We start from the raw sequence: 72089 nt of genomic DNA, 5'->3' as shown, positions 1-72089 counted from the left end.
ATAAGTGACTGCACGTATGCGGTGGTGTTATGGCACTGGTGTTGCCTAAGAGTGCGATGACTAATCAACGATGGTCAAGGTGACGTTAGCGACGTGCGTCTAATACACTGCAACTTCTTTGTGTTTTCGTCAGTGAAGAGAAGTGCAGTGGCTTGGTTCATCATGCAAGCTATAAATTTTCTGAAGGACGTCACAGCGCCGGTGACTCTGCGAGACTTCGTGCAGTCCTGCGACAGGAGCGGTGGAACATGGCCTGCCGGGACACGCTCAGAACAGGGTTTGGAACATTCTTATTTTTGTTTTGAAAGGACATAGTTATATCTGAATGTAATACATTATAAACTGAAAAATAAAAGTTTATTTTTATATTTCTGTGGACCTATTCCACTTTTTATATTTTATTTTTTACTTGAGAACTCAGATAAATTGCAATTTATTTTATTTAGTCTTTCCATAAATTTTTGGTGTGAAAGTATTTATTTTTGATTTATTTGTTTATAACTTGTTTAAACAATCATTTATTTTGCACACAGGAAAAGCATGTAGTATGTAGTCAACCATGTAATTGACTATATGTTTACATTTGTTTTTGTATGCATTATTTGTAACTAAATCCAAATAAAATTTTAAAAAAGATGTCGGTGCGGTCAAATGCGTACTTTTTTTTTAACCCAGAAATCCGAACTTTCGTGATTTGAATCACCGCAGTTCCAATGTTTTTTTTTATGAAAATTTTACATTAAGCGTTTCGATGACTACAATAACATATGCAGGTAATGGAACATCGACTTTACATGCCTGAGATAGAGCGATGCAGGCGCTCTCTAGGAACGAACAGCAGGAACAAATATTCCTGTATACAAGATGGCAGCCTCCAGAAAAGAAACAAGATGGCGTCCGTGACGTTATTCAAAACAGCGGCCTCCAGAAGATGAAAACAATACTGCAGATATAACATTATAATTGAAAAAGTTGTCGTGACAAAGGTCAAGGTAAAAGGTCAAAGTCAAAGTCAAATTTTAAAGACAGTAATAAAGGTAAACGTAAGTTCAAGGTCAAATTCAAAAGTCAAATTTAAAGTTTAAAGGTCAAGGTCATGCATGATTTAGCCATGACATCACATCCAAGATGACAGACATCGGTTCCAGCTTGCGAACTTAGCCCTTTGCTCGGAGCCCCCAACATATATACTACTTGCAAGTACGGAAGTATGCAAGTATGCAAGAGTGAAATGTGCAAGTATGCTAGTATACAAAAATTTACACAAGCAAGCCTAACACACGTAGGAAGGCAAGTGGCAGAGACAGGCCCTCGCGCAAGCGCAAGGATAAGAAGGCTCGTCATGCGAGTCGCAGCCCCACAAGCCGCGAAAACCTTCCAGCGGACAGTCCGCGGTCAAAACGTGTACATTCGCTCCGCATTGCCAAACTAGCGCTCGAGCAATGCAAAGACAATCCTCACAATGCCAGGGGCCAGAGCGGGAGTGGAAGAATGTCAACTAGTGGAAAGGTAAATGACCAGAGTTCTAACGATAGCGACTGTTAACATTTGCGCAATTGAAGCTTCATATAAATTCCAGGTTCTACACTGCCTTCTACGTGAACAAGCTATCGACGTGTTATTTCTACAAGAATGCGCCATAGCTCAGCTTCCATATTTTGATCAATACAACGTCTACCCCAACATTGGCACTCATGGTCGAGGCACGATCATTGTCACGAATAAGCACTTAGAGCTTACACACGTCAGAGAGCATGCATCCGGAAGATTAATCGCTGGCACGCTCGTAGCGCTGAACTCTTCAGGTGCGTCCGGACGGAGCATTATCGGTCAGTGCATAAACGTTTATGCTCCATCAGGTACCCGACACGGAGCGGAGCGGCAGGAATATTTTAGAACGGAAATTCTTCCATTAATCCAGAGTGACGGCACGGGAATTATTTAGGCGGGGATTTCAATTGTGATATTAACCCCATTGACCACATTGGTGGCCACTATCCAATAAACACCGCACTGCAAGAACTTGTATCAGCTATAGAGGTGGTAGATATGATAGATGTACTCCACATACCAACACCGCATTACACATTCTGTGCATATTATTCTAACTCCCGCTTTGACAGGTTTTATATGTCACGAACTCAGTGGCACAATTCCAAAACTTATGATGAGGTACCGGTGGCGGTGACTGATCATGCCATGTTAGTATGCAGAGTGGCGGCCCCCGAAGTTTCTTCAATACCAGGACGAAATTATTGGCGACTACAGACGCGATTACTCGGGCAAACGGAATTTGACGATGATTTCCGAAGGCGATGGCGACAATGGTTCCGGTACAAGTATCGATATGCGGACGCGGTGGAGTGGTGGTAAAACTGTTTCAAACCAGGCATCACCAGATTGTTTAAATACCACAGCGCACGATGCCGTCGGGAACTAGACTCTGTTCTCTACTTGTACGAAAGGGCGCTGAGAGAACTCACTCAGTGCGCAATCAGCGTTGGATACGAATGTGAGGGAGAAATCCCGCCACCTGAAGGAAATGTATTGTCCATACACAGAGCTAACATGGAGAGTCAACTCAGCTTCAATAACACCCAGAGTGCCCTCCAAAACGAACGGCTTAGTAATCAATCCCTCATGCAGGACCGGAAGATGTGGACCAACAGAAACATAAGCGCTATAACGAATTGGGATGGTACAGTGATTAGGGATTCAGCCGCAATTCTAGACGCATTTACAGGTACATACAAGGAGCATTATTCCAACCATGCCATTGACATGGATGCAGGAACTCGATTTCTCGACATAAACGACAGCGGCTTAGGTGACGTAGCACGGAATGGACTGGTGGCAGAACCAACAGAGGAAGAGATCACTCACATTGTTCGTCGAGCTCCGAAAACAAAGTCCCCTGGTGTAGATGGTATACAGTATGAATTTTATCAGCATTATTGGCAGATAATTCAGGGTGAATTCTGCGAAATGGCTCGAACAGTTGTCCGAAAGGATGCCTGGGACACACTGAGGCAGAAGGAATTATTGTTCTCATTCCTAAGGTGAAACAGCCGCATGAGATCACCCATTAACGGCCTTTCACTCTTCTTTGTGCTGATTACAAACTAATTGCACGGGTATATGTCAATCGAATTAAAATTGTGCTCTCGGATGTCATTGGACCTGATCAACACTGTGCAGTGCTGGGAACTACCATTGCGCATGCCACCACCGTTCTTCAGGATGTTCAGATGCTGGCAAAGAATACACTGGGTGCTCTAGCTTTACTGCACATTGATCTCGAGAAGGCTTTTGACAGGGTGAATTGGACGTTCTTGGACAGAGTACTTGAGAACCTACGCTTCCCCCCAATGCTTTTGACAACATTACGTATGTTCCGTGGGTATCTAACTTCAAGGTTGTCTATCAACGGCAGATTTGGTGACACATTCCCGATCCTGTCGTCGGTGAGACAAGGGTTCCCACTCTCAATGGCACTTTTAGTGTTATACATCGAGCCCATTATAAGGATTTTCAATGCCACTCTCTCGGGCCTGAGTATTACTGCGCAAAAGTTAACATGCATTGGCTACGCCGACGACGTTACGATCATTGTGCGCAATGAGGAGGAAATAGCATCGGTTCACAATATTCTCTCCGGATATCGCAAAGTTACGCAGGCTCGATGCAACTTCTCGATAACGCACGTCCTTAACTTGAAAGCAGAACCCGATGTGATCACTCCACCGCATCCCTTACAATCCACTGATGAAATTCGAATGCTTGGAATACTCCTTAACAACAACGTAGAGCAGACAATTAAAGAGAATTGGGGTACAGTTGCTCAAAAGGTCCGTGGTAGCCTGCTTGAATCCCGCTTCCGAAATCTCGACATTATTCAGAGAATATACATTATCAACACTGTCGTAACTATGGTACATGGCTCAGGTGTTCCCACTGCCAGCATCTATTGCAGCTCTCATCATGAAGTATGTCGGATGGTTAATTTGGAAAGGTTCCCTTTTTAAGGTCAGCAGAGATCAACTAAAGCTTACTGCTGTCGAAGTAGGTCTAGGACTCATTCAACACGAGCAGAAGGCGAGATCTCTATTCCAGAAGTCCATCTTACAACATGTCTTAAAGGGTGGAAATTCATCGGCTTTGTAGACAGAAGCGTGGGATGGTTTAGGTGGGCTTCCATTGCAATACAGGGCGGCCGCAGAGCATCTAATGAACACCATCTCAGAGCTCCCAGATGGAACGAATGTGTCAACTCGTTTCCTCTATGATTTTCATCGAAGAACAACAACCCACGTACCGAAAATCTAGACCAATATTCTCTCATTGCGTTGGCCGCAAATATGGAAAATTGTCGCGGACCCGGAATTACCCACTCATCTCCGTGCCGCAGCCTTTGATTTCGTAAATGATCTGACTTCCACCAAATATCGCAAGAAACAAATCTCGCTGACCCAGGACGACCAGTGTGAACTCTGTGGCTATCGTGACACTGCTATAGATCGAGTGTATGACTGCTCTTTTTCGCGCACGTTGCAGGAGTGGTGTCAATGAACACTTGCCAGACTTCTAGGTATCACAGAGGGACGTGTGTGCGGACAAGATGTGCTACCTCGACATAATAACGTTTCCGACAGTGAAGAGGAGGGCTGCTGTTTGGCTCATGACGAACTTGATTACTTCCGTGCTCCAGACGCCGGCACCATATCTACTACGGGACTTCATTGCCCAGTTACGACGTGACAGATGGTTGATGGTCAAAAACAACCCCTTACGAAGACGATTTGGACGTCGTTACCTTTTCCTGTTTTGAAAACTGTAATGGCACAACCTGTTGGTTCGTTGGTATGATAGTATGTAACCCTTTCGTGTACCCTTTTGTCTAACTTTGTCTGTTAAGCGAATGTACCAGCACTAAACTTGTCAATAAAAAAAGCGCGCTGTTCAAGCACATGGCCTGACAATCTGCCGGCTCTGGTTCGGTACCCACTGGTGCTATTTTATTTTTGTTTTTCGTTTTATTTATTTCTCACAAGATTAAACTAATAATCGATTAATTTAAATATGTTTAAAAAGTCAAAGTATATAATTGTGTGGGGTTTTGAAAAAAATCACAAAAACCACACTCTACAGTAAAAACAATTCTAAACTACATCATTTAAAACAATTCCTGTTTTAAACATTTTAATTAAATAATTTGCATTACACTTTACTATATTGAATATTTTGATTTTAAATATTTATATTTAAACTAGCTGCAGTACCCGGCTTTGCCCGAGTATACTTAAATTTAGTAATTTTTCGTAATTTTGGGGTTTTGCCTCCCCCCTCCCTCAAAATTGGGTGGGAAGTCGACTTTGGGTAAAAGTTCCACCATGCCCCGGACACTTTAGTTCGTAATGACTTAATTTTAATACAATTTCCTCCAATTTTTTGAAATTTTGTGGCTTTCACGTTTGTGGAGGAGTGGGGGGAGGGGTGTAGGTAAAGGACCTGGAATTTTTCGGAACACTCCATCTCGAAACAAATGATATTTGAAATTCCTAAAATTATCGAAATTTTGGGGCTTTTTCCCAGAGGGTGGCGGGTTCAAGGACCCTGAATGGCTCCAAAACACTTAAAATCGAAAGAGGAAGATTTTGAAAAATTTTTAAACTTTCGAAATTTTGGGGCTTTAACCACCTGGGGGGGGGGGTGATTTTGAGGACCCCGAATGGCACGGGAACACTCCAAATCGAAAGATATAAAGGAATATAAGAATGTAGGCATTTACTGTACTCCTATATACCATAATAACAATATTGACAAATAGAAAAACTTATTACCTACCTAAGAATAATTTTCTAAATAAATAAATAAATAACTCTATGTTTAAGAATTTACGTACACACATAATATTTAACTTCAAACTATACACACCAAAAAAAACTAAGGATGTTTGTGAAACTATTTTTTATTTGTCATAATGTTTAAAATATTTGTAGGATTTGTTTATATGTAAAACTGTGGTGGCCATTACCGCTTATCCAAAGGAGTATAGAAATTAATAGAGATATCACTCCCTGTACACACCACATATCTTTGAATTAATTTTTAAAAAAACATAGTCCAAAATGAAACAAAAAGTATCTATAAATAACAACTAATTTGACAAAAAAAATTATTCAACTAGAATGACAATGTTAACATCCACCTGAAATTTAATAGAGGTAGGTAGGTAAGAATACATATATATATATAAAATTAATGAAATTAAAACATACATAAATAAAATTATCTCACACTCAACCAAACATAATGTTTTATATGAAATAAAGGAAGATGGCAATTACACGTAACTATTCTAATTAATAAAAAAAATCAACCTACCTGAAATAGTAAAATCTGAATTTTTCAACAATATATTACATAATTGATAAATATTTCTGGTCTTCGGTCTCAGTAGCCCTAAGACTCTTGACGCTCAGCAGATAAATTATAAACACTAAACCAAACTCCTTGCAAATAAGTAGGTACTGTAAAAAAAATATAACAATATTGACAATAGAAAAAATAAGTACGCCCTACCAACCTATGAATAAATTTCGAAGAAATTTATAAGTTTAAGAATTTATATACATACAATATATTAAACTTGAAACTATCCACACAATAAAAACCTAAGAATGTTAGTGAAACTAATTTTTTGATTTGTCATAATACCTAAAATACGTATGTTTCCAAAATGAAACAAAGTATAAATAACGACCAATTTGACAAAAAAAATTGTACAACTCGAATGACATTGAAAACATACACGTGAAATTAAAAGAATTATGAGTGCCCTAGGTAGGGAGAAAAAATATATATAGAAGAAATTAAATTAAAAAATGGGTGCGTGTACTTAGGTACGTGCATGAGAAGTTATTCTTCTTTGACATCATTAAAAAATAGTTTTTAATTGCATGCATAAATATTGCGTGGAGTCCCTCCGCGCGGAAGAAGTGAAACTTCGTAATCTGGAAATGAAAATAGGAAGGGGTAGAAATTGATTTTTAGTGAAATCATATTGTATCAAATCAAACTAAAAAAAAAAAGGAAATAAATTTGTAACGATTCATAGATTGATCTTCAGAGAGAGAGAGAGGGAGAGAGAGACCTATTGAATGTCTATAAAACTTACTTTTTTATGAGAGCAGATTTTCATGGAATAAATCATGAAATCATTCAACGATAAAAGCTGTTTATTTAACTAAGCGGACGGGTTCGCCCCAAGGAGAAAATTGACGCGGCGAGACCTCGTGGACATAGAGAAATGACACACACTCACTATTTATGTGTTTATGAAACATGATTTTTTTTTCTGCAATTTAAATTGTAATATACAAAAACGGTATTGAAAATTGAAACAAATATGGCGACACTACAAACTGTCAAGATATTTATTTTTTTCTTACTCTCTACTTAGTTCCTTACAATAGAAAAACGTAACGTAATGGCTTGAAAGCTATTGCTCGGCAGGCATAGAGGAATGACACTAACAGTTTGTATATCTGTGACACACATTACATAAAATTAAGATATAAATTTTTAAACCGTTTAAAGATTATTTTTTTAGACTAAAGATAGCCTATGTCCATCCCCAGGATATAATCTATCTCCTTGCAAAATTTCATAACGATCCGTTCAGCAGTTCAGCCGGGAAAAGGTAACAAACAAACAGACATACAGACAGACAGACAGACAGAATTACTTTCGCATTTATAATATTAGTATTGATGTGAAAATATATTTAATTGATGTAATTATTAGTTTAATGTTGTGAGACATATGGAAACACAAAATGTAAATAAATAATCACAGCGAGTATCGAACCCGAGTCTGCAGATTGCCAAGCATTGCACTTGACCAGCGCGTCACGTTCCTAAACTGTCATTTTCTTAAAACATATTTCTGCAATAGCACTTCAAATTAACTAACAAATTCAGAAAACCTTTAAGGCATTGGTACATATTAGACATTAAACAAGCACCCAAACGAATGACAAAATAGTAATCTGGGGAAAAAATTCAAAAATGTGACGGAATTAGGGATAATATCATAATTTATACGAAGTTTCCATTTAAAAAAATGTAAATGTTGGGTTCCACTACTCCTAGCGCCGTTAGATCGCAGGTCGCCACTGGCTTCACTAAGCCGACGAGACTGGAATAGGAAGTTGCCAGACCTGGCTACATGGCCGTGGCTGGAGACTGCCCTGCCTCCACGTCGCGTGGCCCGGAACTCCCCGCGGACAGTGTGGCTCGCCTGTGGAAGACTCGCGTGCGACGACAGCGCCGGCGAAACAAATCAAAAGCTGTGCCGTAGTTTCGGTATGCCGCGTAATAGCGTACAGGAGATGGGGTGGACCAAGCTTAAACAGTACTAAAAATAATACGTGAGGATAGCTAAGAATTATGTTTAAATAAAAATGGGTGTGTGTACTTATGTACGCGCGTGAGAAGTTATACTTCATTAGCATCATTAAAAAATAGTTTTTAATTGCATGAAAATAATTAATTACAATAAAATAATAAAAGGGCTGGAAAAAGATAGTTAACACAGTCAATAAAGTTCAGGTTAAATTTGAATAATTAAATAAATAAAATTTAGAGAATAATAAATATATATGACATAATTTGTATTAAATATTATCAGATTCTTAATTTTAAATAAAATTAATAAAATTAATAATAAATTCAATAATTTAATTTAAGTTTATTCATTTTTTAAATATTTATTATTTTCTTAATTTAATATTCACTTTTAATTTTTATCAAAATTTTTGATTAAATTTGTTTATTTATTTTAATAAATACTTATTATTTATTGTATTTAATAATACAAAATAAAAAAAAAATATATTTTAATTTTATGTTCGATTTTAATTTTTATCACAATTTTTTTAATGTTTTATTAATATTTATTTCTTTATTTTGTAAATATTAAATTACCAATATTAAATATTTAACATTAATAATTTCATAATATGTAGTATTAATTATATTAAATAATAATATTTTAATTTATATCAATCAATAATACATACAAATAGTTAACCTCAATTATATTGGAGCACTTGAAAAAGTATATAAGCACAATTTTTTACTTATATTTACGAATAATAAATAATATTAATCAATATATTCTATTTTAATCACTACTGAATATAATTTAATAGCACATATATAATTCGCACTTGTATGAAACTAAAACACGTGTTGTGAATGTAGAAACTAGAAACATGTGGATAAATATTATAAATATTAAAACCATGATCAGAGGCGATGAGCGTGCCAACATGCGCGACTTATAGAGGTTCTATTTCTATTTTTTTGGTAGCTTTATTCGAGACTTAATGAGCGGTTTAGCGGGCAGCTTCAACCTGTTAATTTTGTGTTACAGTGATGCGCACGCATCTTAAAATTTGACTCTCATCATTTTTTTCATAACGCGCCTAAAGAAGTATAAATTCAATAAGTGGCAATAAAAAAATTGAAACAACTGAAAAGCTGCCTTCGGCGGAATGTTGAAGCTGAAAAAATGCCTCACAGAGATGTGTTACATCTAAACTCGGTAACAAGCAAATGCATGTGTTCTCATATTGCAAATACACTTATAATATGTTACTAAGTTATTACATTTAATGTAGGATTCTTTAAAAAATAATGTCGAGCGTGATAAATATAAACGTGAATTGTGTTTTCATTTACATTTCTTGGTGAGGATCACTCGTTGTTTCTGCACTTGCTGCTAGAATTCGTTGCCGGAGCAACTACTTCGACTATTGGATCATTTGAGTAGAAGAACGTAATTTTAAACTATAAAATGAAACGGCTCCGATAAAATAAAAAAAAGGAAACCCGGATTAAGGCCATATTTTTGACAAGGAGTTTTATTAAAAAACTGTCTAGCTTGTTATAATTCATTAAACAGTTAAAACTATTAGGTTTTCCTTTTGCTTTGTGAACTTTGGTTCGCGCCATCCGCCACATATGGAAGCACCGTGGGTACAAATTTTCTCTAAATATGACTTCCGTTCCATTCACGAAATTACTCCCACCAAATTCCGTATACTGAGAGCTTAGATGTTTCGATTTTTCTACATCAAAAATGCAAAGAAATTTTTATTTCAACTTTAAACCTAGGCAGCAAGCTGTTCCATATTTATGTTGCTATTACGGCAATTGCCACACTTATTACCGCAGAAATGAGGCTTAAAATACATTAAAAAATGTATAACATTTTAGTATATTTATATTACTATGAGTATTAAGGGCTGTAATTTCACAAGTTTTTATAATTATGTAGAGTTGTGTATTCTAAACCTTTATTTACAAAAACCTGGGCTTTTTTCGTAACTTAGATACACCTACATTGTAGAGTTTTATATTAAGACATATTGTTTTTGTTTTTTTCAGGTAAGAATGTAAAAAAATATCAGCAGTGGAGTCGGTGGTAAGTTTTTGTCATGTAATTCACTGAATGCAGATATATTTTTAATTATTTTCACATAATATGGTGTTTAACTGTTGGTGGATTTTTTAACAAGCTTGAGCTACCTATAATTTTAAGAAATCAATTTGGTCACATATTTTCATGCTGATATATTTCAATAATTCTAAAATGTGTTCAAGTTGGCAAGCACACGTGATTTATAATTAAGTTCAAGTTGCAGTGCTATACTACATTGTAAACAACAGAAATTAAAATGTGGGATGAAGTGGAGCAATTAACCTTGCACTTACACATATTGAAAGTATTTATGTATGTAATAAATAATAGTTCCTTCTGGCCCTGGTTTCTGGCTAGGGTGCCAAGGTGCCGACCGCCATCTTAGAGTGTGACGTCACGGCCATCTTGTACATTTACCTTGACCTTAAAAATTTTCCAAAAAAGACCCCAAATTTGACCAAATTTGCCCAAAATTCGCCAAAAATCCGCAAAAATGTCCCGTTTTACAGAAAAAATTCTTCCAAAAATTTTCAAAAGACTTTAAAATTAACAATTTCTCTATTTCCAGGGAAAACATTCCTTTTTAAGGAGAAATTTCCCGTTTTAGTCCTCAAAATTGCCAACAGCTTGAAAAGTCCGCAAAGCAACTTTAGAATCCATATCTACAAGCAACCGTAAGACGCCCGAGTTCATGACCTTGACAATTAGGATGACATGACAGCCATTTTGAATGAAAACGTAACTGTTGCGATTATCATTACGCCCACCATCTTGAAAATCCGTAATTTTTATGCTAGAAAATCGGGAAAAACTGTAAAAATCAAAAAATATTTAATTAATATAATTTAAATAAAAATTAATAAAAAAACACAGTTGTACATTTTGTTATGGTAGCCATATCGGATTCAAGAAATGTTGCATGTTTCGTTACACGAGCCATCTTGGAAGTGTATGACATAATCGTTGTGCTTTCGTTATGACAGCCATATTGGATTGTAGATCGTTGCAATTATCGTTAAGGCCACCATCTTGAAAATCCGTAATTATTATCAGATTTTAATGGGAATACCTAATTTAAATTTTATAAAAAATATATTCATGAAATTTTAATGAATTATTATTTAAAAAACGCAATAACGTACTCGTTTCGAACCCGACGAGGTAAAATATAACAATAAAGGTGACGGATCCTTCCTCGAATGAAGCCGCCGACAGACGGACTTCCAACCACTAAATCCATGAGTAATATAGAAAAGTATTTCCTAGCCCTGGCTTCTGGCTGAGGAATGAATATTTTCGACACCATATTGGATTGTGACGTCACGCCGGCCATCTTGGATGACCTTGACGTTTTAAATTAACCTTTAACCTTGATTTTGACCTTGAATTTTGCAATCTTGATATAGAGCACCCCAATCCCTGAATATTTAAATTTTCGTAATGGTCGTCATATTTAATTGTGTCGTCATGACCGCCATCTTGGATTCGCTATCTTGAATTTTGCCATCTTGATATCAAGCACCCCAATCCCTGAATTTTGCTATTTTCGTAATTATCATCATCTTTAATTGCTACATTATGTCAGTCATCTTGGATCAGCCATCTTTAAATCGAGAGCCCCGCTCAATAATGCTGCACTTTTCGTTACGAACACCATCATGGATGTATATGACATCATCGTAGTACTTTTCGTTACGACCACCATCTTGGATTATATAACGTTGCAATTTTGTTACGCCCGACATATTGAATTCTAAATTCACTTCCTCCATCTCTGATCTGATTTCACAGCCACATTTTTTGTTCCTGACATCATGTCCGCCAAATTTTTTACCGTCTCCTGGAGGCTGCCAACTTGGATGATGTCACAGCCATCATATTTTTTTTTCTGTTCTGCTGGAGGTCGCCAACTTTGATACTAACATCTTTGTTTCCTCTGTTTACTCCTAGAGAGCGCCAGCATCGCTATGTCTCATAGCATAATGCCGATGTTCCATTACCTACCAGAGCTATTATGGTCCTTATCGACATATTAAATTAAATATTTTATACAAAATACATTAGAAGTGCTGTGATTCGAACCATCACAGTTTTGATCTTTGTGTTGGAAAACATACACATTTATCCGCACGGCCATCAAGACATTTACCAGACTGAGAATTAAACAAGGTAGGTATATAAAAAATTACACACATATTCAGACATTTAATTATATAATTTTAAGGATTTATAGCATCGCCCGTACTAGACAGAACCGCCATCTTTTTTTCAGTAATTTTTTATTCATTTATTGTCCTAATTATTTTTATTATTTTCATTATTATTTTTAATATTTTATTTTTATTTTTTTCTGATTATCTGATATTAAGGAAAACGTGCTCCTGATTATTCCTGCCTAAATTTTGATGGTACAATTTGTGTGCTCATTATTCCTGTCGAGACTTCTGCTGATATTCTGCAAGTGTTTTTGGTTATTTCCGTAAATATATCTCTGCACGAAAATTTTTCTACTTAATGAGTCACGCAATTGTATTTTGAGTTACATTTAAATTGTAAATTTGTGCTACTAATTATCACTAAAAATGTTTTTTTATCTGGTGGATTAAAAAAAATCCATAACTCAGTCAAATAATATGTCTAGAGATAGCTGAGAAGCACTTTCAAGCAAGACGAACTTCCTTTTCCTTAACCCTTTATCACCCAGCGTCCTATTTATAGGACACACTATCTTTGTCCTTGAATCTTAAACACCAGGAAACATGAGACAGCGTGCTGAGTCACATGAGTTCTAGAGACCTTAGTCATCATGTTTTCCACCCTTTGTTCCATATAGTTCGCAGTATTGTGCTGACAGTGAGGAAGTGAAGTCGCTCCTTTTTCTTATCGTGCACGCTCTTCTCTTAGGTATTAATTTTTGCTGATGTATTGGAGGTAAGTTTATCTTTTTTATTACTGATGTACTTATTATTGATGTAACTGTTTAAGAAAATGTGTAATTAATTTTTATTGGTTTTTATTTTCTGTAGATTTGAATATAAATACCAGTGTCCTATAAATATGACGCTGGGCGTTGCACATATTTTACACTTCACGGTGTCAAAATGGAAAAAATATATTTTTTTGTATTTTTTGCAGGGAAAAGTTACGAAAATGAGTCGCCAACAGTTTCGATCTATTGAAGAAGCGCTAGAGTATTTCTATTCCGATAAAATAGAAGAGGATTTAGCCGCTCTTCCTCCAGATGTTGACGAACTGACAGACGAAGAGACAATTGATGATGAAAATCTAGAAGCACCTTTAATTCAGGATATTGCAGGTAATATAGAAGTAATTATTCCGGAGGTAGAAGGGGAAAATGACATACCAACTGCTTTTTCGCCACAAGAGTCAAAAACAAAAAAGAAAAAGTTTGACAACCTAAACATAACTTGGGAAAAAAAGATTCCAGAATACACAAAGCTGCCTGAAGCAGGAAATTCATTTTTCAGACTTATTGAGTTAGTGAAGACTGACTTAGCAAATGCAACACCTTCAGAAATTTTTGAAAAGTTTTTTACAGAGGAAATCTTTGATTTTATTGTCGAATAAACAATAAGGTATGCCACTACCCAGAAAAATATGCATGATTTAAGTATATCAACACAGGATATAAAAATCTTTCTTGGGTTTCTTGTGTTGTCTGGGTACCATACGTTACCCAGTGAGCGGGATTACTGGCGTGAAGAAGAAGACTTAGGGTTAGATGTTGTTCGGAATGCTTTTAGCAGAAATGCATATTGCACAATCAAATCTCTCATTCACTTCCAGGATAATTCTAAAGCTGAGGACAACAAACATGATAAATCGTTCAAGGTAAAACCCTTTATTGATAAAATCAATGACAAATTCCAGCAGTATGGTATTTTCGAGAAATACTTGTCTATCGATGAAATGATAGTCAGATATTATGGCCACAATCCACTAAAGCAGTTTATAAGGTCAAAACCGATACGATTTGGTTACAAGTTATGGGCATTGTGTGGTGAAAGTAGATACTGTTATAAGTTTAGCCTTTACTGTGGCAAAGAACCTTCGGAAACATCTTCTGTTGGTCCACTCGGAAGTAAAGTTGTTATGAGTTTGTTATCTGCAGTTGAAGATCCTTCCAGTCACGTAGTTTTCTTTGACAACTTTTTCACAAGCCATTCACTTTTGATAGAGCTGCGGGAGAAAGGCTTTAGAGCTACTGGCACAATACGTGTCAACAGAACAGCAAAGTGCCCTATAAAATCTACAAAGGAAATAGAGAAATCAGTACGAGGCTCATAAGATTACCGTTTTGATACCAGTAATGAAATACTAGTTCTTCGTTGGAATGATAACAGATCTGTGACCTTGGCAACCAACTATGACACAGTAGAACCAATTTCATCTGCTTTACGGTGGAGTCGAGAAGCCAAGGAACGACTGCCTATTCCACAGCCTCTCCTGATAAAGTCTTATAATAAATACATGGGGGGAGTTGATCACCATGACTGGCTGTTGGAAAAGCATGGAATTGCTATACGAGGCAAGAAGTGGTATTGGTGCCTTGTAACTCGAGTAATTGATATGACAATCGCCAATGCTTTCATACTTTACCGTCTCATACATGGATCAAAGTCAATCTCAATAAAAGACTTCAGAAGATCCATAGCAGTAAAGTATCTAAAGCTAGGCCATGGGCAAAATGTCATGAAAGGTAGGCCATACTCCTTTCCCTCTACATCTAAGCCAGCAGTATCAGAGGATATTCGATTTGACAGGGAAGACCACATTATAGGGAATAGAGAAAAGCAAAGACGTTGCCAATTCAGGGAATGCAAAGGAAAACCACTTACATTTTGTACAAAATGTGATGTTACATTATGTACAAGATGTTTTCCAAAATTTCACAACAAAAAGGAAAGCAGTAAGCCTAATTGACATTTTTCAGTGTACATGAACACACATGTTTTTTATGAACTAATCTGATGCTATAGGTCCTATATCTTGGAACACTTATCTGTATCCAGTTCAAAATATAAATGGTAAACTAATTCTGTCCAAACCAATTTTTGAAAAATTCATAAACAAATAAAAATTCTTATTTTTGGTACATTGTCACTCACTCTCTCTGTGTAATGCATTATTACTGTGATTCCATATTGTTGATGCACTTTTATTTATGTAAATTTGTACAAAATTATATGATTAGAATTTATGTTATATTTTATATAGCTTAGTTTTTCGTATGTCGACTTTGTGTGCACAATGTGTATAAAATGTAATTTAAAACATTATTGTAGTTCCATAAAAGTGTAAAAAATATATATTTTTCACAGTTATCCATAATTAGACTTAGTACAGCAAATTTTATAATGGACACATAAATTATTTTCTTATAGTATACGTAAAATTGTGTGCTTGAAATTGTTATTTAAAAAATTAGTTATACAAATAAAATAAATAATTTAAATGTTATAAGATTATTTTGTGAAAAAAAAATTACTGTGACTCACTTAAACCCAGCATCATATTTATAGGACACCACGTTTTTCAAAAACTATAGCATATAATTTTTTTTTGTAAATTTATTCATGCTTAGGGGTGTCAATTATACCAGATATGTAAATTTTATAACTAATTTTCAAAAATAATTAATTTGGGCATTAATGGGTTAATGACTAGCGAACCCTTCCTTATTTTGCGATCGTTAGTGAGCATACCGCATACCACTTAAAATAAATTAATAATTTCTACCACAACACAACAAGTGGTGACATCTTTAGATAAGAATCGGAACTGTTGTGACAAGTTTTTTTGCAAAAAATTAAATAACTGTCGCTACTGAATTGAGCTATTTAAGTCAGGTGGAGCCATGTATTCTCAAAGCCTCACATTCTCGTATTCTTGTAGTATTATAGCTTTGTACTCTCGTAGTTGCGTAGTCATGTTGCCTCGGAGCCTTTTAGACTTGTAGCTACGTAACCAAGTAAACTTTTAATCTTAAAGCCTAATGTCGCTGGAGTAGTTGGATCCAAAGACAATTTGAGGCGAAGATAGATGCAGCAATTGTATCCACATAGACTTGTAGCTCCGTAGTCAAGTAGTCTTGTAGCCATGTAGCCAAATGACGTTGGAGCAGTTGAATTCAAAGGATTGTTGGAGGCAATGACTGTTGGAGCCAAAGACTGTTGGAGCCAATCACTTTTATAGCCAAAAGACTGATGGAGCCTTAGACTGTTGGAGCCAAAAGACTGTTGGAGCCATTGACTTTGGAGCCAAAACACTCTTGGAGCAATATACTGTAGAAGGCATTATATTCTATCTTTACATTAAAGATGCGTAGACATGACTGTAGTATCATATACGACTGATGGGACAGAGTCAACCTAAAGAAATCGTATTTTATCAAGTTGAATTTTCGTCCAAATGTGCGTTCTTTGCGTTAAATGTGCTTCCAAATGCGATTCTTCTTTTTAATATGCTTCTGGCAAATTTCGATCAACAAATTCAATTGAAATTAGTTGCAGCCAAATTTAGATGGAGCACTTGGAGCAATTGTTGTAACACATTGAGATGTTGTAGTAATTAGAGCAGTTGGAGCTTTTGCAGCAATTTGAGCATTTTGAGTTATGGAGCAATTGAATCTATTGGTCAATTAGAGATATTGTCGCATAATATCTTGGAGCAAATGGAGCATTGGATCTCTTGGAGCACATGGAGCTGTTGGCCAATTCGAGTACTTGGTGCAATCGGATTTGTTGGAGCTGTTGGAGTGATTGGAGCTTTGGAGCTCTTGGACCATTCGAGCTCTTGGTGCAATTGGAGCTTTGGATCAATTGTAGTATTGGAGCACTTGGAGCTTTGGAGAACCTGGAGCTTATGGAGCACTTGGAGCAATTGGGGCAGTTGTAGCTGTTGCAGCAATTGAAGCATTTGAACTTTGGATCACTTGGAGCTGTTGGCCAAATGAAGCAATTGGAGCATTGGAACTGTTGGAACACTTGGTGCATAGGAGCAGTTGAAGCACTTCGAGCACTAAGAGCTGTTGGAGCTTTTAGAGCAGTTGGAGCAGTTGGAGCCTATCGTATATTTGCGGGATATTATTCCTGTGACGAGATCGTATTAAACTACATCGAATTTTCGTCCATATGTGCTTCCTTTTTGTCAAATACATGTCCTTGTGTGTATTGCATGTTCGTTGCACATGCTGTGTGTGTACTGTGTGTCCATTGTGTGTATAGTGTGTGTACTTTGTGTCCATTGCGTGTACAGTATGCGTGTACTTTTGTGTGATCATTGTGTGTAGTGTGAGCTGATTTTATGTCAAGTGTATGTGTTAACTGTGTGTCCATTGCGCGTCCTATGGGTTAATTACGTATCCTGTGTGTGTACTGTGTGTCCAGTGTGTGAACTGCGTAACCAGTGTGTGAACATGTCTGTCTAGTGTGTACTGTGTGTGAACTGTGTGTCCAATTTGCTGTGTACTGTGTGTCCATTGTGCGTCCTGTGTGTACTGTGTGTCCATTGCGTATCCTGTGTGTGTACTGGGTGTTCAGTGTGTCCAGTGTGTGTACTGTGTGATCTGTGTACTGTAAGTCCAGTGTGTACTGTGTGTCCAGTGAGTGTACTGTGTGTACTGTGTTTTTCTTTTCATGAATGTGTGTTTTCGTTAATTGTGTGTAGTTTAATCTGCAGTATATCTGAATATTAATTGGTTCAAAACCACTTGGTCTGGATAAAACATTTTTCAGGGATTCTTGTTCCTTTAGTAGACGTAAAACATTTTCCGTTTGTCTAAATGCTTGTAATTAGTTCGAAGGCTTTGTCTTGTTTTGACTGCATGAAAAATGTTATATTAGCTATAGACGAAGGTCACGAGGTTCGGAAATGACAGGTTTATACGAATGACATTGATCATGACCTCGTCTCGTGGTCCGAAGACACTTGCCCTATAGGTATAACATTTTACATAAACTGGTTGGAATGTATTTAATGCATCGCAAAAAATATACGTTCGACAGCGCGACTACATTTTAATTCTGTGCCGGAAATTTGGTATTTCGACACATTTTTTTTATTGTTTATATAATCTTAAATTAATTTTGGAAATTTTTATTTTTCTTTATAATTTTGTTACTAAAGGGCAATTTACTCTTTGTAAGGCTGGTGTACTCTACATAGTTAAACTTTGTGCCAGTAGGCTGAAGCACCTTCCCCAGAGACCTATCGGATCTTTTGCAAATCTAAGACTTCGTTGGCAGCCCGTTTAACATTTCCCTCCCTTGCAGGCACGTCCCAGGTCTGTAACATTACTTCACTTCATGACTAAAACTGCATACAACAGCTCTGGACGAGTTGTTACCATTTCTCAGAGACGAGCTGACCGTAGCCTTTACCGTCACGCATACGTCTTAGGTTCACTCCCCGAAAGTCACGTCATGGATGCTCGTTCCCAGCGTCGTTGCGTTTTTTGTCCACCCTCCTCCCCTCTCGGTTCTAAGAATTTGTCTAAGATCATTGACCGGTCGTACACCTCGCCAGGCAGCGACCGTCTCCAAGGACGACTAGCATAAAAAATGTGTGTGCCAAGATGGACCACACACTACATCTAGCGGCAGAAACTGTAATGTCTTCTCTTGGCGCCAGCTCGTTTAGCTGACGCCCGCGACACCTGTGGGCGAGCTTGCTAACTCCCCCCTTTTGTCCTCTGTAGGCCGCCAGAGTGCAGCACCTGACTGCCCCTTTATCCCCTTGTTATAGCAGGTGTCTTGGGCGAGTCGAATCTTTTTTATTTCAGACACCCCTCAACAAGTAGCGCTAAAGTCGACCAGTGCTACCAACGTCGAGACATCAAAGTCAGAGTTTTTTATGATGCCCACTCGGGGAACTTTGGAACCTTTCTGTCCGGACGTCCCAGTTCCCCCCTCCACTTTTGATTGAACATTTACTTTTAATTACGAGACGCAGTTCTTCGCGAGACATTTCGCGTCGCGACTGCAGACGGACCGTTTGCGATTATCGGCGAGTCGACGAGACACTGCAAGATTTCCATCCGGCCGCAACCGGCGATGTAGTCCATTAAATAAGGGATGCTATCCCTGTAATCTGCTTTAAGTAGTTTATTCCGTCTGCATAGTACAAAGTGTAATAGTTAGTTTTCTTTTAAATTATTTCTTTTGAAATGGGGGAAACGTCCGCGCTCAGCCGCGTATTCGCGGGAGCCAGTTCCTGGCTGGCGACACATCGGAAAATATAAGCCAACCTCCCTGTCTGGTGAGTGACGATCCGCGACTTTCCCCAACCTCCCCTTAACTTTTGCGGGCATTCTCTGCCCAGTTTATACTGTCTGTGTACAAGTTCTGATCAGTTTTGATTCGGACTGTTCGCAGACAGGGTCCGAGAGCCGGACGCCAATATGGCATTTTCACGACCCTTCCTCAACAACACACAGGCGTCCTGGCATCAGGTTCCCAAGGGATCTCCGGGAAACTAAGCCCCGACCTCCGGTGCTTCTGTATCTTTTAACCTTTTTCTGAACTTTCTTAAACTACGCCGTCAGACGAAGTTCATCAGATAAACATCATTTCTGGACTTTTCGTATATATACTGGGATGGTTTGAATATATTTGTATTTTTTTATTGGTTTATGTATTTTTTTAAATGAAACCTTTTTATAATTTAATTTCGGGTCGACCCATTATTTTTTTTCTTTCTAAATATACCTGAGATCTTTTTAAGTACGTAATGGATATTGTATGTTTATATTTCTTTAATACCTGTTATAAATTTTCCTTTAATAAATTTGACGTAATTATATTCAGACGGAATCACACCTTGTTTCTGTTCATTTTATTTTAACATTGTGAAATCTTAATGATCCCCAGCTCAATTCGTCGGACACGTATCTTGTCAAGTTTGTTTTTCGTAGAGTGAATTTAATAAACTCCATGAAAAATAATTGGAAACATGATTAAAAATTTATTTCCAACTTTAGTTAAATTTATCACTGTCTGAGAATCAATCCAAAAGATGATATCGACCGATTCTATCATTATTTTAATAAGTAATTTTTTTTTATGAAATTTGGAATATTTCCTAATTTCTAGCTAAATATTTACTAATTTTCAAGATGGTGGACATATTGACTTATAGGAGGCTGGTATTTGAGGAACTTAAGCTGCTTTTAGGATTATTACATGATTTATTAAATAAGTATTTTTTATCTAAAATATTTTTTTGCATTATCCAATGATCGAATCAAGGAAGGAGATCGATTGAATTAATCAGTAATTTTTTGATGATTTTTGGAATTATTCCCGAATTTCTAGCTAAATAATTACGAATTACCAAGATGGCGGTCATATGTCATCGTCGACTACTGGAGGCTGGTTGTAAACGAATCTAAGCTTATTTTAGGACTTTCCACCATATTTAATGAAAATAATTTTTTTTACATAAAATTAATTTTTTGTATAGATCAGGTACAAGTACAGGAATTGATCGAGTCTATCAGTAAATTAATTGTAATTTTTTTAATGTATTTTGGAATTTTTCACAAATTTCTAGTTAATTAATTATGGATTTCCAAGATGACGTCCAAATGTCAAGATGGTGGGAGCCATATTAATAATAAATGATTAGGCCTACTGCAATCTAGTGGATAAAAATTAAACTAATATGGCGGTAGCACACTCTAGCATACCTAAACACGATGGTGGTCTCTAGCAGTCAAAAACAAGATAGAGGACATGACGACATACTAGCTGGTGATATATATCCCCTGGCATTAGTAGTGGATAGTCAGTTGTCGTTTATTTTATTCTGGTTGTCACCGTGTTCGAATAGAGGACATATTTGCGTTTTTAAAAAAATAATTTATTATAATTAGATTATATAATTTTTTAAATGAAAAAATTTCCTCAATACATTATGGTAATAATTACATATTTTAGAGATGGCGGCCGTAACGATAATTGCAACGATCTAGAATCCAATATTTAGGTCGGAACGAAACGCGGAACGATTACGTCATTCAAATCCAAGATGGCGGGCGTAACGAAACATGCTTCGTTTCTAGAATCTGATCTGGAGACAGTAACTAAATGTGCAATAGTGTGTTTTAAATAATTTTTAATAAAATTTTATTAGTTAAATTTTTATTAATTTTTATTTTTATTTTTTTTTGCATAAAACATACGCATTATCAAAATCATTAGCCTGACGATAATCACAGTAACGTCATAATTCAACATGGCTGCCATGTCATCGGGCGGCTTAGGGTGGCTTGTAGTTATGGATACTTATGCCACTTTGTGGACTTTTCAAGTCGTTGCCACTTTTGAAGTCTAAAATGGGAGATTTTCCTTCAAAAATAGAGTTTCTTCCCTCAAAATAAAAAAATTATTTATTTAATGTTTTGAGACCTTTTGGCGTAATTTATGACAATTTATGACAATTTTATGACAATTTAATTTTGAAGGTCAAGTTCAAAGGTTAAGTTCGTCATCCAAGATGGCCGCCGTGTTGTCACAATTCAAATGGGGGTCAGCACCTCAGCACCTCAACCAGAAGCCAGGGCCAGAAGGAATTATTATATAGTACTCCTTTAATATGTCAATAGGTATTAACAATATATCCATATGTTTTTTAATATTTTTCTGACTTACTAAGCTTATAAAATTAGTATCTCGTATCCATTGTGTAAATAAAATTACGGTAAACAATTTAATTGTTGTTCTGCAACTTAAGATAAGTAGGTTACAGTTTAGCTTTAGTAATTAAATAAGCTCATGTCAAGGTAAAAGAAACATTATTTGATGAATTATTTCAGTTGGGAAGATTCAGATATTTTCTTAGATAGCTGTAACATTTTTAATATTTTTTTTAAATTACAGCCAATAACTTAAATATTAACAAATTATTATTTTTTATTCTTCATTAATGTTCTAGGACACAATACCTATAACGATAGAAATGTTTAAAATGTTTACTTTTAATAATATATCATTTCAATATGATTTTTGTTGAATTTATTTTTTTTTTTGCTCTTTTCAAGAATATTTAGATTTATACTGCTGTTATTTTCACAAACGTATTATGGTTAAAATAGTTAATAAATTTATTTATGTATTAGGAATATGGAATGGACGTCTTGTTTCTCAGATAATGTTTGCGGAGGGTAGGTGTGTTGCGTCTTATCGACGCACGAAGCTAGGTTAGAATCATTGGCCGATGGTGACCAGGGTGGTCCAGACCACCTGGGTTTGTTCATATTTTGTTTTGTTTTCCGAGATACGTGAGCAATGCGAGCTGTCACGCCCCTCGCACCTCGCCGTAGTGCGTCCAGCGCGCAGCACAATGGAGAGTGCTTGGTAAGTGTTTATTGAGAAAGGGGGATGCAGGACATGTTTCACGCATTACGAGGAACTCGCCACGAGTCTCCTTCTGGTGGAAGTATTTTTTTTTTTCGGCAACAGAATTCTTATTGAATTTGACTCTGAAAACATTCCAGAATTTAAGTTCAAAAGTTAAAGAGTAATTTGAAATCAACAAGCGTTCCAAGAAAGAACGTCTGAGATAAATAAGAAAATGTGGTAGCCTGGATATATCTTTTACATGCGTTTTCCATTTCTTAAATATTCCCGTATCCTACAATTTAATTTCTTTTAAATATATATCTAAGGTTTCATCTCTTTGAAAAAAAATGCATTGTGAAAAAAAATAACACACTCTTAGTCTTTTGAGAAATACTTTTCGTAAGACTTTGGCTTCATTTAAAATTTTAAGAAATTACTGCTCGCATACCTGCTTCTGAGGATATTTCACTCAGGTACTGCTCGCCTGTATAAAAATATAAGTGTACCATAATTTTTTACGTTTTTCTTACAAGAAATATTAAAGAATGAAACTTTCATTAATTCTTAAGGATTGACATTTTATAATTGCTGTTTTTTTTTTCATTTTAAACAAAACACAGAATATACAATTTCACACAAAAAACAAAAACACTTCATATATAATTTCACAAAGAAAATATACAATTACATTTTTCTTATAAGTTAATAATAACAGCATATGAAACTACTGAAAGTATAATTAAAAGTGAAAAAGAACATATAACACTGCTTAGTTTAGAGAAGCACCTGTTACTATTAAAATCCTTCATAAAATAAATACTATTTGTCATTTATTTCTATTTCTTCTGGCTGTTATTTGACTATTATAATACGAATATATTCATCAACAATTTGTGTAAAGTAAGTTTTTGAGTCTATATTTCAATTGCCGTCAATTATTTTTTAAACTCCAAAACAACGCTTATTAATATTTTAATATTTTTAAATAAATTTCAATCCTTTTGGTTATTAAGTTATACTTAGTGCGCAACAGACAGAAGTACAACAAGTGCAATAAGGACTTACACCCTACAACCCAAAAATATTTTAGATACTTTTCTGTAATGTTCCTGAAACAATAAATACGATTATTTTTATTCTATTCGAAAAATTTTATATTGTATGTAGTAAAAAATTTTCATCTAAGTATTAAAGGCGGTATTAACATATTATAAATATGTTATTTTTTATTATGGAGTCACGTCAGACATAAGCGTGTTAAAATATTATTTTACGATATTATCAACTAGAACAATTTTTTGGCTTATATATAGAACCTTAGTTCAAATCAAGAAGCCGAGGAAATTATCCTTGATTTAACGTGCGATTGGAACTTTCATGTTTTATAAATACTGTTGTTTTATTTGTATAATAGCTACAGTATAATATAAGAAACCCAAAGACCTTTTTTTTCTGTAATTTGAGGCCGTAAACATGATTAGTACTAAATAAAACATTCATTGACCATGGTCACAGAGTTACATTTAATTAGTGAATTCATGTTACCAAAGCAGCGCGTACAATTCTTTATCAAGTGGAATTCGAACAAAAACACCATAACTCAGTCAAATAATAATAAGCTCTGAGGCATCTGAGAAACACAAACATGCAAGACGAACTTCCTTCTCCTTGTTGTCTAGCGAAGCCATCCTTACGCGATCGTTAGTGAGCATCCTGCATCCCACATAAAATAACTAAATAATATTTACCTGCAAGCAACTGGCACCATATGATGACAAGAATCGATACTACTTTAAACATGTTATTTTGCATTATATAAATTAACTCTCACCATTGAATGGTGCTATCGTAGTCAGTTGGACCCATGTATTCTCCAAACCTAGCAGTCTCGTAGCCACGTAGCCTTCTGTTATGGAAGCTTCGTAGTCCTGTAGTCTCGCAGTCACGTAGTCACGTAGCCTTGTGTTGTGTCTTACAATATTTTTATCAGTTGGAATGCAAAAAATAATTATCCATTACTCAGCCAAATATTATATCATGAGACATCTTAGAAGCACTAACATGTAAGACGAACTTCCTTCTCCTTGGTGTCTAGCGAAGCCATTTCTCTTTTGCGAACGTTAGTGAGCATCACGCATCCCACATAAAAGAAATAAATAATATTTACTGCAAGCAACACGTGGCGTCGTCTGTTGTTGAAAAGCAGAACTACTTATATCAAGTTTCTTTGCATGAGATAACTTAACTCTCGCTGATTAAATATTTAAAATATTATATTTAAGTAATGGTTCAAATTTTAAAACTGTCAGTTTGCATCTAACATTATTCACAGAAGCTACCATGGATCCTGGTTTGTTATCTTTACCTGAATTGGAAGGAAGCCGCTGTAGATACTGTAGCAAGGATTTTGTCATGAGGAGGAATGCTAGACGTCATGAGAAGAATGATTGTGTTAAAAACACACTACGCAAAATGTTAAGCTGTAATCGGTGTAGCAGGTTGTTAACACGAATTGACTCCTTAAAAAGACGGTAGAACATGTAAAGCCAAAACACGTGATATAGGACATCGATAAAGACACTACACTAAGGAAGAGTTTGCTGGTTGATGTAAATAATTTTCCTTGTCCTAAGCGTGATGGTATTAGCTCACCGGATCGTGACAAAAAAATAATCTGAAGGATTTTAAATATTTATGGAAGAATGAAGGCAATGGAAGAATCCCTAACGTGAAAAGTGAGAATACATCAGGCCAAATTCAAGTAGAACCTTCGTACTTTGTAAAAATGATGGACACTTAAAATGAAAGATTTTATACGATAAAGAAACTTCGACATCAACGTTATCGAATTCTTGCAGTAATCCGGATGAAGACGATGCCTTCTACGGTGATGGCGACAGTGACTCTGAGGCTGGTGACAAAACCAACGACTGTCAAGAACCACCTAAAGCTGTTAGTATTGAAAGCTGTGATAAAGCCCTGAGACCGAAATGGTGGAAACATCGTGAAAAAATAAATAATTCTGATCAAGCTTATGATGAAAACTGGGAAAATAGTGATCGTACAAAAATTAAGAACCGACATTCCAGGAATATGGTGATAACAGAAGAGATTGATTATATGTCATTTGAAGATCTAACATATAAGTTGAGCTCCTGAGACTGTTGGTGGCATTTGTTCGTAGAGGAAACTACTCGCATATCGATGAAGTATCGTCCATACTCAAAGAACTGAAGGATGCTGGCTACCTACAATAATAAATTGTTTTACCTGCAGTTGTATAATGTTGAGATATAAAATAATAATTAAAAATACAAAAATGTAATGTTTTATTTCTTTTATTCTGATTTCTAACTAAGCCCAAATTCTCGCCTGTGTGTTCATTCCGTTTCCTGTGTGTACTGTGTGTTCATCCGTTTCCTATGTGAGTAGTATATAATAGCCGGTCCTGAAACTGGGTTCTGGGTGTGGATTAGAAGATTGTCAACGCCATCTTGAATTGTGACGTCAAGGCGGCCATATTGGATGCTCGTGACCTTGACCTTTGACCTTGATCTTGACCTTCGACCCTCAAAACTTGTCAAAATTTGCCAAAATTGGGCAAAAATTGCTCAAAATTCCTCAAAAATCGACAAAATTTACATTTCTGTGGAAAAAAATTCCGCCAAAAAATCTCAAAAAATTCCACAAATCAAAAATTATGATTTCTAAAATCCTCAAAAGTCGTTTTGCCCTAGAATGAACCCAAATTCCTAAAAAAAAAAAACGGCTTAAGCATCCATGTCTAAAGCCTCCGGTAATGATACCATGACCGCCATATTGGATTTGACGTCAACGTTGCAATTTCCGTTACGGCCGCCATCTATAACTTTTTCATTTATTATCCTATTTTAAAGAAAAAAATATTTTAAATTTATAAAAAAATCAAATAATAAAATTTTGATAAAAAGTTAAAATAAACAATCATTTACGACACGGAGCTCGGAGTCCTCGGTTCGAACCAAACGAGTGCAAAAAAATAAAAATGGCGACCGATCCTTCCCGCACAGTGGCTGCAGGCAGACTGACTCCCACCACTTTTTTCAAAGCATATATATCACCAGTGAGCATGACGTCATTTGGCGGCCATCCTGAAAATCCGTAATTTTTATGTTAGAAAATCGGGATAAAATTTAAAAATCATTAAAAAAATTTATCAACAGAATAAAATAATAAAAATCCTTAAAACCACTATTGCAATTTTCGTAACGACCGCCATCTTGAAATCATCCGCTGGAGACCACCATCTTGTTTCCGTCTGCTAGAGTGTGCTGATACCATGTTAGTATAATTTTCTGGTCACCATACCTTTGTCCTCAACTGCTGACCTTGAACTTTGACATTGACCTTGAAATTTGACCTTGAATTTAATGACCATCATGGATCCGACATTTTGTATTCAGTACATGCTACCAGGAGCTACCACATGCTAGTGGTCAATGCCACCATCTTGTTTTCGTCTGCTGGAGGACACCATCTTTTGTGCGTGTGTACACGTCTTACCATCATGCTAGTTTTATTCTAACACGCTAGAGTGCAGTAATCATTTATTATTTTTGCTGTGACACCCGCCATCTTGAAATTTGGACGCCATTTTGAAATCATGTAATTATTTATCCAGAAATGGGGGGAAAATTCCAAAATTAATTAAATAAATTGTCAATCATTCTACAGATTAATTCGATCCGCTCCTGTCCTTAGTTCGAAACTCGATCGATTTAATAATGTTTAATTTTATGTAAAAAAATAATAATTTCAATAAACCATGTTCGAAATTCTTAAAGAGACTTTAAATCCTCTTCTACCATCGTCCTATAAGCCATCAATACCAACATCTTGGAATATACAAATAATTAACCTAGATATTCAGGAAAAATTTCAAAATTCATTAAATAAATTTGCAAACAATATACTATTAATTATGTTGACTAAGGTCCTTGGCACTATTCTGGACGAAGCTAAAAGAAATTAAATTTAAATACCAGAAAAGTGTAAGGTTCGAGAAATAAAACACCACAAGTTCTTTTATAAACATAATATCTATTACACAATTTCTATCCTACTACAGGATCACTTGCGAAAGCCAGCAATCTTATAAACATTTAGTCCTGCATAGACGTGCAACGACTACATCTTAGCTCCAACAGCTCCAAATGCTCCAATAGGTCCAAATGCTCCAACAGCTCCAACAGCTCCAATGATATTGGGCTACAATGCTACGAGTCTAAGAGACTACAAGGCTACGAGTCTAAAAGGATCTAGCTGGTTACGAGACTGCATGACTAAAAGACCGTATGGCTACGAAACTACATGTCTATGAAGCTACGAGGATACAAGTCTACTCGGCTCCAAAAGCTACAACAGCTACAACACGCAATGTACGCGCAATACATGCAATTTACGCGCAATAAAAGTAATGATTACAAATTACACAAAGGAAACGAAATGAAGAAATAGTACACACAGGGAAAAACGTAATATACACACAGTACACACAGTAAACGGAACGTACACACAGTACACACAGAAAACGGAATGTACACACCGTACACACAGAAAACGGAACGTACACACAGTACACACACAGGAAACGGAACGTACACACAGTACACACAGGAAACGGATCGTACACACAGTACACACAGGAATCGGAACGAACACACAGGAAACGGAATGATCACACATACAGTAGCGGAAACACAGGCTTAGTTGGAAATCAGAATACAAGAAATAAAAACATTAAATTTTTACTTTCAATATTTTTATTTTTATTCTCAACATTACACAAATACAAGTAAAAAAGCCATTATTGTATGCAAACAGCTTTCCTCAGTTCTTTGAGTATGAAGGATATTTCTTTGATGCACGAATAGTTTCCTGCACAAAACGAGCCATGTAGAAGTCTTAGCCGGTAAACCAATATGTTTGGATCTTTCCATGATATGTAATCAATCTCTTCTACCACCATCTTACTTGCTTGTTTATTATACATCCTTTTTTATCACAATCGCCCCAGTGATCATAATGAGCATTATCAGATTTATTTATTATAACACGTCGTTTCCATCGTTTCGGTCTCAGGACACCGCCACATTCTTCGATCTTGTCAGCTTTAGGTCCTTCATCACAGTCTATGCCTTTGTCAACAGCCTCAAAGTCACTGTAGAAGACATCCTCTTCACCCAGATAACCGTATGAATTCGATATCGATGATGTCGAAGTGTCTTCATCGTCTTCTTGCTTCCTTTTTAGGAGTCCATCATTTTAACAAAGAATGGAGGATCTACTGAATATAGGCTTGAATGTATTCTCACTTTTCACGGTGTTGATACTTCCATTAGTTTCAGTCTTCCCGAAGCCATCAGCATCCTTCAATTTATGTTCTTCGTCACGATCGGGTGAGCTAATACTATCACGCTCAGGACAAGGAAAATTATTGTCGTAAGCAGATCACTCTTCTTTAGTCTAGTGGATCCATCGATGTCCTCTATGTCGTAAGTAGGCTTGGCATTACCTTTTCTATCATGTCTGTTTAAGATGTCAATTCGTGTTAATAGACATGTAGTTTCGTAGCCATGCGGTCTTTTTGTCATGCAGTCTCGTAACCAGCTAGATCATTTTAGACTCGTAGCCTTGTAGTCTCTTATACTCGTAGTCTCTTAGACTCGTAGCATTGTAGCCCAATATCATTGGAGCTGTGGAGCTGTTGGAGCATTTGGACCTGTTGGAGCATTTGGAGCTGTTGGAGCTGTTGGAGCTTTTGGAGCATTTGGAGCTGTTGGAGCTAAGATGTAGTCGTTGCACGTCTATGCAGGGCTAAATGTTTATAAGATTGCTGGCTTTCGCAAGTGATCCTGTAGTAGGATAGAAATTGTGTAATAGATATTATGTTTATAAAAGAACTTGTGGTGTTTTTCTGGTAATTAAATTAAAATTATTTTAGCTTCGTCCAGAATCGTACCAAGGACCTTAGTCAACCTAATTAATCAGTATATTGTCTGCAAATTTATTTAATGAATTTTGAAATTTTTGCTGAATTTCAAGGTTAATTATTACGAATTATCCAAGATGTTGGTAGTGATGGCTTATATGATGATGGTTTATTGAAATTATTATTTTTTTTACATAAAATTAAATATTATTACATCGATAGAGTATCGAACCAAGGACAGGAGCGGATCGAATTAATCTGTAGAATGATTGCACTCTAGCATTTTAGAATAAAACTAGCATGATGGTAAGATGTGTACACACACACAAGATGGTGTCCTCCAGCAGACGAAAACAAGATGGTGGCATTGACCACTAGCATGTGGTAGCTCCTGGTAGCATGTACTGAATGCAAAATTTCGGATCCATGATGGTCGTCAAATTCAAGGTCAAATTTCAAGGTCAATGTCAAAGTTCAAGGTCAGCAGTTGAGGACAAAGGTATGGTGACCAGAAAATTATACTAACATGGTATCAGGGCACTCTAGCAGACGAAAACAAGATGGTGGTCTCCAGCAGATGATTTCAAGATGGCGGTCGTCACGAAAATTGCAACGGTGGTTTTAAGGATTTTTTTATTTAATTCGGTTGATTAAGTTTTATAATGATTTTTAAATTTTTTCCCGATTTTCTAACAAAAAAATTACGGATTTTCAAGATGGCGGCCAAATGACGTCATGCTCACTTGGGATATATATGCTTTGAAAAAAGTGGTGGGAGTCAGTCTGCCTGCAGCCACTGTGCGGGAAGGATCGGTCGCCATTTTTATTTTTTTGCACTCGTCGGGTTTGAACCAATGACTCTGAGCTCCGTGTCGTAAATGATTGTTTATTTTGATTTTTATTAAAATTTTATTATTAAATTTTTTTTATAAATTTAAAAAAAAATTCATTAATACGGATGATAAATAAAAAAGTTATAGATGGCGGCCGTAACGGAAATTGCCACGGTGACGTCATAATCCAATATGGCGGTCATGGTATCATTATTCCTAGAAATGGCTTACGGCAGGCTTTATACATGGATGCTTAAGCCGTTTTTAGGAATTTGAGTTCATTCTAGGGCAAAACGACTTTTGAGGATTTTAGAAATCATAATTTTTGAATTGTGGAATTTTTTGAGATTTTTTGGCGAAATTTATTTCCACAGAAATGTAAATTTTGTCGATTTTTAAGGAATTTTGAGCAATTTTTGCCCAATTTTGGCAAATTTTGACAAGTTTAAAGGGTCGAAGGTCAAGATCAAAGTCAAAGGTCAAGGTCACGAGCATCCAAGATGGCCGCCGTGACGTCATAATCCAAGATGGCGTCGACAATCTTCAATCCACACCCAGAACCCAGTTTCAGGACCGGCTATTATATACTACTTATGTGTACTGTGTTTACTGTATGTTCAGTGTGTTCTTTTGTTGAATGTGTGACATTTCGTTAAATGCGCGTATTCAAAACTGTAGCATATCTTAATGTTTACTAGTCCAAAACCTCTTCGTCTTGATCAATCATTTTTCAGGGGATTCTTGGTCATCTTGTAAGCGTAAAACATGTTACGTTGGTTTAAATGAATATAATTAGCGGACGACGAAGAATGTTATGAGGTTCGGAAATGACTGGTCTATATGTCTGACATTGTTGATGACCTGGTCTCGTGGTCTGAAGACGCTTGGTCTATATGTATGGTTTTGTATATGAACGGTTTGGAAGTTATTCAAAGTATAGAAAATTTGTCTTACATGTTAAGCTTGTCGGCAACGTATTTACTCGTCGAACAGGTATATTGTCATGAGTTGTTTTTCTTAGAGTGAATGATTAATAAACTCCGAGAAAGGTGATAGGAAACAAGAAAAAAAAATATTTAATATTTATTTATTCTTATCACTGGTCGAGAATCAAACCGAGGACGGAAATCTATCTTACCAATCTTTATTTATTGAGTGATTTTTTTGGTGAATTTTGGAATTTATTCCCGAATTTCTAGGTTAAATATTACAAATTCCAAGATGGCGCCCAAATGTCAAGATGACGGGCACCACAGCAAAAATAAATGCTTACTGCACTCTAGTGACTAAGAATTAACCTAACATGATGGTAACGTACTCTAGCAGAAGGTGTGTGTACTATGTGATACTAGTGCTCCTTGTATAGATTACTGAAAACAAAATGGTGGCCATTTCCTATAGCAGGCGATGAATGATAACTAGCGCTCCTGGTAGCGAGTACTGAATACAAGATGGAGGATCCAAGATGGTCACCATGGACAAGGTTAAATGTTAAGAACAAAGTTCAAGGTCAAAGTTCAAGGTCAAGGTCAAAGTTCAAGAGCAAATTTCAAGATCAAGGAAAATGGACATGGTAAAGGTCAAAGTTCAATGCCAACAGTCGAGGTCAAAGTTATGGTGAGCTAAAAATTAAACTAACATTGCGTCAGCGGACTCTAGCAGATTAATGAAAATTACCCTTTTAAAATGTTTGCAGAGTATCGATGAAAAATAACTCTAGGTTCGGAAACGCTTGGACTGTGTGAAGTTTTGATGTTTCTAATTATTTGTAGCGATGTATTTTTTGTAGAATATGCGCTGGGTTCGATACTGATATATGAACTTCAACTTTTTCTTGGCGCATATGTTACTTTGGTAGGGTCGTTTTCTACTCCTGTTCTGTTTTTTCGTACTTTGAAGTCATTCCAACAAATACTTTTAATTTACTGGGTTATGATTCCAATCATTTTTTTACGTATTAGCATGATGGTCGGTAGGAAAGGGCCTGCATGCCTCGAGCGCGCAGCTGGACTGCTACCCGATTCTTCTGTAATCTTGCGAATCTCTGCCCGCGTGAGAGATCAAAGTCATCAACACAGACAGGCATCGTTATGCCAGCGCCTACCTTTAGCCTTTAACAATTTTTAAAATTTTGAGGAAATATGCTTGAATTTAGGTACTTTGACTTGTCGTATGTGATTACTTTTAAAATAACATGAATTTGAATTTATTTTCTATGCAAGGCAAAAATAAAATAAAAAGTAGGCGGGTGGGTATCGAACATATGGTTCTTACCACATGAGTGCATTTTCCTTGTGATATTCATTTTTATTAGTAATTGTATGCTGGACCTTAGACTGTTTAATATATAATAAATTTAATTCACTGAATGCTCCATTTATATCAATCCGCGGATATGAATCAATCGAATCAATCATTATTTTAAATTGTGATATTTAATTAATGATTTTTGAAGTTCCTTCTGAATTTCCAGATTGATGATTAAGATTTTCTAAGATGGCGGCCAATATGTCATCAGCATCTTACTGGAGGTTGATAGACTAGGAATCTAAGCTTCTTTTAGGTTTTTCACCATAGTAATTTTAATACTTGATTTTTACCTAAAAATGTAATTTTTGCATTGTTTAAGGTTTGTACCGTGGCCTGAAATCGATCAAGTGAATCATTATTTTAATGAGTGATTTTTTTGAGTATTTTTTGGAACTTTTCCATTTTTCCTGGTCAATAATTACAGATTTCCTATATGGCGGCCAAAATGGCCCTTCAGTTTGGCGGATATCGTGACAGTTGACAGTTAATAAATAATTACTGCACTCTAGCAGGCAAACATTAACGAATATGGTAACAGCACCATCTAGCATCCAAAAATAATGTTGCGGGACCAAGATGTCAGCCACCAGCAGACGAAAACAAGATGGCCGCAGTGACATCATTTTGGCTGTTGTTATATCTTTCTTGGACTGTGTGGTGGCTGTCAGTCTGCCATTGGCTTCTGTGGAGGAAGAATCGACCACCATTTTTATTCAAATGTTTTCGCTCGGTTATTATTGAGAACCCCTGACATTTGTTTTCGTTAAAGTGTTTTATGTTAAAATGTTATGAATTTTACGATTTGTTTCTATTTTCTAACCTTTAAATTAAGGATTTTTAAAATGGGCTAAAATATTCAAAATTGCATCATGATTATTATTCAAATTAATTAGTTTTTATAAATTGTAAAATTTTCCCGAATATCTAGCTTATTATTTACGGATTTTTAAGATGGCGGTGGTAACGAAATTTGCAATGATATGTTTGAGGTCAAAGTCAAAGCTCCCTTCCAGAGGCTAATGTCAGGCTTGTGCATGTGTAATTTTAGTCTCAATGGGGACATTTCCAGCCTCAAGCATTTTGGGGAATAAAACTGTAAAGCTGGATATTTTTCTTAATAATAAGGAAATTTCTAGGAATTTTGATTCATTTTGAGGTATTTTTGAGGAAATTTTGACATTAAAAATTACCGCTGTTACGTCACAGTCCGATATGACGATTTGCACCTCAGGCATCCCACTTTCACTCTGTGCCCGGACCCACCGTTATATACTACTACCGAGAAATAAAGGTATATGTAGAAATAATGTTGTTAGTCGGACATTTCGGAATGCCTTCTTGCAGCTATTTTAAAGTGCGAATAACATGGAAGGCATGTATTCATACAAAGATTTTTCCAGGTAAACGATGGGTTGCCATGATTAAAGTAGTGTGTGACGTCATCCGGTATGACATACCTTAATACCTACAACATACGTAGAGCCCAGAATTCAGACAAACATTTTTACATCTGTTACATTCTTTATTTTTAACATGCATTGATTTTTATATTTAATTTACTCACATAGTTAGGATCTAATTTTAGGAAGTTAATAGTCGGTGTAGGCCTATATTTGGCGAGAAAGCCAAGTTTAAGTAAGAGAGTTTCTACAATAAAATGCCAGTTGAAGCTTGATTAAGAATTCTGTTTACAGCCGTATATTTACGTTAATTTGTTCTTGAGTGCATTGCAAACCTTAATAAAGTTAAAAAGTTAAGAGACTACAGTGAAGGCTCAGTCTCACACGCTGTCTTCGTTATATTATTTTCTTGTCATTGTCATTAGTAAAGGTATTTTCCTGTAAATATATTTCGATAGCACTCTTGCATTTTATGTTTTGTCTTTCATGCAAGTGATCGTAATTAATACATATAGCGAGATATTTCAATGCTGATAGATATTACTTAGCAAATATCTGTTCAGAAAATTTTGAGACAAGCATAAAATGCAAGAGCGCTATAGGGATCAATTTACTAAAAACACAAATAATAGTAATGAAAAGGAAATAAATTAACCAACATGGCTCGTGTGCAAAGCATTAGAAAAAATTTTAAGCGATATCCGAGTGGGGTTTACGATAAAAATTTAAGAATTCGGTGAGGACGGATGACAGTTCTGTTTCAGTATTTCGTTTTTAAACTGTACTTTTAAAGAGTACAAATGGCTAAAACGCGTATATTTATAATAATTTTTAGGCATGGAACACCCAGTACAGATTCTTTAACTTACTTAAGGGGTTTGCATTACGTCTTTATCTTAATTTATAAGCAATAAAATGTTATAGTTGCCGCTCAAATCTCACAGTTGCCATAATCAAAAGAAGACTGCGTGCCAGTTCACAGCCTTTCCTTAGAGGTGAAACCGCGCTACCAGAACCAGCGAGCGTCGCCCTTATCATCTCGCCTCACAAATACAAATACATCCCTGACTAGGCGGAGGCATAAAGAACCTGTGACTCCATCGTTATTCATGCGCGTTTACAGCCAGTCCTCACTGATTTCCATCTAAAGAAAGTCCTGCCTGACCTTGAGCTAGGCATCCCCCCTCCCTTTTTTACTCTCATGCGTTGGTCCGTGATTAAGACGTCAGAGAGCCGGCAGATGGTCCTTTTTCTTGGAGGTGGGTTGGAGAGGGGAAAGTGTAATTTGTGGACTCTAGTGTTCTTCCCGCGGTCGAAAATTATTAGGTGTGCGTGGCTGGGACGGCCGGAACTCGGCGGCCTTCGGGCGTGCCTCTGGATGTCTTCATCATCTGTGAGGGTGTGGGATGTGGGTGGGGCGGGCTGCTCGCTCCGAGCCAGCGTTGCCAACTTTGTCACTTTCCAACCAAGCCCATGGTCGTTTCAAATAACGATTTGTACGGGGGGTAGCCTATAGGAATTTTGTTACAGGTGTAAGTAACAAAAAATGTGTGCGACGCGTCTACGCGTGACATAAGTGAAGCTTCTTGCTTATTATATTATTACGTAGAGACATGCAAAATTCGCGGATTCATTTCGCGATAGGCTAGCATCAAAACAACTATACCTCGTACCGCTTCTGCGATTGGCCCACATTTTATCCGGGGAACTGTGAGCCAATGGGAAACACTAAAACAAGAAAGTGTCGAATTATGGACAGCCTAGTTGAGACGTCTCACGCGTCAGTAGCCAATGAACAGGTGTCATTTCCGCGAGTATTTAAAGGACTGTGGAGTCTATCCTAGAGGTCAATGAATCCGCGAATTTTGCAGGTCTCTAAAGGTATAGGAAACATAATCTCTTTAACTGAGGTCTCAAATAAAAATTGGACGTATACGAGCGCAAAATAATGCTATTGCCCAAGTATACAACTGTGAAAGTATGCAACTATGGAAGTATGCTACTATGCAAGTATGCAACTACGCGAGTGTAAAATGCAAGTAAGCAAGAGTAAAATGGAATTATGCGGGTGTAAAATACAAGTATGCGAGTGTAAAATGCAAGTAAGCAAGTGTAAAACGCAAGTATGCGAGTGAAAAATATGCAAGTATGCAATGTGCAAGTATGCAATTTGCAAGTATACAATGTACAATTATGCAAGAGTGCAAGTATGCAAGTGTGCAAGTACTCGGGTGTGTATGTATGCGAGTGTGCCGCCGTTTCCTCATATGCTCGGCCGGGAGCGTGTGACAGCGATACCGGGAACTATTACGTTCCCATAACTCGCTGTGCGAGTGTGCAAGTATTCGGCAGCATTTATACCTTTCCCCAGCCGTCTCCTGCTTACCGGTACCCCCACCACGTACCTTAATATTCCTCACCTTTCCCTGTTCCCCACCACTTACCTAACTATTCCCCTCATGCTATTAGAATTTTCGCAACGCTCGTAAATTGTAGCCCCTTTAGCAAAGAAGTTTTACTTCAAAAAATTTTATATTTATCGTCACTAACATGCTGACACGGAGGACTACATAAGTAGCCATAAGTGACGCGGATTCTTACACAGTGTTAGTTGCAGGTGTTGTAACCGCTCACTTTGCATCACCCAAAATAACATTCCACCTTCAGTAAATCAGCTCTCCTATCCCCGTCTTGCTTACGCCACTGAAGATTTTGTTGGGACAGTAACTTAATTATTTGTTTTTGAGATATTTAGTTGTTTTAAAATGTTTTTAGTTGGAATGTAGGGGTTTGTGTGTGATCAAAGGAATAACAAATCGTAGTTTGTGACCAAGTAAATTTATTTGTTTACATGATTTCTTGAGATGTCCAGATGATCTCATTTTTTTCGTAGTAGTCAGGAATATCGCAATGGAGAAATTTGTGTTGGTGAAGAGGGGAAAGTGTATTCTAGTTTAGTGTGAACTTAGTTCACTAGGTTAAGGTGGCCGCCTAGCTGGGGCGCTAAGGGCGACACTGGCTCACGCATCGCACGCCTTACAGCCGCTAAGCGCTAATAACAGATCTGGTGTGTAGTCTTCTCTTCGGTAATGCGCTTCTATGAGACTTTAAGCTGTGGCCTTATGATTATGTTTTGGAATATTAAAGAAAAAGGCTCCCGGTACATCTGTACACTACTCACTAAACTGGGTTTAAAAAAAGTTTCCTTCTAAAAACGTATTTGAAAAAAATAAACATGTTATCTTAATGCATTGTCCACAATATACGGGATGTTCATAAAAGAATGTCCCTCCATCAATATGTAAAGTTTGGCCCTAACCCCGGCAAAACTAAACAACTTCCGCAACCCGCGACACAGTAAAACTCCTATATTGCCCCGTACCGCGAGCGCAGGTAAACCCAAAAAAAATATTTTAACCCAAACAAATGGCAGGCTTAAAAAATACTAATAAGATTACGAACAGTGAGAGGAGGCAGCAAGTTAAAAAAAGACGCAAAATGTACATGGCAACATTTAATAAATATATATATAAATATACCATATAATCGTTTCATGACAAATCGGCGCATCCATCATAAAATACATACCCTATAACTACTTATAAAAAAATGCTATATAATAAAACTAAATAAAAATACTTTAACAATTCCCCCAAAAAATATAATTTGATCATATACTGCGGAGCTCCGTAAAATTAAAGGTAATTACCAAAAAGGCATTAAAAATATATAAGAACAAATTAATACAATCACAAATATATACGCCCCGGGCGTAGCATTACTGTAAATACCAATTAACAGAATGAAATCTAGCAAAAATTGACACACATTAGCGTCCAAATCAATATATCAAAAATTTAGCTAATTACAAATTATGGGTTAACAAGCGCTTCTCAGTTAAGTCATTTTCTAACGGTCGACGCCTTTTTTCTTCCAGGTCGGGCAGGGATTGGATGAACAGGCTGAACGTAAAATCCCAGTTTCAAAGTTATTGGTCCGTTAATTTAATTCCCAAAAATCCACCAATTATAGTTTCGCACCAGGGGTCCAAGGGGTCAACGGGGCGGTGTCACTGCTGGCACTTACTTGCTTTTTTGACGTCGTGATGTCCGGTCACCAAATACACTCGTTTTCTCACGAGTGTCTTTAATGGTAAACCCTTGGCATAACGCGTTACCTTAGCTGCGGTTGATTGTACGGCTATGACGAATCCTTCGCCATACCGTCTTGGATTCTTGGCGCACATAATTCATCCTTGGAAAATCCTTGCGACATTCACACACGCCTCACCAACCCCTCGCTTTTCATCGTACCAATGCGTTCTAAATTATATTATATATGAACCCCGTTCATTAAAAAAAGGAAACACTCATATTCAGATGTTCGACCGGCAAGTCACTTCGACATGGAACCAGCACCATGGCCAACCCGCGTTTAACTCACGTCCACGCCCGCCCGGGCCTACGAGGCGACTGACACTCGTCCCTCCGCTAACGTCACACGCTCAGCTGTTCACCACGCGCGCCGCCTAGCGCAGCGATTACCAAAGTATTCGGTATTGTTCTTGAACTTTCCAGACCAATTTAATAACTTAAAATCTTAAAATTAAAAGTAATAAGACTAAACAAGAATTACAATTTCCTTATTTAAAACAAAATATAACAAACTTAAATCCAAAATAACTCTTATTACCAGGGCATCTGAAAAGGTTAATAAAATAAGTTAACCATTTCTGCCAACCTAAACATTATCAAAGGTAGAGGCTGTAGCACACATGCTACAAATAGTATATCACAACAGTTTAATTTATACTATTATAGTACGGCAAGATACTTGTGAACTTGCCCAGACCCCAATTCGTGGCGTGACGCACACTACCGTCACATGATAGCCGCCAGGAGAAGTGGAGGGGATCAGTTACGTGCTTCACTCGGCTGCGTGAGGATTGCGTCAGCGCGTCATGCCGGGACTCGGGTTACACGGTACAACAAGCGAGCCTAGTCCATCAACTTAGGTAATTAAGTCAAACCTTATTCCAGGACGACCCTTGCGAGGACAGGCGCGTGAAATTGTATACAACGTTGTGACGCATCTGAAAGAAAAGAAGTTGCTGTACGCTTTAAAATACAATGTTACTGAAGCGACAAGTACTGCGACAGGTGTTTCTGAATCAACGGTAAAAAGGATTTTGGCTGAGGGGAAAGTAAAAAGTAAAATTAGTCTGAACTTTTCAACACCTACTGGCCAAAAAAAAGAACGCAAAAAAATTGTTAGAAGTCGACGAATTTACGTGTGGTGCTGTGAGGAGAAAGTGCATGAATTTTACACTGTCAGGAAAACTGTCACAACTTTAAATAAATTAAAGACGGCTTTGCGAGATGATGGTGTTTTGGACTGCAGTAAAGAATTTTTGAGAAAACTGTTAAAGAGACTGGGATTCCGTTGGACGAAGTGTCAGCCAAGGAGAAGGATTTTGATTGAGAAGCCTGGTATAACAGCATGGAGGGGGCGTTTCCTACAAGAAATGCGCAAGTTTCGAAACGATGGTGGTTCAATCGTTTATGTAGATGAAACGTGCATCCATGCTACCCACAGCATTAGTTCTTGTTGGCAATCGGACAATGAGCTGGGTGTTACAGAGCCAATCGGGCAAAGGCCAGCGTTTAATAATTGTGAATGCAGGAGGAGAGGAGCGATTTGTACAGAAAGCATTTTTGATATTATGGTCAAAACAAACAACGGGAGATTATCATAATGACATGAATTTCTAAAACTTTACGAAATGGGTTACACATAAACTGCTTCCAAATTTGCCCGAAAACTCCGTCATTGTTCTCGACAATGCAAGTTATCACAATGTACAGACAAATAAGAAGCCGACTTCTGCTAACACCAAACAAGTGATTCAAGAGTGGCTAAAAATAAACAACGTAGCTTTCTCCTCTGACCTAACAAAAGCCAACCTACTATTACTTGCGAAACAAGTGCCCACTTCCAAAACTTTCAAAATTGACGAAATCATTAAAATGAACTCCCACGAAGTAATCAGGGTTCCACCATATCATCCTGACCTCTATTCGATTGAGTTAGTGTGCGAAGAAATATCATACTCGCTCGAAGACAAGAAGACATTATGTGAACAGCTCTTTAGTAGCTACTCTAAAGAACAATGGAAAGAATGCTGCCTGCATGTGGAAAAAATCGAGAATGAATACTGGAACAGTGATAGGTTATTAGATACTGAAATAGATAAGATTATTGTTAATCTTGAAGAATCTAGAGACAAAGATTATACTAGTGAAACTGAAAATGCCAGCTTCACGCCAGACTCAGATTAGGTAAATAACATAATAACTATCTAACTATTCAAATATTACGTTGGCATCTTAAAAATATGTATCTATAATCTACACGCGTTTTTGCGTCGAAAATTAGTGACGGGCAAAGTAGTGACAAAACGCAAATGTTCTGTATTTTACCTTTAAGAAAATGCTATTTTTACAGAACCCTTAACCAAATGATAATTTGATAACCAAGCCTTTAAAGAATGAGTAATGTTATCACATGCAGCTTTTTTGTTTATGATAGTATAGTTTTTTTCACATAGAGGTTTTTTATGACTGCAAACAAATAGCGTGACTTTTAGCATGCTGTTCTGTTAACTTGATTTATTTTTGTAAATATGTATGTGTTTGAATGATTTGGACATGTGTTAACGATGTAGTGTATTTTCCAGTTGTGATTACATCACGCAGTTCATGCGTTATAACCCTTGTGTCGCGTTCGTGTAAGACGGGCTGACACTCCATCGCCTTGATTTGGAGGGGTCGCCACGCCTTCCCCTCCAGACACTGTCGTTGCACTAAGGGGTGGTAAAGGGGAAGGCAGACCATGCGCACAGCGATAACAGAGACGGTTCAGATTTAACTTTTCCCCCTATAACAACAAATCATGCGTCAAATTGAAGGTAAATTAAATAGTTTTTCTTAAAAATGTTCAATATGTGCCCCTTTAGTTATACGTCACACATCCCCAAGTACGAACATTATGGGTTTTACCTTCCCAATTAGATGAAAAGTTGACTCATCGCTGAACACCACACGATCAAAAACGTCCTCTTCCTGCTCAAACACTTGAAGTGCAGAGTTACAACTTATACCATAGTCATTTGGCTTTAAAGAATGTAGTAACCGGTATGGACGCAAGCGTAAACGTATGATTTAAACCTTCCACACGGTCGTATTTGGCAACTGAAGTTCAAGACATGCTTTCCGAATAGTTGTCTTAGGACTACGCAGGTAAGATGCTATGACACGGTCAATATTCTGTACAGACACGTTTGGTCGTCCCGTGCTTTTCCCTTTACGAACACATCCGGTCGTTTCCACTTGCCTATACCATCAGCGGATGTTTTTGCCACGTCAGGGATCACAATTTACACTTTAAACGAAACGCACGTTTAACTGAAACAAAATTACTCTTTAATTGTGACCTCGAACCAAATCTCTACATCGCTTACAGTTGATGCTATTAACATTTATAACTGGGACATTCTTTTATGGACATACTGTACTTGTTAATACGAAACAACGAAACGAAACTTTTGTACGCAAGTGAAGTATCTCTTATAAACTATTCTCAAACACGCACATTAAAGAAATTTTGAGAGATTTATAAATGTACGTTCCCGCGCCGACCTCTGCGCGCCGTCGAGCAACCAGCCAGGCAACCACTCGCTGCCTGCGGGTACCTGTCAAGTGAACTAAGAAATATCTTTAGTTTAGTGAAAGTGGCGGCAAACGCGAGTTGTAGTTGTTTCCAGATCTATTGAAGTAGGTTTTGACTGAGTTTTGGGTTGGAATGTTGTTTAACTATTGACAACACTGCTCCCTTCGCCGCGAACACACACACAAAAGCACACCAACACACAAACTTATACTCGCCTACGTGTCTAAAGGTGCGGTTCCATGTAGCGTCTGACGCAGCACGGCTGACGCATAGAGCGTCAAAGGATGAGTAAGCGAGGTCGTTGTTCTATCTAATGATAAGAGGATGAAGATGATGAAGAAATTCTACTGCAACTATCTGAGGCAAATGTTGACAAACAACTGATTTTTCTCTCCAAATTATGATGTTTTTAACATATAATCAATCGGCACTTGTTAAACTGCGACGAGGCATTTCGATTACATCCAAACATAATGAAACCATTATTTCGTAGATTTGTAAGTGCTGACAGTAAAAAAAAAGAGAGATTTTAAACTATTTTACCATTTTTCTCTCGAGCTTTCAGGAGTTTAGTAAATTTTCATAGCTCTTAAAATTCAAATATTTCGCTTATTTTATCCTCCGATCAGTTTTATGCCAGTAATGACTGATATATTTGTTTATTGTTGCGTAGAGACGCACTACATGAAAAATATCGAGCCTCGTCATGAACTAAATAGTAATGAACAACCACCAACAAGGAATATAAGCCCGTTGGCAAGCAGTGGTTGTTGTGCGCATTAAGATGTATTTTCTGTGAAAGATTCATTCATAGAATACTTCAACATCCGTGCGGGCGCAGAGACAACATCCTGGCAAAGATATCATGATACTAAACCACAGTGCTTCCTACCCTTTCTGTATTATTTTATACATGTACATTGTTAATAAAAACATTTATAATATACGTATATCATTTTATAATTTTAACTTCGTGTATTGTCATATATTTCTCCATAATTTTTATATTTTTTCATATCTTTTATTTTTGTTTAGACTGTAATACAGCCAGTTTATTTTTATTTTAAACTGAATATTTTATTTTAGCATAACTTTTAAAGTTTAAAATTGATTTAGTCAAGGAAAAATACTTCATGATTTATCAATTTTTCACAAAAGTATTTCAAAAAACTGTATGAGGGTAACACCTCATTGTAAATGAATTAAAGTTTAAGTATTTTTAAACATTATTAAATACTTTTATTTTATTAATCGCATATATTATTGCATTATTAAGTTTTATTTATAAGTTAAAATAACACGTCCCTCTAATGTTTATCAGTTTATGGCTATCACTTTGCCTATTCTTTATTGTTACAATAACTAACAATATAATAAACAACATGAATGTACTGACAATATATTATAGTTTTTGAAACCTTATCTCTCCAAGAGTTCTGATATTATCCCCATGTAATTCTGTTCGCAGTCTGGTCCTTGTAGCGGTAAAAAAAAAAAAACATCGTAGATTCATTTGGAAATTTTTTTTTTTTTTTTGTATTTCTCATCCTTCCCCTCTGTGAATAGTGGCATTCCTTCGACCGTGGGGGAGTGCGGCTGGGTCTACACTGCTCTCCGAGCGACTATACTGTGTCCAGCGACTCTACAGTCTAGCGACTCTACTGCCTAGCGACTCTACTGCCTAGCGACTCTACTAACTAGCGACAGCCGCATCGTGGGAAACAGGCCCATAACATTTCATTGTAGCAATGTTCTGCTTCAGACGCTGGATAGGAATCCCACCTTAATAGACAGTGTAAACTAATCTTAAAGAACATATTTAAGATGTATCTAGTAACTTTTAAATAAATTAACTTAAAACATCATTATACTAGGCGTAACCCAATTAGCCTCACCACGTGTCAGGAACGTGCGCAGAATTTCATTTAGGCCTGCTGTTTGCTTTCAATTTCTTTCTTTTTGTTGGTGGGAATGAAATATTTTTTTAATGATTTCATCAGTCCCGTGCATACGCCCCTCACACTTGTGGTCCCGATGGTTAAGTGGTCAAATCATTAGTCTCCCATAAAAAATCTGGGTTCGAATACCAGCAGAATGAAACCTGAATTATTTATCAAGTCGTAGACGTGGCGAACGTTGCTGCAAAAGTATAAGTTTTCTCGTGGTCCTCCCACTTACCCTCACCGATTCGTTCCTTCGTGGCTCCATCACTCTGTCTTACCACTCGCATGTGTCTAATGGACCTCATTGTGACCAAGAAGGTGTAAGTGGGAGTCCCACGTGACCTTGTACCGCGGAGGTGGGTGGGGTTGACTAAAAGGTCGATCCAAAAGCTTAGACTCTGCGCAAATTCGCCCTTGTGACTGACTGACGCAGATATTTTGATGTCACGCAAACTGGTTTTGAAATACACGTCACGACAAGAAGGTTAGAAGCTTGAATATTCTTGCAGCAGTGTACAGAAGTTTAACATCGTTTCAAATTTCTCAGCATATCCAACTTTTTGTACGACATTTTAGAACGTCCAAAAACCCACTACAAGACATAACTGATCTGAATACCGTCACTATATTTTGTTATTAAATTTATCAAAAGTTCCCTTTCTTTAACTCGCATTAAAGTAGTTATAAATTTGTTGCCCCCTAAGAGGAGTAACATGTAGTTGAAAACAAGCAAACACAAAAACTGTGTTGTGAGAACAGCGTTTAATCACAAAGAATCGTAACATCCCAAATTCACAAGAAACGATTAATCGACAAGATTTTCTCTTGGACTGGCCCCGCACCGTCTCTCGGAACTGTCGACGACGCGTCCGAAACTGCACCGGAACACTCGTTCCCAACACATCTAACTCCTAAGTCGTTACGTCCAAGGAGCAAACTTTCCCTTGATATTCTTCACTCGCCCGGCGACTAAAGATACTGTTATGTCGCCGGCGAGACTTTTCAAATATCATGAGCGAGTTTTGAGTTCAACAGGATCCGCGAGCTCCAAATAGTTAGGCGAGTTACCATTAACACTGGGCTGCCGGGTTAACTCGCTCCACCGCTGCTCTTCGTCCCTTATGGCTGGCAATGCTTAGTCCGAAGTCAAGAATATAAGTGTTCAACTTCTTACCCGGTGCAGAGGCTAAGTCCAATTTCCTCGGGCGGCACGTGGCCGGGCAGCGTGACGTTACAGTTTCAAGCGACGAACAGAGCGGCGGCACGGCGACGTCGTCTTGAGAGCGTCCCTCACACTCTCTGCTGGTCTGTTGCTCTGCCTGTAGTCCACCCGAGCAGGCCTAGGTATTTATAGTGTCCATAGTGGTCCTATCCGCCTTACCAGAACAGTGCAGAAGGTGGGCGGATAGATAGACTGTTGAACTATATTCAAGACATGTGACCTGTCAAGTGACCACCCCGCTCCTGTCATGGTCACGTGATTGCTTGTGTTTACAAGCTTGCCGAGGTGTCAGGCAACCTTCAACGCTTATGTGTCCGACTGTTCATCTACCATGAAGGGAACAAAATCGGGAGGGAAAGAAGAACGTTGCGATGAACCAAAATACAACCGAAACATAGTAATATTTAGGGTTATACTACTAAATAAATTCATACAAGTATGTGAGTTTTAATAACTTTGTATCAATATCAGTTAATAAATATTTGATTTTAGTATAATATTATGCAGGTTATGTGAGCAATAAAGTTTAGTAAATTTATCGAAACGCTTCGAGCTGAAAACAAGCTTGATTTCCTGCTGTAATGTGGGTAAATCTTGTACTGCTATTTGTGTAAGTGTATAGTATGTGAGTCCCTGTTACTAAGTATTCATGTTACAAAACTATTTTAAATATAATTATGATTTAAAATAAAATTAGGAATTAAAATGTATTTTGCAAAATATTTCTGTGATTTGGATTTTAATATATTTTAATACACTTGCTCCCCTAATTACATTGGCAATAAACATGCGAACATATATGATATTGCAAGAATAACCGCTTAATTATAAATACATTTTAAAAAATTGATTTTACTTCTTTTTGTAAGACGCTTGTGACTCAGAAGTGCATACATGCGCTTAAATATGCGCAATTTGCTTAATTTTAAAATGGGAAATAGACTTGCAATACCGCCTTCATTCACGTCAATTCCCATCACGATCCACCACTCATCCTTCTATTTTATTGTGCACGCATAATTTTAGAGAGTAGACAAACATAAAATTCCCCAAGGAAAAGTGTCAACATAGCCAATAAATGTGAGACAAGCAGTCGGTAGACATCTGCACCCTGCGCATCTAATCTGAAAGAAATTCCTTTACCTCTCGCTGCTTTTCAATACGCCATTTTTAAGTTGATAGAAATTTAAAGTGCTAAACAATTGCACTTTGATTTGTTTGTTTTACACTTGATGTAAGCTTAAGTATACCTAGCAATATTTAAAACAGGCATTTTACGATATTTTATATAGTACATAAACTCTTTTAGCACATCTATCAAAATAAAATGCAAGGAAATATGCGTGAAAAAATTTCATCACCATAAAATAAATATATTCAAAACATTTTCGTTGGTTATTATGTTTGTTAAAGGACAAACAAAATTTACTGTGTAGCCTACCGCCAAATATTCTCAGAACATCGAACTTGAATTAGGATTGTAATTATGGTGACAGTCGTGGTGTTTTAGAGAACAGTAAGCTGATGATACAACCCAAATTTTGGCGTGGCCTTAGAATATACTATTATATTACATACACTTATAATTTCGAAACTTTACGTCAAGGTCCATTAAACATTACTGTGTTGTCATGTGCATCAACGGGCCAGAGCTTCCCAGGTACAGACAAACATTTTTACTAAATGGTTTTACATTTATTGCTGTAACAAAACCCTCAGCTGAGTTACCCGTTCTGCTTTTCTGTGATGGGCACACAACTCACAAGCGTAACATTGACGTAATTAATTTAGCAAGGGAAAGACATGTTACGATTTTATGTCTACCCTCTCCCTCCCTGGTCGCATAGAATCCAAATCTTGGATAAAACCTTTATGAGTCCATTATAGTTTAACTAGTAAGGAAGTGAGATCTTTTTTAAGGCATAACTCAAGTCCATTCTTGTGGTTTCTTTGTGACATACAGTGAAAACCAGCAAATGACGTATGACCATAAAATGTTTTGATCAAGCTTCCCCATTGGAAGAATAATTCAAATAAAGAAACCAAAATTGTTATTAAAAATTGGTTGTATGTAAAGTCGGTTTACGGACGATAGTTTAACGTGAGAACGTCATAACAAAATATTGATGAAATGATTGATCCAGAAGAAAAGGAAATATCATATTCGGCCTGAGACTGAGCCGTAATAGGTTTTTGCAACCAAACCATTTAGGCATTAAAAATATTATATTCTTTGAGGAAGAATTTTTTTTGAATTATTCAATCTTTTGCATGATAAAATCTACCTCTGCATACTTTTATGAATAAAATTGAATCATTTTTATTGAATTATCACTATTTTGTATGTATACAAAAGAGTGAAATGAAATGTGCAATTGAATTAATAAATTTACTTTTATTTGCATTCATTAATTCAAATATATTTATTACTTTTGAAATGTTGCGTGCGCTATATTTATTTTTACAAGTATAAAAGAAAACTTCACAACTACCGGGTTTCGAACCGACAACTATAGATTAAAAGTTAGGTACGCTAACCACACGCTCACGAGGCTATGCTAAGATAATGAAGTTTCAAAAGTTTTATATGTATGTATAAAAACATTGTTCACGGTAGGGGTATAATATTAACACGATTTTATAACAAATACGCATCCCAAATACACCAAACTTATTTATAATGTGTTACAATATTTTTTAAAACATTGTGCAAAAGATCCCGGGTGTAATTTGAATTATTATGTGTAACTGTAAAACACCATTGTTGGTTCAAAACGTATTTGAATTTTCAACATTACTTTTAAATAACCGTACCGATTGTGCTGCAAATCGGTGGACGATCGTTAAATTACATAATTTTAATAATACAAACGACGAAAATATGATTGAAAAGTAAAATCGATGGTTGTTCCAATCGAGTGAAAGAGAGATGCCACGCATGCGTAGGCCCTACAATGAGCGTGAAGAGAGAGCCACGCATGCGTACAATGAGCAAACAGAACACATCCGTAGTGGGACATCCGTAGTGGGACACTTTTTCGTGCGTGCAGCCGGCGTTCATCGATTTATTAGACGTTGTCACGTCAAAAACTTGGTCACGTACATCGAATATAAAATAAATCAATTTACCTTCTATAACACCAAATGCCTCACGTTGGAGTGTTATCTATCCATGGCCGCTATGTTGCGGAGAATTTTGGACCCTTCTAGTAGTTTCAGGCTGCAAAATAATTGCATGTCGCATATTTTTTCTTCCTCCTGAACAACAGTATTGCCAGCTGTTACCATCACTAGAAATAAAACTCAATTGCATCGTAAAACTGTAGTTGGAGCTTTCGGTGCCAGAGGAGGATAGGGGGTGGGCGTTGTTTGTCGTCGAAGCGAAGGGGATGAAGTGCAGTGGGTGGAGGGTGGTGGGCGTGAACGACGATTGCACAAAGCGCGGGGGGGAGGGTGCGTGCTTGCATTAAGTGCTTGCGTCAGGGAGCAAGTGCGTTCCGGACTTCACCCTGCCCCCTCCTCTTTCAACCCAAAGGAACTGATTCAACGTTTTGTTTTCTTCGCGTGTGTCGTGTTCGCCCTAATGGTTCCACCGAGAGCACAGGCGCAAGGGAGCCGAAGTCGTTTCTGCCACCGGTTGCGCCGCGGCAAAAACCAACCTAGTACACGTGTTTTCTCGGAACCACGTGACCACCCCAACAAGGATCCTGGGGCCGATAACACTCCTTTGTCGATTGTTTTGAAAAATACATCACTTGTACCAATATGCTTCCTCAAAATTACTTTCGTCAGCGTAAAAAAAAAACTGTTTTTGCATTAAAGGTTTAACCGCGTCGCACTGGTAGTCTGTATCCGAGGATTCGACCTGCGTTGCAGCAAGAATCTTTAGAGTTAAAAGTCAACTGAGAACTAGGTAGCCTTTCAACCTCTTCGAAGTGTTTAAGGAGCCCTACCACCTCCCAGTTACCGGCTAATCCTCAAATCTGAACATAAATGCTGCAATTCAGAGCGAAACGTCTACACACCATCACTGCGACGCAGCTAAACCTCGAAGGCCAATATAGCTTCTCAGGCAATGGTCGTGAAAGCCTGCCAACTGCTTTATGAAACAATTTTTTTTCTTTTCATAAATACATTGCCCGTTAACAGAAAATCAATAAAAGTTGCTGTATAATAAAAATACAATACCCGTCAAACTTTAGAACTATTGAAAAATTCGTACAAAACTTTTCTACCGTTAAACATCATATGTAATATATTTTTTCATTATTTTTTTTAACAAAATACATATTTATGAGTTTAAATTTTTGAAATCGTTTAATTAGTTTACACGATATGAGATTTTACAGGTTTAAGAATAGTTGAATATTTGTAAATTTTATTGCTAGGAAAAAAATGTTAAAACTATATTTGTTGGTATCTAAGTATTATATTTTTTAGTTACGTAATTGTATTACTTTAAAGAAAAATTTAAATTATTAAGAAAAATTTTTGCTTACATTTTTTTCAAGTGATTTTGAAAATCTGATTTTAAGAAAATCAATCTTAGACTTGTAATAATTGGAAAATATGCTTCCTTACATGTAAAGCCAATGATAGATTACTCTTTCAGTGTTAGTATGTTTCTGTCTGGCTCAACAGAGCGCGCCAAACCCACCTCGTTGGATCAGTTTCTATAAAAAGTAGCTATATAATTTCTTTCGTGCGCGGTATAAAGGGCTTAAGTCAAAAAAGTTGAATTTTTAGATATTTATACTGCCATGCTCAGAAAAATCCAAGCTTTCCAATGGTAAAAAGGGCATGAGTCTAAAATTAATAATAACGGCTGTTATAAGCGTTGGTTTAATTGACTTATGACAATGACAATGTTAACATCCACCTGAAATTTAATAGAGGTAGGTAGGTAAGAATACATATATATATATAAAATTAATGAAATTAAAACATACATAAATAAAATTATCTCACACTCAACCAAACATAATGTTTTATATGAAATAAAGGAAGATGGCAATTACACGTAACTATTCTAATTAATAAAAAAAATCAACCTACCTGAAATAGTAAAATCTGAATTTTTCAACAATATATTACATAATTGATAAATATTTCTGGTCTTCGGTCTCAGTAGCCCTAAGACTCTTGACGCTCAGCAGATAAATTATAAACACTAAACCAAACTCCTTGCAAATAAGTAGGTACTGTAAAAAAAATATAACAATATTGACAATAGAAAAAATAAGTACGCCCTACCAACCTATGAATAAATTTCGAAGAAATTTATAAGTTTAAGAATTTATATACATACAATATATTAAACTTGAAACTATCCACACAATAAAAACCTAAGAATGTTAGTGAAACTAATTTTTTGATTTGTCATAATACCTAAAATACGTATGTTTCCAAAATGAAACAAAGTATAAATAACGACCAATTTGACAAAAAAAATTGTACAACTCGAATGACATTGAAAACATACACGTGAAATTAAAAGAATTATGAGTGCCCTAGGTAGGGAGAAAAAATATATATAGAAGAAATTAAATTAAAAAATGGGTGCGTGTACTTAGGTACGTGCATGAGAAGTTATTCTTCTTTGACATCATTAAAAAATAGTTTTTAATTGCATGCATAAATATTGCGTGGAGTCCCTCCGCGCGGAAGAAGTGAAACTTCGTAATCTGGAAATGAAAATAGGAAGGGGTAGAAATTGATTTTTAGTGAAATCATATTGTATCAAATCAAACTAAAAAAAAAAAGGAAATAAATTTGTAACGATTCATAGATTGATCTTCAGAGAGAGAGAGAGGGAGAGAGAGACCTATTGAATGTCTATAAAACTTACTTTTTTATGAGAGCAGATTTTCATGGAATAAATCATGAAATCATTCAACGATAAAAGCTGTTTATTTAACTAAGCGGACGGGTTCGCCCCAAGGAGAAAATTGACGCGGCGAGACCTCGTGGACATAGAGAAATGACACACACTCACTATTTATGTGTTTATGAAACATGATTTTTTTTTCTGCAATTTAAATTGTAATATACAAAAACGGTATTGAAAATTGAAACAAATATGGCGACACTACAAACTGTCAAGATATTTATTTTTTTCTTACTCTCTACTTAGTTCCTTACAATAGAAAAACGTAACGTAATGGCTTGAAAGCTATTGCTCGGCAGGCATAGAGGAATGACACTAACAGTTTGTATATCTGTGACACACATTACATAAAATTAAGATATAAATTTTTAAACCGTTTAAAGATTATTTTTTTAGACTAAAGATAGCCTATGTCCATCCCCAGGATATAATCTATCTCCTTGCAAAATTTCATAACGATCCGTTCAGCAGTTCAGCCGGGAAAAGGTAACAAACAAACAGACATACAGACAGACAGACAGACAGAATTACTTTCGCATTTATAATATTAGTATTGATGTGAAAATATATTTAATTGATGTAATTATTAGTTTAATGTTGTGAGACATATGGAAACACAAAATGTAAATAAATAATCACAGCGAGTATCGAACCCGAGTCTGCAGATTGCCAAGCATTGCACTTGACCAGCGCGTCACGTTCCTAAACTGTCATTTTCTTAAAACATATTTCTGCAATAGCACTTCAAATTAACTAACAAATTCAGAAAACCTTTAAGGCATTGGTACATATTAGACATTAAACAAGCACCCAAACGAATGACAAAATAGTAATCTGGGGAAAAAATTCAAAAATGTGACGGAATTAGGGATAATATCATAATTTATACGAAGTTTCCATTTAAAAAAATGTAAATGTTGGGTTCCACTACTCCTAGCGCCGTTAGATCGCAGGTCGCCACTGGCTTCACTAAGCCGACGAGACTGGAATAGGAAGTTGCCAGACCTGGCTACATGGCCGTGGCTGGAGACTGCCCTGCCTCCACGTCGCGTGGCCCGGAACTCCCCGCGGACAGTGTGGCTCGCCTGTGGAAGACTCGCGTGCGACGACAGCGCCGGCGAAACAAATCAAAAGCTGTGCCGTAGTTTCGGTATGCCGCGTAATAGCGTACAGGAGATGGGGTGGACCAAGCTTAAACAGTACTAAAAATAATACGTGAGGATAGCTAAGAATTATGTTTAAATAAAAATGGGTGTGTGTACTTATGTACGCGCGTGAGAAGTTATACTTCATTAGCATCATTAAAAAATAGTTTTTAATTGCATGAAAATAATTAATTACAATAAAATAATAAAAGGGCTGGAAAAAGATAGTTAACACAGTCAATAAAGTTCAGGTTAAATTTGAATAATTAAATAAATAAAATTTAGAGAATAATAAATATATATGACATAATTTGTATTAAATATTATCAGATTCTTAATTTTAAATAAAATTAATAAAATTAATAATAAATTCAATAATTTAATTTAAGTTTATTCATTTTTTAAATATTTATTATTTTCTTAATTTAATATTCACTTTTAATTTTTATCAAAATTTTTGATTAAATTTGTTTATTTATTTTAATAAATACTTATTATTTATTGTATTTAATAATACAAAATAAAAAAAAATATATTTTAATTTTATGTTCGATTTTAATTTTTATCACAATTTTTTTAATGTTTTATTAATATTTATTTCTTTATTTTGTAAATATTAAATTACCAATATTAAATATTTAACATTAATAATTTCATAATATGTAGTATTAATTATATTAAATAATAATATTTTAATTTATATCAATCAAAAATACATACAAATAGTTAACCTCAATTATATTGGAGCACTTGAAAAAGTATATAAGCACAATTTTTTACTTATATTTACGAATAATAAATAATATTAATCAATATATTCTATTTTAATCACTACTGAATATAATTTAATAGCACATATATAATTCGCACTTGTATGAAACTAAAACACGTGTTGTGAATGTAGAAACTAGAAACATGTGGATAAATATTATAAATATTAAAACCATGATCAGAGGCGATGAGCGTGCCAACATGCGCGACTTATAGAGGTTCTATTTCTATTTTTTTGGTAGCTTTATTCGAGACTTAATGAGCGGTTTAGCGGGCAGCTTCAACCTGTTAATTTTGTGTTACAGTGATGCGCACGCATCTTAAAATTTGACTCTCATCATTTTTTTCATAACGCGCCTAAAGAAGTATAAATTCAATAAGTGGCAATAAAAAAATTGAAACAACTGAAAAGCTGCCTTCGGCGGAATGTTGAAGCTGAAAAAATGCCTCACAGAGATGTGTTACATCTAAACTCGGTAACAAGCAAATGCATGTGTTCTCATATTGCAAATACACTTATAATATGTTACTAAGTTATTACATTTAATGTAGGATTCTTTAAAAAATAATGTCGAGCGTGATAAATATAAACGTGAATTGTGTTTTCATTTACATTTCTTGGTGAGGATCACTCGTTGTTTCTGCACTTGCTGCTAGAATTCGTTGCCGGAGCAACTACTTCGACTATTGGATCATTTGAGTAGAAGAACGTAATTTTAAACTATAAAATGAAACGGCTCCGATAAAATAAAAAAAAGGAAACCCGGATTAAGGCCATATTTTTGACAAGGAGTTTTATTAAAAAACTGTCTAGCTTGTTATAATTCATTAAACAGTTAAAACTATTAGGTTTTCCTTTTGCTTTGTGAACTTTGGTTCGCGCCATCCGCCACATATGGAAGCACCGTGGGTACAAATTTTCTCTAAATATGACTTCCGTTCCATTCACGAAATTACTCCCACCAAATTCCGTATACTGAGAGCTTAGATGTTTCGATTTTTCTACATCAAAAATGCAAAGAAATTTTTATTTCAACTTTAAACCTAGGCAGCAAGCTGTTCCATATTTATGTTGCTATTACGGCAATTGCCACACTTATTACCGCAGAAATGAGGCTTAAAATACATTAAAAAATGTATAACATTTTAGTATATTTATATTACTATGAGTATTAAGGGCTGTAATTTCACAAGTTTTTATAATTATGTAGAGTTGTGTATTCTAAACCTTTATTTACAAAAACCTGGGCTTTTTTCGTAACTTAGATACACCTACATTGTAGAGTTTTATATTAAGACATATTGTTTTTGTTTTTTTCAGGTAAGAATGTAAAAAAATATCAGCAGTGGAGTCGGTGGTAAGTTTTTGTCATGTAATTCACTGAATGCAGATATATTTTTAATTATTTTCACATAATATGGTGTTTAACTGTTGGTGGATTTTTTAACAAGCTTGAGCTACCTATAATTTTAAGAAATCAATTTGGTCACATATTTTCATGCTGATATATTTCAATAATTCTAAAATGTGTTCAAGTTGGCAAGCACACGTGATTTATAATTAAGTTCAAGTTGCAGTGCTATACTACATTGTAAACAACAGAAATTAAAATGTGGGATGAAGTGGAGCAATTAACCTTGCACTTACACATATTGAAAGTATTTATGTATGTAATAAATAATAGTTCCTTCTGGCCCTGGTTTCTGGCTAGGGTGCCAAGGTGCCGACCGCCATCTTAGAGTGTGACGTCACGGCCATCTTGTACATTTACCTTGACCTTAAAAATTTTCCAAAAAAGACCCCAAATTTGACCAAATTTGCCCAAAATTCGCCAAAAATCCGCAAAAATGTCCCGTTTTACAGAAAAAATTCTTCCAAAAATTTTCAAAAGACTTTAAAATTAACAATTTCTCTATTTCCAGGGAAAACATTCCTTTTTAAGGAGAAATTTCCCGTTTTAGTCCTCAAAATTGCCAACAGCTTGAAAAGTCCGCAAAGCAACTTTAGAATCCATATCTACAAGCAACCGTAAGACGCCCGAGTTCATGACCTTGACAATTAGGATGACATGACAGCCATTTTGAATGAAAACGTAACTGTTGCGATTATCATTACGCCCACCATCTTGAAAATCCGTAATTTTTATGCTAGAAAATCGGGAAAAACTGTAAAAATCAAAAAATATTTAATTAATATAATTTAAATAAAAATTAATAAAAAAACACAGTTGTACATTTTGTTATGGTAGCCATATCGGATTCAAGAAATGTTGCATGTTTCGTTACACGAGCCATCTTGGAAGTGTATGACATAATCGTTGTGCTTTCGTTATGACAGCCATATTGGATTGTAGATCGTTGCAATTATCGTTAAGGCCACCATCTTGAAAATCCGTAATTATTATCAGATTTTAATGGGAATACCTAATTTAAATTTTATAAAAAATATATTCATGAAATTTTAATGAATTATTATTTAAAAAACGCAATAACGTACTCGTTTCGAACCCGACGAGGTAAAATATAACAATAAAGGTGACGGATCCTTCCTCGAATGAAGCCGCCGACAGACGGACTTCCAACCACTAAATCCATGAGTAATATAGAAAAGTATTTCCTAGCCCTGGCTTCTGGCTGAGGAATGAATATTTTCGACACCATATTGGATTGTGACGTCACGCCGGCCATCTTGGATGACCTTGACGTTTTAAATTAACCTTTAACCTTGATTTTGACCTTGAATTTTGCAATCTTGATATAGAGCACCCCAATCCCTGAATATTTAAATTTTCGTAATGGTCGTCATATTTAATTGTGTCGTCATGACCGCCATCTTGGATTCGCTATCTTGAATTTTGCCATCTTGATATCAAGCACCCCAATCCCTGAATTTTGCTATTTTCGTAATTATCATCATCTTTAATTGCTACATTATGTCAGTCATCTTGGATCAGCCATCTTTAAATCGAGAGCCCCGCTCAATAATGCTGCACTTTTCGTTACGAACACCATCATGGATGTATATGACATCATCGTAGTACTTTTCGTTACGACCACCATCTTGGATTATATAACGTTGCAATTTTGTTACGCCCGACATATTGAATTCTAAATTCACTTCCTCCATCTCTGATCTGATTTCACAGCCACATTTTTTGTTCCTGACATCATGTCCGCCAAATTTTTTACCGTCTCCTGGAGGCTGCCAACTTGGATGATGTCACAGCCATCATATTTTTTTTTCTGTTCTGCTGGAGGTCGCCAACTTTGATACTAACATCTTTGTTTCCTCTGTTTACTCCTAGAGAGCGCCAGCATCGCTATGTCTCATAGCATAATGCCGATGTTCCATTACCTACCAGAGCTATTATGGTCCTTATCGACATATTAAATTAAATATTTTATACAAAATACATTAGAAGTGCTGTGATTCGAACCATCACAGTTTTGATCTTTGTGTTGGAAAACATACACATTTATCCGCACGGCCATCAAGACATTTACCAGACTGAGAATTAAACAAGGTAGGTATATAAAAAATTACACACATATTCAGACATTTAATTATATAATTTTAAGGATTTATAGCATCGCCCGTACTAGACAGAACCGCCATCTTTTTTTCAGTAATTTTTTATTCATTTATTGTCCTAATTATTTTTATTATTTTCATTATTATTTTTAATATTTTATTTTTATTTTTTTCTGATTATCTGATATTAAGGAAAACGTGCTCCTGATTATTCCTGCCTAAATTTTGATGGTACAATTTGTGTGCTCATTATTCCTGTCGAGACTTCTGCTGATATTCTGCAAGTGTTTTTGGTTATTTCCGTAAATATATCTCTGCACGAAAATTTTTCTACTTAATGAGTCACGCAATTGTATTTTGAGTTACATTTAAATTGTAAATTTGTGCTACTAATTATCACTAAAAATGTTTTTTTATCTGGTGGATTAAAAAAAATCCATAACTCAGTCAAATAATATGTCTAGAGATAGCTGAGAAGCACTTTCAAGCAAGACGAACTTCCTTTTCCTTAACCCTTTATCACCCAGCGTCCTATTTATAGGACACACTATCTTTGTCCTTGAATCTTAAACACCAGGAAACATGAGACAGCGTGCTGAGTCACATGAGTTCTAGAGACCTTAGTCATCATGTTTTCCACCCTTTGTTCCATATAGTTCGCAGTATTGTGCTGACAGTGAGGAAGTGAAGTCGCTCCTTTTTCTTATCGTGCACGCTCTTCTCTTAGGTATTAATTTTTGCTGATGTATTGGAGGTAAGTTTATCTTTTTTATTACTGATGTACTTATTATTGATGTAACTGTTTAAGAAAATGTGTAATTAATTTTTATTGGTTTTTATTTTCTGTAGATTTGAATATAAATACCAGTGTCCTATAAATATGACGCTGGGCGTTGCACATATTTTACACTTCACGGTGTCAAAATGGAAAAAATATATTTTTTTGTATTTTTTGCAGGGAAAAGTTACGAAAATGAGTCGCCAACAGTTTCGATCTATTGAAGAAGCGCTAGAGTATTTCTATTCCGATAAAATAGAAGAGGATTTAGCCGCTCTTCCTCCAGATGTTGACGAACTGACAGACGAAGAGACAATTGATGATGAAAATCTAGAAGCACCTTTAATTCAGGATATTGCAGGTAATATAGAAGTAATTATTCCGGAGGTAGAAGGGGAAAATGACATACCAACTGCTTTTTCGCCACAAGAGTCAAAAACAAAAAAGAAAAAGTTTGACAACCTAAACATAACTTGGGAAAAAAAGATTCCAGAATACACAAAGCTGCCTGAAGCAGGAAATTCATTTTTCAGACTTATTGAGTTAGTGAAGACTGACTTAGCAAATGCAACACCTTCAGAAATTTTTGAAAAGATTTTTACAGAGGAAATCTTTGATTTTATTGTCGAATAAACAATAAGGTATGCCACTACCCAGAAAAATATGCATGATTTAAGTATATCAACACAGGATATAAAAATCTTTCTTGGGTTTCTTGTGTTGTCTGGGTACCATACGTTACCCAGTGAGCGGGATTACTGGCGTGAAGAAGAAGACTTAGGGTTAGATGTTGTTCGGAATGCTTTTAGCAGAAATGCATATTGCACAATCAAATCTCTCATTCACTTCCAGGATAATTCTAAAGCTGAGGACAACAAACATGATAAATCGTTCAAGGTAAAACCCTTTATTGATAAAATCAATGACAAATTCCAGCAGTATGGTATTTTCGAGAAATACTTGTCTATCGATGAAATGATAGTCAGATATTATGGCCACAATCCACTAAAGCAGTTTATAAGGTCAAAACCGATACGATTTGGTTACAAGTTATGGGCATTGTGTGGTGAAAGTAGATACTGTTATAAGTTTAGCCTTTACTGTGGCAAAGAACCTTCGGAAACATCTTCTGTTGGTCCACTCGGAAGTAAAGTTGTTATGAGTTTGTTATCTGCAGTTGAAGATCCTTCCAGTCACGTAGTTTTCTTTGACAACTTTTTCACAAGCCATTCACTTTTGATAGAGCTGCGGGAGAAAGGCTTTAGAGCTACTGGCACAATACGTGTCAACAGAACAGCAAAGTGTCCTATAAAATCTACAAAGGAAATAGAGAAATCAGTACGAGGCTCATAAGATTACCGTTTTGATACCAGTAATGAAATACTAGTTCTTCGTTGGAATGATAACAGATCTGTGACCTTGGCAACCAACTATGACACAGTAGAACCAATTTCATCTGCTTTACGGTGGAGTCGAGAAGCCAAGGAACGACTGCCTATTCCACAGCCTCTCCTGATAAAGTCTTATAATAAATACATGGGGGGAGTTGATCACCATGACTGGCTGTTGGAAAAGCATGGAATTGCTATACGAGGCAAGAAGTGGTATTGGTGCCTTGTAACTCGAGTAATTGATATGACAATCGCCAATGCTTTCATACTTTACCGTCTCATACATGGATCAAAGTCAATCTCAATAAAAGACTTCAGAAGATCCATAGCAGTAAAGTATCTAAAGCTAGGCCATGGGCAAAATGTCATGAAAGGTAGGCCATACTCCTTTCCCTCTACATCTAAGCCAGCAGTATCAGAGGATATTCGATTTGACAGGGAAGACCACATTATAGGGAATAGAGAAAAGCAAAGACGTTGCCAATTCAGGGAATGCAAAGGAAAACCACTTACATTTTGTACAAAATGTGATGTTACATTATGTACAAGATGTTTTCCAAAATTTCACAACAAAAAGGAAAGCAGTAAGCCTAATTGACATTTTTCAGTGTACATGAACACACATGTTTTTTATGAACTAATCTGATGCTATAGGTCCTATATCTTGGAACACTTATCTGTATCCAGTTCAAAATATAAATGGTAAACTAATTCTGTCCAAACCAATTTTTGAAAAATTCATAAACAAATAAAAATTCTTATTTTTGGTACATTGTCACTCACTCTCTCTGTGTAATGCATTATTACTGTGATTCCATATTGTTGATGCACTTTTATTTATGTAAATTTGTACAAAATTATATGATTAGAATTTATGTTATATTTTATATAGCTTAGTTTTTCGTATGTCGACTTTGTGTGCACAATGTGTATAAAATGTAATTTAAAACATTATTGTAGTTCCATAAAAGTGTAAAAAATATATATTTTTCACAGTTATCCATAATTAGACTTAGTACAGCAAATTTTATAATGGACACATAAATTATTTTCTTATAGTATACGTAAAATTGTGTGCTTGAAATTGTTATTTAAAAAATTAGTTATACAAATAAAATAAATAATTTAAATGTTATAAGATTATTTTGTGAAAAAAAAATTACTGTGACTCACTTAAACCCAGCATCATATTTATAGGACACCACGTTTTTCAAAAACTATAGCATATAATTTTTTTTTGTAAATTTATTCATGCTTAGGGGTGTCAATTATACCAGATATGTAAATTTTATAACTAATTTTCAAAAATAATTAATTTGGGCATTAATGGGTTAATGACTAGCGAACCCTTCCTTATTTTGCGATCGTTAGTGAGCATACCGCATACCACTTAAAATAAATTAATAATTTCTACCACAACACAACAAGTGGTGACATCTTTAGATAAGAATCGGAACTGTTGTGACAAGTTTTTTTGCAAAAAATTAAATAACTGTCGCTACTGAATTGAGCTATTTAAGTCAGGTGGAGCCATGTATTCTCAAAGCCTCACATTCTCGTATTCTTGTAGTATTATAGCTTTGTACTCTCGTAGTTGCGTAGTCATGTTGCCTCGGAGCCTTTTAGACTTGTAGCTACGTAACCAAGTAAACTTTTAATCTTAAAGCCTAATGTCGCTGGAGTAGTTGGATCCAAAGACAATTTGAGGCGAAGATAGATGCAGCAATTGTATCCACATAGACTTGTAGCTCCGTAGTCAAGTAGTCTTGTAGCCATGTAGCCAAATGACGTTGGAGCAGTTGAATTCAAAGGATTGTTGGAGGCAATGACTGTTGGAGCCAAAGACTGTTGGAGCCAATCACTTTTATAGCCAAAAGACTGATGGAGCCTTAGACTGTTGGAGCCAAAAGACTGTTGGAGCCATTGACTTTGGAGCCAAAACACTCTTGGAGCAATATACTGTAGAAGGCATTATATTCTATCTTTACATTAAAGATGCGTAGACATGACTGTAGTATCATATACGACTGATGGGACAGAGTCAACCTAAAGAAATCGTATTTTATCAAGTTGAATTTTCGTCCAAATGTGCGTTCTTTGCGTTAAATGTGCTTCCAAATGCGATTCTTCTTTTTAATATGCTTCTGGCAAATTTCGATCAACAAATTCAATTGAAATTAGTTGCAGCCAAATTTAGATGGAGCACTTGGAGCAATTGTTGTAACACATTGAGATGTTGTAGTAATTAGAGCAGTTGGAGCTGTTGCAGCAATTTGAGCATTTTGAGTTATGGAGCAATTGAATCTATTGGTCAATTAGAGATATTGTCGCATAATATCTTGGAGCAAATGGAGCATTGGATCTCTTGGAGCACATGGAGCTGTTGGCCAATTCGAGTACTTGGTGCAATCGGATTTGTTGGAGCTGTTGGAGTGATTGGAGCTTTGGAGCTCTTGGACCATTCGAGCTCTTGGTGCAATTGGAGCTTTGGATCAATTGTAGTATTGGAGCACTTGGAGCTTTGGAGAACCTGGAGCTTATGGAGCACTTGGAGCAATTGGGGCAGTTGTAGCTGTTGCAGCAATTGAAGCATTTGAACTTTGGATCACTTGGAGCTGTTGGCCAAATGAAGCAATTGGAGCATTGGAACTGTTGGAACACTTGGTGCATAGGAGCAGTTGAAGCACTTCGAGCACTAAGAGCTGTTGGAGCTTTTAGAGCAGTTGGAGCAGTTGGAGCCTATCGTATATTTGCGGGATATTATTCCTGTGACGAGATCGTATTAAACTACATCGAATTTTCGTCCATATGTGCTTCCTTTTTGTCAAATACATGTCCTTGTGTGTATTGCATGTTCGTTGCACATGCTGTGTGTGTACTGTGTGTCCATTGTGTGTATAGTGTGTGTACTTTGTGTCCATTGCGTGTACAGTATGCGTGTACTTTTGTGTGATCATTGTGTGTAGTGTGAGCTGATTTTATGTCAAGTGTATGTGTTAACTGTGTGTCCATTGCGCGTCCTATGGGTTAATTACGTATCCTGTGTGTGTACTGTGTGTCCAGTGTGTGAACTGCGTAACCAGTGTGTGAACATGTCTGTCTAGTGTGTACTGTGTGTGAACTGTGTGTCCAATTTGCTGTGTACTGTGTGTCCATTGTGCGTCCTGTGTGTACTGTGTGTCCATTGCGTATCCTGTGTGTGTACTGGGTGTTCAGTGTGTCCAGTGTGTGTACTGTGTGATCTGTGTACTGTAAGTCCAGTGTGTACTGTGTGTCCAGTGAGTGTACTGTGTGTACTGTGTTTTTCTTTTCATGAATGTGTGTTTTCGTTAATTGTGTGTAGTTTAATCTGCAGTATATCTGAATATTAATTGGTTCAAAACCACTTGGTCTGGATAAAACATTTTTCAGGGATTCTTGTTCCTTTAGTAGACGTAAAACATTTTCCGTTTGTCTAAATGCTTGTAATTAGTTCGAAGGCTTTGTCTTGTTTTGACTGCATGAAAAATGTTATATTAGCTATAGACGAAGGTCACGAGGTTCGGAAATGACAGGTTTATACGAATGACATTGATCATGACCTCGTCTCGTGGTCCGAAGACACTTGCCCTATAGGTATAACATTTTACATAAACTGGTTGGAATGTATTTAATGCATCGCAAAAAATATACGTTCGACAGCGCGACTACATTTTAATTCTGTGCCGGAAATTTGGTATTTCGACACATTTCTTTTATTGTTTATATAATCTTAAATTAATTTTGGAAATTTTTATTTTTCTTTATAATTTTGTTACTAAAGGGCAATTTACTCTTTGTAAGGCTGGTGTACTCTACATAGTTAAACTTTGTGCCAGTAGGCTGAAGCACCTTCCCCAGAGACCTATCGGATCTTTTGCAAATCTAAGACTTCGTTGGCAGCCCGTTTAACATTTCCCTCCCTTGCAGGCACGTCCCAGGTCTGTAACATTACTTCACTTCATGACTAAAACTGCATACAACAGCTCTGGACGAGTTGTTACCATTTCTCAGAGACGAGCTGACCGTAGCCTTTACCGTCACGCATACGTCTTAGGTTCACTCCCCGAAAGTCACGTCATGGATGCTCGTTCCCAGCGTCGTTGCGTTTTTTGTCCACCCTCCTCCCCTCTCGGTTCTAAGAATTTGTCTAAGATCATTGACCGGTCGTACACCTCGCCAGGCAGCGACCGTCTCCAAGGACGACTAGCATAAAAAATGTGTGTGCCAAGATGGACCACACACTACATCTAGCGGCAGAAACTGTAATGTCTTCTCTTGGCGCCAGCTCGTTTAGCTGACGCCCGCGACACCTGTGGGCGAGCTTGCTAACTCCCCCCTTTTGTCCTCTGTAGGCCGCCAGAGTGCAGCACCTGACTGCCCCTTTATCCCCTTGTTATAGCAGGTGTCTTGGGCGAGTCGAATCTTTTTTATTTCAGACACCCCTCAACAAGTAGCGCTAAAGTCGACCAGTGCTACCAACGTCGAGACATCAAAGTCAGAGTTTTTTATGATGCCCACTCGGGGAACTTTGGAACCTTTCTGTCCGGACGTCCCAGTTCCCCCCTCCACTTTTGATTGAACATTTACTTTTAATTACGAGACGCAGTTCTTCGCGAGACATTTCGCGTCGCGACTGCAGACGGACCGTTTGCGATTATCGGCGAGTCGACGAGACACTGCAAGATTTCCATCCGGCCGCAACCGGCGATGTAGTCCATTAAATAAGGGATGCTATCCCTGTAATCTGCTTTAAGTAGTTTATTCCGTCTGCATAGTACAAAGTGTAATAGTTAGTTTTCTTTTAAATTATTTCTTTTGAAATGGGGGAAACGTCCGCGCTCAGCCGCGTATTCGCGGGAGCCAGTTCCTGGCTGGCGACACATCGGAAAATATAAGCCAACCTCCCTGTCTGGTGAGTGACGATCCGCGACTTTCCCCAACCTCCCCTTAACTTTTGCGGGCATTCTCTGCCCAGTTTATACTGTCTGTGTACAAGTTCTGATCAGTTTTGATTCGGACTGTTCGCAGACAGGGTCCGAGAGCCGGACGCCAATATGGCATTTTCACGACCCTTCCTCAACAACACACAGGCGTCCTGGCATCAGGTTCCCAAGGGATCTCCGGGAAACTAAGCCCCGACCTCCGGTGCTTCTGTATCTTTTAACCTTTTTCTGAACTTTCTTAAACTACGCCGTCAGACGAAGTTCATCAGATAAACATCATTTCTGGACTTTTCGTATATATACTGGGATGGTTTGAATATATTTGTATTTTTTTATTGGTTTATGTATTTTTTTAAATGAAACCTTTTTATAATTTAATTTCGGGTCGACCCATTATTTTTTTTCTTTCTAAATATACCTGAGATCTTTTTAAGTACGTAATGGATATTGTATGTTTATATTTCTTTAATACCTGTTATAAATTTTCCTTTAATAAATTTGACGTAATTATATTCAGACGGAATCACACCTTGTTTCTGTTCATTTTATTTTAACATTGTGAAATCTTAATGATCCCCAGCTCAATTCGTCGGACACGTATCTTGTCAAGTTTGTTTTTCGTAGAGTGAATTTAATAAACTCCATGAAAAATAATTGGAAACATGATTAAAAATTTATTTCCAACTTTAGTTAAATTTATCACTGTCTGAGAATCAATCCAAAAGATGATATCGACCGATTCTATCATTATTTTAATAAGTAATTTTTTTTTATGAAATTTGGAATATTTCCTAATTTCTAGCTAAATATTTACTAATTTTCAAGATGGTGGACATATTGACTTATAGGAGGCTGGTATTTGAGGAACTTAAGCTGCTTTTAGGATTATTACATGATTTATTAAATAAGTATTTTTTATCTAAAATATTTTTTTGCATTATCCAATGATCGAATCAAGGAAGGAGATCGATTGAATTAATCAGTAATTTTTTGATGATTTTTGGAATTATTCCCGAATTTCTAGCTAAATAATTACGAATTACCAAGATGGCGGTCATATGTCATCGTCGACTACTGGAGGCTGGTTGTAAACGAATCTAAGCTTATTTTAGGACTTTCCACCATATTTAATGAAAATAATTTTTTTTACATAAAATTAATTTTTTGTATAGATCAGGTACAAGTACAGGAATTGATCGAGTCTATCAGTAAATTAATTGTAATTTTTTTAATGTATTTTGGAATTTTTCACAAATTTCTAGTTAATTAATTATGGATTTCCAAGATGACGTCCAAATGTCAAGATGGTGGGAGCCATATTAATAATAAATGATTAGGCCTACTGCAATCTAGTGGATAAAAATTAAACTAATATGGCGGTAGCACACTCTAGCATACCTAAACACGATGGTGGTCTCTAGCAGTCAAAAACAAGATAGAGGACATGACGACATACTAGCTGGTGATATATATCCCCTGGCATTAGTAGTGGATAGTCAGTTGTCGTTTATTTTATTCTGGTTGTCACCGTGTTCGAATAGAGGACATATTTGCGTTTTTAAAAAAATAATTTATTATAATTAGATTATATAATTTTTTAAATGAAAAAATTTCCTCAATACATTATGGTAATAATTACATATTTTAGAGATGGCGGCCGTAACGATAATTGCAACGATCTAGAATCCAATATTTAGGTCGGAACGAAACGCGGAACGATTACGTCATTCAAATCCAAGATGGCGGGCGTAACGAAACATGCTTCGTTTCTAGAATCTGATCTGGAGACAGTAACTAAATGTGCAATAGTGTGTTTTAAATAATTTTTAATAAAATTTTATTAGTTAAATTTTTATTAATTTTTATTTTTATTTTTTTTTGCATAAAACATACGCATTATCAAAATCATTAGCCTGACGATAATCACAGTAACGTCATAATTCAACATGGCTGCCATGTCATCGGGCGGCTTAGGGTGGCTTGTAGTTATGGATACTTATGCCACTTTGTGGACTTTTCAAGTCGTTGCCACTTTTGAAGTCTAAAATGGGAGATTTTCCTTCAAAAATAGAGTTTCTTCCCTCAAAATAAAAAAATTATTTATTTAATGTTTTGAGACCTTTTGGCGTAATTTATGACAATTTATGACAATTTTATGACAATTTAATTTTGAAGGTCAAGTTCAAAGGTTAAGGTCGTCATCCAAGATGGCCGCCGTGTCGTCACAATTCAAATGGGGGTCAGCACCTCAGCACCTCAACCAGAAGCCAGGGCCAGAAGGAATTATTATATAGTACTCCTTTAATATGTCAATAGGTATTAACAATATATCCATATGTTTTTTAATATTTTTCTGACTTACTAAGCTTATAAAATTAGTATCTCGTATCCATTGTGTAAATAAAATTACGGTAAACAATTTAATTGTTGTTCTGCAACTTAAGATAAGTAGGTTACAGTTTAGCTTTAGTAATTAAATAAGCTCATGTCAAGGTAAAAGAAACATTATTTGATGAATTATTTCAGTTGGGAAGATTCAGATATTTTCTTAGATAGCTGTAACATTTTTAATATTTTTTTTAAATTACAGCCAATAACTTAAATATTAACAAATTATTATTTTTTATTCTTCATTAATGTTCTAGGACACAATACCTATAACGATAGAAATGTTTAAAATGTTTACTTTTAATAATATATCATTTCAATATGATTTTTGTTGAATTTATTTTTTTTTTTGCTCTTTTCAAGAATATTTAGATTTATACTGCTGATATTTTCACAAACGTATTATGGTTAAAATAGTTAATAAATTTATTTATGTATTAGGAATATGGAATGGACGTCTTGTTTCTCAGATAATGTTTGCGGAGGGTAGGTGTGTTGCGTCTTATCGACGCACGAAGCTAGGTTAGAATCATTGGCCGATGGTGACCAGGGTGGTCCAGACCACCTGGGTTTGTTCATATTTTGTTTTGTTTTCCGAGATACGTGAGCAATGCGAGCTGTCACGCCCCTCGCACCTCGCCGTAGTGCGTCCAGCGCGCAGCACAATGGAGAGTGCTTGGTAAGTGTTTATTGAGAAAGGGGGATGCAGGACATGTTTCACGCATTACGAGGAACTCGCCACGAGTCTCCTTCTGGTGGAAGTATTTTTTTTTTTCGGCAACAGAATTCTTATTGAATTTGACTCTGAAAACATTCCAGAATTTAAGTTCAAAAGTTAAAGAGTAATTTGAAATCAACAAGCGTTCCAAGAAAGAACGTCTGAGATAAATAAGAAAATGTGGTAGCCTGGATATATCTTTTACATGCGTTTTCCATTTCTTAAATATTCCCGTATCCTACAATTTAATTTCTTTTAAATATATATCTAAGGTTTCATCTCTTTGAAAAAAAATGCATTGTGAAAAAAAATAACACACTCTTAGTCTTTTGAGAAATACTTTTCGTAAGACTTTGGCTTCATTTAAAATTTTAAGAAATTACTGCTCGCATACCTGCTTCTGAGGATATTTCACTCAGGTACTGCTCGCCTGTATAAAAATATAAGTGTACCATAATTTTTTACGTTTTTCTTACAAGAAATATTAAAGAATGAAACTTTCATTAATTCTTAAGGATTGACATTTTATAATTGCTGTTTTTTTTTTTCATTTTAAACAAAACACAGAATATACAATTTCACACAAAAAACAAAAACACTTCATATATAATTTCACAAAGAAAATATACAATTACATTTTTCTTATAAGTTAATAATAACAGCATATGAAACTACTGAAAGTATAATTAAAAGTGAAAAAGAACATATAACACTGCTTAGTTTAGAGAAGCACCTGTTACTATTAAAATCCTTCATAAAATAAATACTATTTGTCATTTATTTCTATTTCTTCTGGCTGTTATTTGACTATTATAATACGAATATATTCATCAACAATTTGTGTAAAGTAAGTTTTTGAGTCTATATTTCAATTGCCGTCAATTATTTTTTAAACTCCAAAACAACGCTTATTAATATTTTAATATTTTTAAATAAATTTCAATCCTTTTGGTTATTAAGTTATACTTAGTGCGCAACAGACAGAAGTACAACAAGTGCAATAAGGACTTACACCCTACAACCCAAAAATATTTTAGATACTTTTCTGTAATGTTCCTGAAACAATAAATACGATTATTTTTATTCTATTCGAAAAATTTTATATTGTATGTAGTAAAAAATTTTCATCTAAGTATTAAAGGCGGTATTAACATATTATAAATATGTTATTTTTTATTATGGAGTCACGTCAGACATAAGCGTGTTAAAATATTATTTTACGATATTATCAACTAGAACAATTTTTTGGCTTATATATAGAACCTTAGTTCAAATCAAGAAGCCGAGGAAATTATCCTTGATTTAACGTGCGATTGGAACTTTCATGTTTTATAAATACTGTTGTTTTATTTGTATAATAGCTACAGTATAATATAAGAAACCCAAAGACCTTTTTTTTCTGTAATTTGAGGCCGTAAACATGATTAGTACTAAATAAAACATTCATTGACCATGGTCACAGAGTTACATTTAATTAGTGAATTCATGTTACCAAAGCAGCGCGTACAATTCTTTATCAAGTGGAATTCGAACAAAAACACCATAACTCAGTCAAATAATAATAAGCTCTGAGGCATCTGAGAAACACAAACATGCAAGACGAACTTCCTTCTCCTTGTTGTCTAGCGAAGCCATCCTTACGCGATCGTTAGTGAGCATCCTGCATCCCACATAAAATAACTAAATAATATTTACCTGCAAGCAACTGGCACCATATGATGACAAGAATCGATACTACTTTAAACATGTTATTTTGCATTATATAAATTAACTCTCACCATTGAATGGTGCTATCGTAGTCAGTTGGACCCATGTATTCTCCAAACCTAGCAGTCTCGTAGCCACGTAGCCTTCTGTTATGGAAGCTTCGTAGTCCTGTAGTCTCGCAGTCACGTAGTCACGTAGCCTTGTGTTGTGTCTTACAATATTTTTATCAGTTGGAATGCAAAAAATAATTATCCATTACTCAGCCAAATATTATATCATGAGACATCTTAGAAGCACTAACATGTAAGACGAACTTCCTTCTCCTTGGTGTCTAGCGAAGCCATTTCTCTTTTGCGAACGTTAGTGAGCATCACGCATCCCACATAAAAGAAATAAATAATATTTACTGCAAGCAACACGTGGCGTCGTCTGTTGTTGAAAAGCAGAACTACTTATATCAAGTTTCTTTGCATGAGATAACTTAACTCTCGCTGATTAAATATTTAAAATATTATATTTAAGTAATGGTTCAAATTTTAAAACTGTCAGTTTGCATCTAACATTATTCACAGAAGCTACCATGGATCCTGGTTTGTTATCTTTACCTGAATTGGAAGGAAGCCGCTGTAGATACTGTAGCAAGGATTTTGTCATGAGGAGGAATGCTAGACGTCATGAGAAGAATGATTGTGTTAAAAACACACTACGCAAAATGTTAAGCTGTAATCGGTGTAGCAGGTTGTTAACACGAATTGACTCCTTAAAAAGACGGTAGAACATGTAAAGCCAAAACACGTGATATAGGACATCGATAAAGACACTACACTAAGGAAGAGTTTGCTGGTTGATGTAAATAATTTTCCTTGTCCTAAGCGTGATGGTATTAGCTCACCGGATCGTGACAAAAAAATAATCTGAAGGATTTTAAATATTTATGGAAGAATGAAGGCAATGGAAGAATCCCTAACGTGAAAAGTGAGAATACATCAGGCCAAATTCAAGTAGAACCTTCGTACTTTGTAAAAATGATGGACACTTAAAATGAAAGATTTTATACGATAAAGAAACTTCGACATCAACGTTATCGAATTCTTGCAGTAATCCGGATGAAGACGATGCCTTCTACGGTGATGGCGACAGTGACTCTGAGGCTGGTGACAAAACCAACGACTGTCAAGAACCACCTAAAGCTGTTAGTATTGAAAGCTGTGATAAAGCCCTGAGACCGAAATGGTGGAAACTTCGTGAAAAAATAAATAATTCTGATCAAGCTTATGATGAAAACTGGGAAAATAGTGATCGTACAAAAATTAAGAACCGACATTCCAGGAATATGGTGATAACAGAAGAGATTGATTATATGTCATTTGAAGATCTAACATATAAGTTGAGCTCCTGAGACTGTTGGTGGCATTTGTTCGTAGAGGAAACTACTCGCATATCGATGAAGTATCGTCCATACTCAAAGAACTGAAGGATGCTGGCTACCTACAATAATAAATTGTTTTACCTGCAGTTGTATAATGTTGAGATATAAAATAATAATTAAAAATACAAAAATGTAATGTTTTATTTCTTTTATTCTGATTTCTAACTAAGCCCAAATTCTCGCCTGTGTGTTCATTCCGTTTCCTGTGTGTACTGTGTGTTCATCCGTTTCCTATGTGAGTAGTATATAATAGCCGGTCCTGAAACTGGGTTCTGGGTGTGGATTAGAAGATTGTCAACGCCATCTTGAATTGTGACGTCAAGGCGGCCATATTGGATGCTCGTGACCTTGACCTTTGACCTTGATCTTGACCTTCGACCCTCAAAACTTGTCAAAATTTGCCAAAATTGGGCAAAAATTGCTCAAAATTCCTCAAAAATCGACAAAATTTACATTTCTGTGGAAAAAAATTCCGCCAAAAAATCTCAAAAAATTCCACAAATCAAAAATTATGATTTCTAAAATCCTCAAAAGTCGTTTTGCCCTAGAATGAACCCAAATTCCTAAAAAAAAAAAAACGGCTTAAGCATCCATGTCTAAAGCCTCCGGTAATGATACCATGACCGCCATATTGGATTTGACGTCAACGTTGCAATTTCCGTTACGGCCGCCATCTATAACTTTTTCATTTATTATCCTATTTTAAAGAAAAAAATATTTTAAATTTATAAAAAAATCAAATAATAAAATTTTGATAAAAAGTTAAAATAAACAATCATTTACGACACGGAGCTCGGAGTCCTCGGTTCGAACCAAACGAGTGCAAAAAAATAAAAATGGCGACCGATCCTTCCCGCACAGTGGCTGCAGGCAGACTGACTCCCACCACTTTTTTCAAAGCATATATATCACCAGTGAGCATGACGTCATTTGGCGGCCATCCTGAAAATCCGTAATTTTTATGTTAGAAAATCGGGATAAAATTTAAAAATCATTAAAAAAATTTATCAACAGAATAAAATAATAAAAATCCTTAAAACCACTATTGCAATTTTCGTAACGACCGCCATCTTGAAATCATCCGCTGGAGACCACCATCTTGTTTCCGTCTGCTAGAGTGTGCTGATACCATGTTAGTATAATTTTCTGGTCACCATACCTTTGTCCTCAACTGCTGACCTTGAACTTTGACATTGACCTTGAAATTTGACCTTGAATTTAATGACCATCATGGATCCGACATTTTGTATTCAGTACATGCTACCAGGAGCTACCACATGCTAGTGGTCAATGCCACCATCTTGTTTTCGTCTGCTGGAGGACACCATCTTTTGTGCGTGTGTACACGTCTTACCATCATGCTAGTTTTATTCTAACACGCTAGAGTGCAGTAATCATTTATTATTTTTGCTGTGACACCCGCCATCTTGAAATTTGGACGCCATTTTGAAATCATGTAATTATTTATCCAGAAATGGGGGGAAAATTCCAAAATTAATTAAATAAATTGTCAATCATTCTACAGATTAATTCGATCCGCTCCTGTCCTTGGTTCGAAACTCGATCGATTTAATAATGTTTAATTTTATGTAAAAAAATAATAATTTCAATAAACCATGTTCGAAATTCTTAAAGAGACTTTAAATCCTCTTCTACCATCGTCCTATAAGCCATCAATACCAACATCTTGGAATATACAAATAATTAACCTAGATATTCAGGAAAAATTTCAAAATTCATTAAATAAATTTGCAAACAATATACTATTAATTATGTTGACTAAGGTCCTTGGCACTATTCTGGACGAAGCTAAAAGAAATTAAATTTAAATACCAGAAAAGTGTAAGGTTCGAGAAATAAAACACCACAAGTTCTTTTATAAACATAATATCTATTACACAATTTCTATCCTACTACAGGATCACTTGCGAAAGCCAGCAATCTTATAAACATTTAGTCCTGCATAGACGTGCAACGACTACATCTTAGCTCCAACAGCTCCAAATGCTCCAATAGGTCCAAATGCTCCAACAGCTCCAACAGCTCCAATGATATTGGGCTACAATGCTACGAGTCTAAGAGACTACAAGGCTACGAGTCTAAAAGGATCTAGCTGGTTACGA

The sequence above is a fragment of the Bacillus rossius genome, chromosome 1 (assembly GCF_032445375.1).
Source record: "Bacillus rossius redtenbacheri isolate Brsri chromosome 1, Brsri_v3, whole genome shotgun sequence".
Classification (NCBI taxonomy): domain Eukaryota; kingdom Metazoa; phylum Arthropoda; class Insecta; order Phasmatodea; family Bacillidae; genus Bacillus; species Bacillus rossius.
Note: the sequence above shows the minus strand (reverse complement) of the source record.